Here is a 70,708-nt window from a genome sequence, read left to right as displayed (position 1 = left end):
GCCCTGGGCTTCCAATAACTAAAGGAAGCCCAGGCCAGACAGTGCAATCCGGTCGAGCCGGACCACATCCGAACGTCTATAAACAGGACCCGGAGTGCTAGGGTTCTGTTTTTCACGCCCCATCTCGATTCATTAGCGACGGCGGTTGCCCGATAGCGCGCGCGGCGGTGGACCCCGGCCAGTGGCTGCGGTGGTCGTGGCTCCCAGACCTCGACATGCGGTGGCGGGGTTCCCAGGCCGACGGTGGCGGCCCCCGATCCAGAGGGCAAGCGGCGGCAGCGCCCTTGTGCGGCGGTTTCCAGGCCGGTGGCCGCAACTCCATTACCTCGACGCGCGGTGGCGGAGGTTCCTCGATCCGCAGCGGGGCCCTTGTGCGGGCAAGCGGCGGCGTCCCCAAAGCCCCGAGGAGGCGGCACTTCCAAGGTCGGCGAGCAAGCGACGCCCGTCGACGTGCGAGTAGCGACGGCGACGCATGAGGCCGATGTTCGAGCGAGCGACGTCACGGAAGGCGCGAGATGCGCGCAGCGATGATCACGCGTGACATCCTCCGATCCGGCGTAGTTTCTTTTCGATTATTGTGTTTTATGCCTACCACATGTACTATTTACGCTAAAACTGTACGATTTTATGCTTGAACACGGAGTTCGTAGATCAGTGTACTTCATGCACATTGGAAAGACAATTCCTTAATTTATGCTGTTCGTAATTTGCGCGCATGCAATGGAAACTCACACGATTTTGCCATAATTTTTGGATCTGTATAAAAAAAGAAACTGCATGCATGCGACTGCCATGTTTTTCAGATGTGTCATAAAAATAGGATCGTAATAACAACCTACTAGAGCTATCAATCTCTCATTGACTCGATATTTACGCTTATAATTGAGGGATTTTATGCTCAAAACTTAAGGTTTTTACGCTCCACCCGGATATGCGTCCACCAGTGAACAACATGCCAGATTTTTTACGCAGTGTAAGGAATTGCATAAATACCTACACCGTGTAGTATAATTTGTTTCAATATACATCATAAACTAGTTCTAATGCGTTTAACTGCATGACTGTTGGAGGGATCATATATTTATGAAGGAAATAAAACATTAAATGCAATTTTTTGTTTCTATGCATGAAATTCATTTTCTTTCATTTCATATTCTTTCCATCATAAATTCGTGTGCATGCAGCTTGTAACAGATTTTTACGCAGTATACCCAATTGCATAATTATCTACACAGTGTAGCATATTTAGTATCACTATATATCATAAAATAATAATTACGAGTCTAGCTGCATGGCTGTTGCAGCGATCCTAAATTTATGGAGGAAATAAAGCATTTAAAATAGAAACCGTCACACATATCTTTCCTAAATTTACGCGCATGCAAGGGAACTTGTTTGACTCATGCATGCATTTTGCCATAATTTTTGGATCTGTATAACCGCATGCATGCGGCTGCCATGTTTTTCGGATCTGCCATAAAAATAGGATCGTAATAACAACCTACTAGAGCTGTCAACCTCTCACATTGGCTCGGTATATACGCTTATAATTGAGGGATTTTATGCTCAAAACTTAAGGTTATTACGCTCCAACCCGGAGATGCGTCCACTAGTGAACAACATGCCAGATTTTTTTACGCAGTGTAACGAATTCCATAAATACCTACACCATGTAGTATAATTTGTATCAGTATATATCATAAACTAGATTTAATGTGTTTAACTGCATGGCTGTTGGAGGGATCTTATATTTATGAAGGAAATAAAATATTAAATAGGATTTTTTGTTTCTATGCGTGTAATTCATTTCCTTTCATTGCACATTATTTTTCATCATAAATTCATGTGCATGCAGCTGGTAACAGATTTTTACGTAGTATATTGAATTACATAATTATTTACACAGTGTAGCAAATTTAGTCTCAGTATATATCATAAAATGGTCCTTACGCGTCTAGCTGCATGGCTGTTGCAGCGATCCTAAATTTATGGAGGAAATAAAGGATTTAAAAATAGAAACCGCCGCACATATCTTTCCTAAATTTATGCGTATGCATTGGATCGTGTTTGACTCATGCATGCATTCCTTTTTTGCGCTAACAAACGTGGGGCAGGTGGCGCACCCGACAGCCTGGTTGGGCGCGCTGGGTTGAACCAGTTTACAGGGGTGGTCGGTCTGGGCTTCCTTTAACTATTGGAAGCCCAGGGCTCCCGTTATACCTATCCATTATATATATAAAATCTTAGGAACGGCCCTAGACGTTGTTTACTGACTTGCTCAAGGGAGAAGCAACCAAATGTGAATTTCACGGTGAATAGACACGAGTACAGAAAGGGTAATAACTCCCTGATGGCATTGGCCGATGTTTGTGAAGATCATTTCTCTCCTACGAACTCCAAAGACATGGAGGGGTTTTTTTGTATGCTAGGAGGGTGTCACATCCGAGTTTTAGGGGCACCAAGACCCGGGCGCGAACATAATCACCAGGTGTGCTGGGACCAAGTCTCACACATATGATGAATCATGGCACATGATCGAATGTCACATCTTTACTATATAATAGGAGTTCTGTACAAATAAATAAATAATTACATTATAGGGAGACAACGGTCCAGCAACCCAAAGTTGACTGGGAGACGACGTCCTACACCTCTCACGAACTCGTCACAGCATCCTCCAAGCGCCTCATCCTGCGGTACCTGTTCTTGACCTGTGGGGGGAGTGTGAGACAGGAAGAGTAAGCTCACATACGTTCATCGCTCAACAAGTTGTGGGGAATAATGTGAATGAACTCGCCAAAGGTGGGAGTTCATGTGAAGTGTAAGGCTTACCAAAGAGGATGGTTAGAGTTGAGCATTGCTTTTAAAGTTGGTCAAAATTTTATTAGCAATTACTAAGTATAAGTAAATACCAACCCAATTAAGTAGTTGAACAAAAGTAGTAACAACATCACCTGCGATGCAATGAGAGAGACAGACGCGCAGGGCCCGCGTGTCAGCGTTGGAAGGGGCTGGCGAGTGGGATTGGGCTGCGCGGGGGCTAAAAGTGGAGGTGGGCCGCGCAATTTGGAGCCACCGGGCTGCACGGTAGGGATTCGGCCCAGCCGAGCTGGTATGCCTTATTTCTTCGTTTTCTTTTTTTGTTTTCTTTTTCATTTAGAGTTTCATATTACAAACTTGAATTTAATTTAGAGTTTCAAATTTTAGTCTAAATCAACCAAAATATCAGCATGAGTGCAATATATATACTTATTTATTATATATTAACTATTGTATTTCAAATGATACAAATGTGTTGCACACACAAAGCACTTTAAATTTTCAAGAGGTATATTGTTTGTCCAATTAAGATATTATTCAAAACTCAATGTGTGATCATTTATTTCGTATATTTTTTATGGAGAGATACTTTAATTAAGGTTTTATGAAGAATACTTCTGAACATGTAATTCAATGAAACTATTAATTTATATGAGAATCCCAATAATATCCAAAGGTTTAAAAATCCCTAAAACGCTATCTTAAATATACTTGTTTATTTATTTCATCGTCATTATTTTATATTTTTTTCTACCATTTTTGGGCTTTACAAATCCTACCCCCTTAACAGAAATCTCGTCCTCGAGATTTGTAAGAAAAGAGGATATAAGAAGAGTGGTTTGCGATTTAGCTTTTAGTTTCTCATTAGTTCAAAATTAAGAGTCCATTTTTTTATAATAATCCTTAATGGGTGATTAGGAGAGCATTGATATATATATGGTTATAGCCACTTTATTATGTAGGATAAAATATGTCCTTAAAGCATATATAGGTTTGGGTAAGAAAGAGTAGGGTAAGAAAAGACTCCATCCAAGATTGTGGATCCTGATTCCTTTGAAGATCTGGCTTAATTCCTATCCTTCCTTGATTTGATGAGGTCGATCATCTTCGATCTTCGGCCATGGAATAGTCACCCAAGTTGGGGACATATGGTTAAGATGGCTTGTAGGTAGGGACAGACGGTTAGTGGGTAGGATCAGTTATGATAGTTGAAAATCTTGGGTGCTTAAAATTTTATGTTGGTCTATACAGATTTTGCAACCCAACACATAAGTCATGTACTTGTATATGGTTGAGCTAGTATAGGGAACCGATTTAGGTTAATCATGTTTATAGGAGTAGGATCTAATTTATTTTACTACTATTAACTGGTTAAGTGATTGTCCTTAGGTTAGCTCAACTTAAGGTTAGACTCTGTTAGGTTAGATTAACTTATTAGATTGGATCAGATCTAGAATAAATTGACATGACTATTTTAGAATAGATAAGATCTATTTATTTTAGGCTAGATCATGGTTGTTACTGTAGAGTGGGATAGGCATGCCTATTAGAATAAGATAAATCCATAAGGATAAGGTAGAATCTTTTGAGGTCAGTTAGATCTATTAGGATGAGATTAAATCTTTTCAAGATAAGATGAGTATCTTTTAAGATAAGATGGATCTATGAGTGTAGGAAAGAATCTTTCATGATGAGATGGATATTGTTAGGCTAGATACTTTAATGAGGGATAATCTAGTTTATCTAGTTATTTTTATAAGCATTTTTTTCTTTATGTATATGCAGGTGTAATTGTGGACATTACTCCACAACTCATCCCGCTCAATCAAAGATCCAAATCAAACAAGTATAATAAGAACAAGCATTCAAGCATATCAATATTTACTAAAATAGTTTTAATTTTGTTCCTAAGTGTAGGTCTCCTATTCCTAAAGGTCACTTTAGGCACGGGATTCCAAAGTGTGAAATCCACATTTGTCTTTAGAAAGAAAAGGTAAGAATAATCAGAGTAAAGCGGAAATAGATGAGAAAAGATTAAGAAAAGTTTAGATAAGAATCAGAGTAGCAAAGATAAGTAGACAATGGTTGTCCAGTTCTATCTAGGTTTCGTCCTACAGTCAACATTCCTCGGATACCACTTCTGTCACACCCGGGTTTTAGGGGCACCAAGACCCGGACGCAAACATAATCACCAGGTGTGCTGGGACCAAGTCTCACACATATGATGAATCATGGCACAGGATCGAATGTCACATCTTTACTATATAATAGGAGTTCTGTACAAATAAATAAATAATTACATTATAGGGAGACAACGGTCCAGCAACCCAAAGTTGATTGGGAGACGACGACCTAGACCTCTCACGAACTCGTCACAGCATCCTCCAAGCGCCTCATCCTGCGGTACCTGTTCTTGACCTGTGGGGGGGTGTGAGACATCAAAAGTGAGCTCACATACGTTCATCGCTCAACAAGTTGTGGGGAATAATGTGAATGAACTCGCCAAAGGTGGGAGTTCATGTGAAGTGTAAGGCTTACCAAAGAGGATGGTTAGAGCTGAGCATTGCTTTTAAAGTTGGTCAAAATTTTATTAGCAATTACTAAGTATAAGTAAATACCAACCCAATTAAGTAGTTGAACAAAAGTAGTAACAACATCACCTGCGATGCAATGCATATGACAAATTGAATTTAGTTCCATAAATTAATCATGTGAGGGTCCGAGCTGCTCATGACCGTGAGCACGGCTAGTATACCAGTTTTACACTCTGCAAAGGTTGCACATCTTTACCCACAAGTCATGTTACCCATCTGCCAAGGGATCGCGACTTCCCATACACCTCTACCAAGGAGGCGAGGCAGGGTAACACTACGAGGCCTTTACAAAGTTCCACTAGCTTCAGAAAACCCGCTACAGTTTATAGGAAGCTCCAATGCAGGGATCCCTTGCCTGACCGCCATCGCAGCAAAATCAACCAAGGACCTCCCTACACTGATCACTCCCCTACTGCCCTTGCCCCTTTCGGGTAAGGTAGTCCTCCACTAGCTTTACTAATTAATCAGCCAAGGGCGTCCATAAACCCTTGTGGTAGCACCGTTTTCCCGGGTGGTCGCTCCATGTTCCAATTAACATAATGATCTTATCATGAACAGTAAATAACAACGGATAACAAAGTATAATCATGAATAATGTGTATCTCAATGCCCAAATCCACATAAAGCACTAGCAAGTACTACCTAGAAGTTTAGTGGTAAACAAGGCATAAAGATAGTCAAACTAGGGTGACCTATTGGGTCCCATCAAAATTAACCTATGCAGATCATTATGATTAATCAGAACATGAATGGGTAAAAAGAAGTGATCAAGGGCACAACTTGCCTGGGACTTGAGATTCCAGGTACCAACTTGCTCTTCAGGTGACACGTGTCCTCACTGCTAAACATAGCAATACAGACAAACATGGTATAGGAAAAATTAACATTACACCAAACATAAGAATAACTGCGTAAAAATAATCTACGCGAAGCTACGAGGTCGTAGGAACAAGAAACAATAAATTCAGAGCTACGGTTGTTAAGTTAGGAATTTCTGAAGTTATTTAATACCTAGAATAGAGTTATTCATGTGAATAATTTTAAATCAAGTTTCATGGTTATACAAAGGTACTAGGTAATAAACAATACTTAAACAAAATTAATGCCACTGGAATAAATCAATTTGGAGCTAAATTCATCAAGTTATGAATTTCCTAAGTTTGGGACATTATTTTGCATTAAAAAGAATTTCTGTATTAAATTTAATAGATTTCTGAGTTACTTGGGGGTTCTGCGCAAAAGACACCAAGACTCAGAACTCCCACATTGTGGACTGCGGGTTGTTTATAGTTAAATAGGAGGTCTCTTTTGCAGAACGCGCAGTTCGAAAGGGTATCGGTTAATTCTGACCGTTGGATCCTGCATCAAGGGCCACGATTAGAGCGGGGAAGGTTATAATCCGATATGTGTTCGCTGTCCTAGGATCAAAGGTCAATGGCCCAAAATCGTCCACACTACAGATTTAGCACGGGCCCTCAGATTGATGATCTACGGCCCAGACCTATCCTAGCCGAAAGGGTACGCGAGATCTAATCTGTGCCGTCCATCCATCAATCAACGGCCCCTGCGTCAAACCGGTACATTAGTTCAAATCCAGACCGCTCATTAAGATCTGACGGCAACCCCCTTTTCTTCTCCCTCCCCGGTTCGCAGCAGAGGCAGCGATGTGCACCCAAGGCGGCGGCGCCCCCACCACGGTGGGCATTACCGGCGTGCGCCAATCCCGAAATCCAAGGCCCTAAGCTATTCCCTGTTGGTTGCTACGTGAAGAAGATATGATGGCTAATATAAGCGAGGGTGATTTACCCAAGGTCGTGTAGCAAGGAGTTCGGCTCACGGCGTGTTGCGAAGTTTGAATTCCGATGAGCAATTGCCCACGGCTCCGAGGGTCCCCGTGCTAGGCGACACCACCAAAAGCTTCTACATATGCCGGTGATGCCTCATATCCACCACCCGAAGCCCGAGCGGCGCTTGCGCTGGGTTGCAATCGCGGCGGCCAAATCTTCTCCTCTCTTCTTCTCTTCGACGCTGGTGTTCCTTTGCACAGGAGTTGGGTATGACTATGGTCACAAGCGACCAGAGATTTAATAGAGGAGGGAGGCCAGGGGCTCAAGCCGAGTCCGCACGGATGGCGAGAAACATGACCGGGATCGGTTGTTGCCGCGCGCAGAGTTCGGCGGATTTCTGTTTCCGCCCGACGCGCCCATGGTGAATTGGTTTGGGTTCTAGGGGTCACGACCAGAGATTTTATAACCCGGTGGCGCGGATAACAACCAGCGACATCCCGGCGGAAAGTCGCGAGTCCCACGGATGCTGTTACGCGGCGACGGAGCTCGGTGTGCCCAACGGAAAAGCGGATAGGGAGGAAGAGGTTTCTGACGTCCAGACCCCACGCGACAGGGACCTGTGGTATAGACAGGTCGCGCACGAGAGAGACAGACACGCAGGGCCCGCGTGTCAGCGTTGGAAGGGGCTGGCGAGTGGGATTGGGCTGCGCGGGGGCTAAAAGTGGAGGTGGGCCGCGCAATTTGGAGCCACCGGGCTGCACGGTAGGGATTCCGCACAATTTTTTCGTAATTGTTTAAATTTTAAATTTTCAAGAGGTATATTGTTTGTTCAATTAAGATATTATTCAAAACTCAATGTGTGATCATTTATTTCGTATGATTTTTATGGAGAGATACTTTAATTAAGGTTTTATGAAGAATACTTCTGAACATGTAATTCAATGAAACTATTAATTTATATGAGAATTCCAATAATATCCAAAGGTTTAAAAATCCCTAAAACGCTATCTTAAATATATTTGTTTATTTATTTCATCGTCATTATTTTATATTTTTTCTATCATTTTTGGGCTTTACAGAGGGTGCATAGATAGATCATTTGAAGTCCTCAATGCTCGCTTCCATATCCTCACTAGTCTAGACTGTTCTTTATATTCAGTATGATCATGCGTGTATGTATTATAATTCTGCACAACATGATCATTGAGGGTTAGTAGGGATGAAAACGGAAATGATAATTTTCGGTTAACCACAATCGTGCACCTTGCGCATAAAACTCGTGTGGTGTTGATAGTAACAGGCCCTCTCACGCTGCAACCTTAACGAGAGTGGCAAGTTTGGTCATCTGTTCGGGCAGACCTGCAACCACCTCACCTACAACTTCACCGCCCCCTCGGCCTGCCTGCCTGCCTGCTGCATACTCGAACTAATAACCAGTCGCCATCACAAAACTTGAGGACCCATCTCCAACCAAAGAAACTAAACGACGCTTGCGAAACAAACTTGCCCCGCTTACAAAGATGGCGGATCGTCGTCGTCCGTTTCACTTCACCGCGCGCGTCTAAATCAGCCTCGATCTCTCCCCATCATCAACCGCTCGATCAGATAGATCATCATCTACTCGATCTTGCGACGGTCGACACTAATTCTTTATCATATTTTAACTAACGTGTACCATGCGGCTCCTTAATTCGGTTGGCCAGTTCGCGTTTCATCTGAAATTGAAAGGTCGTCGACCGTACGTGGACAGACGGATTGAAAACCGAGAAGAGATGGATGGATTGCGGGGTTGGTTGGTTCAGCACACAAGAAACTCATCACTGTGGGGCTTGACGGCTTCCTGACAACGGCTACATTGCAACCACCGCCACCGCTCCTCCTCGCGCGTCCACCTCTCTCTCCCTCCAGACGTCCACGTCGCCACTCACCAGTTCGCCACGGCAGCACCACCAACCAAACAAGCAGCTCTCCCTCCCTCCCACTTCTCATTCAAACAACAAAGCTCCCTGCGATAAACCGTCGTCGGTTTCGGCATTTCTTGGCCCCAAAGCACGCGCGCGCTAATGCCTTCGTCGCCAACATCGCCTACTCGCTTCGCGTTGTCGTCCCCTTTACTTGTTGGACAGCACCTTTAGGTGGCGCGTCTCGTCGTCCTTGCTTCCCAAGAGACCGTCGCCTTACATCTATCGCTCGCTGCCTTATTGCCTGCACCTCCGTGCTGTGCTGTACTGCACCTCCGTGCTGCGCTCCGGTACGTCCTCCTCTCATCCTTGCGTCGTGTCAATTATATTGCGATCCTGTATTCTTAACCAGATCAGTTCATCAGCCTAGCTTCTGGTCATTTTTTCCGCGTTCATAATGTGTTCTTTTTCGGTTTTATATATCTCCAACTGGATGGATTCCCCGTGCAGAGGCTGCTGCTGCTGCAGAGCAAGTGCTTCTTTCCTCACAAATTAAAGCGTATAGTCCTGTGCGACGCGTGTGCCGACGGCCGGAGCAAGGAATAGATCTCGGGTCCTGGTCACGGGAAGGTATCTTGGAAGAGCTGGATACAAGGAAAGTTGTGAGGGCGGCCGCCGCCGGCCTTGGAATTAGTTCGTTCTTTCAACTGGAGCTATACTAGTAGGAGGGCATTTAAGATGTTCAACATAGTTTCGTCGTGGAACAAGAGGCGGAGAAGCAGGTCACTCGACCAGCTAAATCCCTGTGAGTGAAAGTGAAACTCTTGTCTCTCTCTCTCTCTGTCTCTTTTCTCTGTCTTCTCTCTTCTCTCCCCTCCCCATATATGGGCCATGGAGTTCTGATGATCTGAAGGGTCGGACCTCCTCTGCAGGGGTGTACAAGCCGGCTGAGCTATGGCAGGCGAAGGAGCAGGAGCACCACCACCCGCCGCCCAAGAAGCGCAGCTGCACCATGGTGTTCACGCTCAAGGAGATGGAGGAGGCGACCAACCTGTTCAGCGACCGCAACCTCATCGGCAAGGGAGGCTTCGGCCGGGTTTACAGAGGCGTGCTCAAGGATGGCCAGGTGCTACGCTTGGCCTCTCTCTCACCATTGCTTTTCTTTTTTCATTTTTCATTTTTTGTCGGCGCGGGTCTTGTTCTCGTGTTTGGTTAAGCTGCGGCGTTGATGTCAAATAATCGAGCCTTTTGTCCAATGATTCAGCTTGGAAGAGAAGCTGTTGTTTGTTGTTGCATGTGTATCTGTGGGACATTTCGTCTTAATTAAATATCCACCGATGAAGAAAACGTAGTGGCAACCACCACCGGTCAGATTTTGCCACTCATCATCAGCTGATTCTTCCACACCAGAGCTCACTAGTCGCTAGCCTCAGTAATAATTCATGCATGAACTACACGCATGGTTCAGGAGTTGCGTCAGCTGCTCTGACTGTATACAACTGAATGTCTGAATCCTTCTGTGAAGATCGTCGCCGTCAAGAAGATGGAGCTGCCGACTTGCAAGCAGGCCGACGGCGAGCGCGAGTTCCGGGTGGAGATCGACATCCTGAGCAGGCTAGACCACCCCAACCTGGTCACGCTCATCGGCTACTGCGCCGACGGCAAGCACCGGTTCGTGGTGTACGAGTACATGCCCAGGGGCAACCTCCAGGACATCCTCAACGGTGACACCCATCCCCCCCATATACACCACAATGTTCAGAGCGGAGGGTCACAATCTGGCGTCTCTCAAATCCATTCAGGCATTGGGGAGGTGAGGATGGACTGGCCGCTGCGCCTGCGGATCGCGCTGGGAGCGGCGCGGGCGCTGGCCTACCTGCACTCCAGCACGGCCGTCGGCGTCCCCGTCGTCCACAGGGACTTCAAGTCCAGCAACATCCTCCTCACCGACCACTACGAGGCAAAGGTAGTAGGTCACCACATCCTCCTTCACGTTCCGGCCACGGCCATATATCTCTGCTCTACTGCTATCCACATCTGAATGCGTTTCGCCGGCCGGCCGGCCGGATCGGATCGGAACCCCTGCCCAGATCTCGGACTTCGGGCTCGCCAAGCTGCTGCAGCAGGACCAGGACCTGCACACCACCACCAGGGTGCTGGGCACGTTCGGCTACTTCGACCCCGAATACGCGCTGGTACGCATACGGTCCTTCTTCCCTTCACATTGAGCTCACCAGATTCCTGCGCGCCATTGCCATTGCCATTGCCATGCCACCGCAAATGAGAGTTCGGCTTCTCCTCATTCCAGACAGGGAAGCTGACGCTGCAGAGCGACGTGTACGCGTTCGGCGTGGTGCTGCTGGAGCTGCTGACGGGGCGGCGGGCCATCGACCTGAGCCAGGGGCCGCAGGAGCAGAACCTCATCGTCGGCATCCACCAGGCGGTGGGCGACCGCAAGAAGCTGCGCAAGGTGGTGGACCGGGACATGCCCAGGGGCTCCTACACGCTGGAGTCGGTGTCCATGTTCGCCGCGCTCGCCGCGCGCTGCGTCTGCTTTGACAGCGCCGGCCGCCCGCCCATGCAGGACTGCGTCAAGGAGCTCCAGTTCATCATGTACGCTAACATGAAGATATGATCACTCTCGCGGGTGCAAACCGCGCGTGGGTTTTCTTTACTTTTGAGACGGGGGGCGGGGCATGCGGATGCGGCTGCTGGATTGCAATTGCAGGTCCGCAGCTTTTGTTTGGTTGATGAAACGAATTGTCTAAAAGGGCTTTATACAGTTACATAGTAGTGCTTGTTTGGTAGAGCTTGTAGCTCTAGCCAAACCAGTTCTACTAGTGATTTCTCCCATGAAGTAGATCTGTGTGACTCTGATTTATCCAGTTAGAAAAAACGTTCGTTAGAATAATTTTTATTGGTATAAAAAAATCGTGTACTTACACAGTTGCATTGACTAGGCATGGCAATTTCAACCGAAAACGTTTTCGATGGGTATATCTGACCTGATTCATGTGGGTATGGATGAAGACTTTGACCACCGGCATTCGACTCGAAGTTTCGCCGGTGTAGATGTGGGTTTCTATTTCAACCCGCGGGTGACCTCCACCCGACTCAAAATTTAGTTTATTCTTTGTTTTGTGCAAAAATGGTTAAGCTATAATATTAATTGTTTTGAATAATTAACTTGGCTAATTGTTTATAAAATGTGTTGTTGTTGATCAACGTGAAAAGGCTTAAAATCCGTACATATAACTTAATTGTTGCTATCAGTGTTTAAAATATCTGGATATAGCTGGTGGAGAAAGGTGGGATATGATAATCACATTTTAGCGTTAATTGGTCACATACGCTAATATTGGATTTTAGCCCGCTAAAACAGCTAAATCCAATATGATTTAGCGCGCTAAATTTCACAGGAGCTGGCTGTTGTACATTGTGGGCCGACCGACCGAGTGAATTTGGGGCCAGAAACAATTAGTCAAAAAGTCCAAAATTGAAGGGCTGAACCCTAGCCGATTCTCTTGCTCCTCTCCTTGTCCCTCGAGCAGCGGCGGCGTGAGGCCCATGTGCCCAACCGATGCTGCGAGCCTGCGGTGGAGTACCCGTACTATAACTGGCTCGCGCCTTGTGCGAGTGTCTTTGACCGCTGCATTTACATAGTTGAAAGAGTATTACTTTAGATATATAGAAACAACAAATTCTATGTAATACACAAAATTATCTAAATAGACAATTGTTAGAAGTATAACAGATTAGTGTACAAATGTAGCATCATGAGCAATCTAAATCTAATATTACCATGACGCTATTTACAGATAATTGAGTGGATATATATATACATGTATCGAACATTCAAAAATATTGATCTTAGTTGCCACAAAATAATTATGTACTAAAAAAAGTTTACAATGAGTTTATCAAGGTACACACCGAGAACGGATCAACCATACATACAAATTTCTTGAGACAAAAAAATACTGGTGTAAGGCCATAAAATATAGATTGGCACTAAAGAAACATGTGCTTTTTACAATCATGTTTAATATTCATGGAGTTTATTGTCCTCTCTTTCGATGAGTAGTGTTCCTTTTTCAGTCTGTATGTGTTGTGTCGATAGTAAATAGTGTTAGTGACTAACTACTGGAAACGAAAATATAATTAGGTACCGTGTCTTTCTATATGGACCATCACGTTCGTCAAGGAACAATATTTATCGAGTGACAAAGATGACACGTTGACCATGTGTTTTTCTTTGTGTGTATATATACTGAACATGTATGTGTATTCATATATAATATAGGATCATTGTGCATATATTTAATTACATATGCTACCATATTATACAATTTATGTATATGTAATTAGGTTGTCCTTCAGAGTTCAGAGGTTGTTCCAAGAGGAGTCGGGGAGAATGAAAGTAAAACCTTGGACTGTGAACTCTATCATCTATACCTCGGTTATCAGCCTCAGCCGATTAACATAATTCTTCCCAGGAAAAGAGGTCTCTCTTATGACCATTTCACCGAAGATGTAGCCTACCGATCACATATCAATAGCCAGGGTATACTCTGAGCAGTTGAGCTCGAATTCAAGTGCTATGTACCACACAACTTAGTTCATCATGAAGTCAGCTTCAGTCGTGGTCCTTGCCAACCCAAAGTCCTCCATTTTCAGATCGCATTTGACATTCAGCACTCAACATCATGTTGCTCGGCCTGAGGTCCCTGTATAGGACATTTGCGAGTGGACGTACTTGAGTCCTCGAAGAAATTGGTAGACGAAATACTGCCCCGGGTAAAACTAAAAGTAAGGCAACCCTTACACACGGGTTGTGGTATATTCTGATGTAAAAGAAAAAATAGAGGACGACACATCATTGAACCTGACAATGATCGTCAGTTAATAGCTGGTTTCATCGTAGGCGGTGATGAAGATCAGTGTGGATGGATCGCCAGTATGGTGGTCGAGGAGGAAGAGGAGGTTGCTGATGCAACAACATTCGCTTCCGATTCCACGCGCGCCTTGGCCTTAGCCTCCTCTGCGCGGCGATTAGCAGTTGAAAGGGAATTAGGCTTACACCTATTTCCTAATTAATTTTGGTGGTTGAATTGCACAACACAAATAATTGGACTAACTAGTTTGCTCTAGATTATATGTTCTACAGGTGCCAAAGGTTCATCTATAACTATACGAAATCGACTGTCCGGAATACCGTAGATTATTCCGGACAGGAGAAGCTTTTTGGAAAAACAGGCCAAGCGCGGACCGTCCGGCCCCTTGCGACGGACCGTCCGCGACACAAGAATGACCCTCGGACAGAACCAATGCAAGAACACAAGTTTCCACTACGGACTGTCCGAAGGAAAAGCAAAGACCGTCCGAGCCCTCGCGCGGACCGTCCGGCCTCAGGCGCGGACCGTCCGGTCGGTAAGAAACCGAAAAACCCGAAGGTAACGGGTTCGGAGAAATGAATTATAGGGGGCCTCGCGGACCGTCCGGGGTGCACGACCGGACCGTCCGCGACTGGCTCTGTCTGACATCTGACGACGCATTAAATGCAATATAGCCGTTGATATAGCCGTTACTGCTGATCGTTGCATTTTCAGCCGTTGATCTACAGGGGCGGACCGTCCGGACCTGGCTCGCGGACCGTCCGCGCTCAGCAGAATGGCCCAACGGCTAGGAAGTGGTTGGTGGCTATAAATACAACCCCAACCACCTCCATTCATGACATCCAAGCATTCCAACCTTCAACATTCAATACAAGAGCTAGCAATTCATTCCAAGACACATTCAAAGCCTCCATCTCTCCAAGTTTCACAATTGAGAAAAGAGATCATTAGTGATTAGTGGCTTGAGAGAGAAAGTGATCCGTGTGTTATTTGTCGCTCTTGTCGCTTGGCTTTTGCAATCGTGCTTTCTTGATTCTTTCATTGCGATCAAACTCACTTGTAATTGAGGCAAGAGACACCAATCTTGTGGTGATCCTTGTAGAAACTTTGTGTTCCAAGTGATTAAGAAAAGAAAGCTCACTCGGTCCGAGGGACCGTTTGAGAGAGGGAAGGGTTGAAAGAGACCCGGCCTTTGTGGCCTCCTCAACGGGGAGTAGGTTTGCAAGAACCGAACCTCGGTAAAACAAATCCGCGTGTCACACTCTTCATTTGCTTGCGATTTGTTTTCAACCCTCTCTCTCGGACTCGTTTCTTTATTACTAAAGCTAACCCGGCTTGTAGTTGTGTTTATATTTGTAAATTTCAGTTTCGCCCTATTCACCCCCCCTCTAGGCGACTATCAATTGGTATCAAAGCCCGGTGCTTCATTAGAGCCTAACCGCTCGAAGTGATGTCGGGAGATCACGCCAAGAAGGAGATGGAGACCGGTGAAAAGCCCACTACAAGCCACGGGAGCACTTCATCGGAAGAGTCCCGCACCAAGAGGAAGGAGAAGAAGAAGATCTCTTCCAACAAAGGGAAGGAGAAGAAATCTTCTTCTCACCACAAAGAGAAGAAGGAAAAATCTTCTTCCCACAAGCCGCATCGGAGTGGGGACAAGAAGAAAAGAATGAGGAAGGTGGTCTACTACGAGACCGATTCTTCATCGGCATCCACCTCCGGCTCCGACGCGGCATCCATCACTTCTAAGCGCCAAGAGCGCAAGAAGTATAGTAAGATCCCCCTACACTACCCTCGCATTTCTAAACATGCACCTTTGCTTTCCGTCCCATTAGGCAAACCACCAACTTTTGATGGTGAAGATTATGCTAGGTGGAGTGATTTAATGCGATTTCATCTAACCTCACTCCACAAAAGTATATGGGATGTTGTTGAGTTTGGTGCACAGGTACCATCTGTAGGGGATAAGGAATATGATGAGGATGAGGTGGCCCAAATCGAGCACTTCAACTCTCAAGCGACAACAATACTCCTCGCCTCACTAAGTAGAGAGGAGTATAACAAAGTGCAAGGGTTGAAGAGCGCCAAGGAGGTTTGGGATGTGCTCAAAACCGCGCACGAGGGAGATGAGCTCACCAAGATCACCAAGCGGGAAACGATCAAGGGAGAGCTCGGTCGATTCCGGCTTCGCAAAGGGGAGGAGCCACAACACATGTACAACCGGCTCAAGACCTTGGTGAATCAAGTGCGCAACCTCGGGAGCGTAAAGTGGGATGACCATGAAGTGGTTAAGGTTATTCTAAGATCTCTTATTTTCCTTAACCCTACTCAAGTTCAATTAATTCGTGGTAATCCTAGATATACTAAAATGACCCCCGAGGAAGTAATCGGACATTTTGTAAGTTTTGAGTGCATGATCGAAGGCTCGAGGAAGATCAACGAGCTTGATGATCCATCTACATCCGAAGCTCAACCCGTCGCATTCAAGGCGACGGAAGAAAAGAAGGAGGAGTCTACCCCAAGTCGACAACCAATAGACGCCTCCAAGCTTGACAATGAGGAAATGGCACTTGTCATCAAGAGCTTCCGCCAAATCCTCAAGCAAAGGAGAGGGAAAGACTACAAGTCCCGCTCCAAGAAAGTTTGCTACAAGTGTGGTAAGCCCGGTCACTTTATTGCCAAATGTCCATTATCAAGTGATAGTGACAGGGGCGACGACAAGAAGGGGAGAAGAAAGGAGAAGAAGAGATACTACAAGAAGAAGGGCGGCGATGCCCATGTTTGTCGGGAGTGGGACTCCGACGAAAGCTCAAGCGACTCCTCCGACGACGAGGACGCCGCCAACATCGCCGTCACCAAAGGACTTCTCTTCCCTAACGTCGGCCACAAATGCCTCATGGCAAAGGACGGCAAACGGAAGAAGGTTAAATCTAACTCCTCCACTAAATATGAATCTTCTAGTGATGATAATGCTAGTGATGAGGAGGATAATTTGCGTACTCTTTTTGCCAACCTCAACATGCAACAAAAGGAAAAACTTAATGAATTAATTAGTGCCATCCATGAAAAGGATGATCTCTTGGACACCCAAGAGGACTTCCTTATTAAAGAAAATAAGAAGCATGTTAAGGTTAAAAATGCTTATGCTCTAGAAATTGAGAAATGTCAAAAATTATCTAATGAGCTAAGCACTTGCCATGAAACAATAGACAACCTTAGAAATGAAAATGCTAATTTATTAGCTAAGGTTGATTCTCATGTTTGCAATGTTTCAATTCCCAACCCTAGAGATAATAATGATGATTTGCTTGCTAGGATTGAAGAATTGAACATTTCTCTTGCTAGCCTTAGAATTGAGAATGACAAATTGCTTGCAAAGGCTAAAGAATTTGATGTTTGCAATACTACCATTTCCGACCTTAGAACTAAGAATGATATCTTGCATGCTAAGGTTGTAGAATTAAAATCTTGCAAACCCTCTACATCTACCATTGAGCATGTTTCCATTTGTACTAGATGTCGAGATGTTGATATTAATGCTATTCATGATCACATGTCCTTGATTAAACAACAAAATGATCATATAGCAAAATTAGATGCTAAAATTGCCGAGCATAACTTAGAAAATGAAAAATTTAAATTTGCTAGAAGTATGCTCTATAGTGGGAGACGCCCTGGCATCAAGGATGGCATTGGCTTCCAAAGGGGAGACAATGTCAAACTTAGTGCCCCTCCTAAAAGATTGTCAAATTTTGTTAAGAGCAAGGCTTCCATGCCTCAGGATAACGAGGGTTACATTTTATACCCTGCCGGTTATCCCGAGAGCAAAATTAGAAGAATTCATTCTAGGAAGTCTCACTCTGGCCCAAATCATGCTTTTATGTATAAGGGTGAGACATCTAGCTCTAGGCAACCAAACCGTGCTAAGTTGCCTAAGAAGAAAATTCCTAATGCATCAAATGAACATAGCATTTCATTTAAGACCTTTGATGCATCTTATGTTTTAACTAACAAATCAGGCAAAGTAGTTGCCAAGTATGTTGGGGGCAAGCACAAGGGGTCAAAGACTTGTGTTTGGGTACCCAAAGTTCTTGTGTCTAATGCCAAAGGACCCAAAACCATTTGGGTACCTAAAGTCAAGAACTAAACTTGTTTTGTAGGTTTATGCATCCGGGGGCTCAAGTTGGATACTCGACAGCGGGTGCACAAACCACATGACATGGGAGAAAAAGATGTTCTCCTCATATGAGAAAAACAAGGATCCCCAACGAGCTATCACATTCGGGGATGGAAATCAAGGTTTGGTCAAAGGTCTCGGTAAAATTGCTATATCTCCTGACCATTCTATTTCCAATGTTTTTCTTGTAGATTCTTTAGATTACAATTTGCTTTCCGTTTCTCAATTATGTCAAATAGGCTACAACTGTCTTTTTACTGATATTGGTGTCACTGTCTTTAGAAGAAGTGATGATTCAATAGCATTTAAGGGAGTGTTAGAAGGTCAGCTATACTTGGCAGATTTTGATAGAGCTGAACTCGACACTTGCTTAATTGCTAAGACTAACATGGGTTGGCTCTGGCACCGCCGACTAGCCCATGTTGGGATGAAGAATCTTCACAAGCTTCTAAAGGGAGAACACATTTTAGGATTAACAAATGTTCATTTTGAGAAAGACAGGATTTGTAGCGCATGCCAGGCAGGAAAGCAAGTTGGCACTCATCATCCACACAAGAACATCATGACGACCGACAGGCCACTGGAACTCCTACACATGGATCTATTCGGCCCGATTGCTTACATAAGCATCGACGGGAGTAAGTATTGTCTTGTAATAGTGGATGATTATTCTCGCTTCACTTGGGTATTCTTTTTACAGAAAAAATCTCAAACCCAAGAGACCTTAAAGGGATTCTTGAGACGGGCTCAAAATGAGTTCGGCTTAAGGATCAAGAAAATTAGAAGCGACAACGGGACGGAGTTCAAGAATTCTCAAATTGAAGGTTTTCTTGAGGAGGAGGGGATCAAGCATGAGTTCTCTTCTCCCTACACACCACAACAAAATGGTGTAGTAGAGAGGAAGAATAGAACTCTATTGGACATGGCAAGGACCATGCTTGATGAGTACAAGACTTCGGATCGGTTTTGGGCCGAGGCGGTCAACACCGCCTGCTACGCCATCAACCGGTTGTATCTACACCGAATCCTCAAGAAGACATCATACGAACTCCTAACCGGTAAAAAGCCCAACATTTCATATTTTAGAGTCTTTGGTAGCAAATGCTTTATTCTTGTTAAGAGAGGTAGAAAATCTAAATTTGCTCCTAAGACTGTAGAAGGCTTTTTACTTGGTTATGACTCAAACACAAGGGCATATAGGATCTTTAACAAGTCCACTGGACTAGTTGAAGTCTCATGTGACGTTGTGTTTGATGAAACTAACGGCTCTCAAGTAGAGCAAGCTGATCTTGATGAGATAGGTAATGAAGAGGCTCTGTGCATCGCGCTAAGGAACATGTCCATAGGGGATGTGTGTCCTAAGGAATCCGAAGAGCCTCCAAAAGCACAAGATCAACCATCCTCCTCCATGCAAGCATCTCCACCAACTCAAAATGAGGAAGAGGCTCAAGTTGATGAAGAAGAAGATCAATCAAATGAGCCACCTCAAGATGACGGCATAGATCAAGGGGGAGATGCAAATGATCAAGACAAGGAGGATGAAGATCAAAGATCGCCACACCCAAGAGTCCACCAAGCAATCCAACGAGATCACCCCGTCGACACCATCCTCGGCGATATTCATAAGGGGGTAACCACTAGATCTCGTGTTGCTCATTTTTGTGAACATTACTCTTTTGTTTCCTCTATTGAGCCACACAGGGTAGAGGAAGCGCTTCAAGATTCGGATTGGGTGGTGGCGATGCAAGAGGAGCTCAACAACTTCACTAGAAATGAGGTATGGCATTTAGTTCCACGTCCTAATCAAAATGTTGTAGGAACCAAATGGGTCTTCCGCAACAAGCAAGATGAGCATGGCGTGGTGACAAGGAACAAAGCTCGACTTGTGGCCAAAGGATACTCCCAAGTCGAAGGTTTGGATTTCGGTGAAACCTATGCACCCGTAGCTAGGCTTGAGTCAATTCGCATTTTATTGGCCTATGCTACTTACCATGGCTTTAAGCTTTATCAAATGGACGTGAAAAGTGCCTTCCTCAATGGACCAATCAAGGAAGAGGTCTATGTTGAGCAACCTCCCGGCTTTGAAGACAGTGAGTACCCTAACCATGTCTATAAGCTCTCTAAGGCGCTTTATGGGCTCAAGCAAGCCCCAAGAGCATGGTATGAATGCCTTTGAGATTTCCTTATTGCTAATGGCTTCAAAGTCGGAAAGGCCGATCCTACACTCTTTACTAAAACTCTTGAAAATGACTTGTTTGTATGCCAAATTTATGTTGATGATATTATATTTGGGTCTACTAACGAGTCTACATGTGAAGAGTTTAGTAGGATCATGACACAGAAATTCGAGATGTCTATGATAGGGGAGTTGAAGTATTTCTTAGGATTTCAAGTGAAGCAACTCCAAGAAGGCACCTTCATCAGCCAAACAAAGTATACTCAAGACATTCTAAACAAGTTTGGGATGAAGGACGCCAAACCCATCAAGACACCCATGGGAACTAATGGGCATCTCGACCTTGACACGGGAGGTAAGTCCGTGGATCAAAAGGTATACCGGTCGATGATAGGTTCCTTACTCTATTTATGTGCATCTCGACCGGATATTATGCTTTCCGTATGCATGTGTGCAAGATTCCAAGCCGACCCTAAGGAAGCTCACCTTACGGCCGTGAAACGAATCTTGAGATATTTGGCTTATACTCCTAAGTTTGGGCTTTGGTATCCTAGGGGATCCACATTTGATTTAATTGGTTATTCGGATGCCGATTGGGCGGGGTGCAAAATCAATAGAAAGAGCACATCGGGGACTTGCCAGTTTTGAGAAGATCCTTGGTGTCTTGGGCTTCAAAGAAGCAAAATTCGGTCGCTCTTTCCACCGCCGAAGCCGAGTATATTGCCGCAGGCCATTGTTGCGCGCAATTGCTTTGGATGAGACAAACCCTGCGGGACTATGGTTACAAATTAACCAAAGTTCCCTTGCTATGTGATAATGAGAGTGCAATCAAAATGGCCGACAATCCCGTCGAGCATAGCCGCACTAAGCACATAGCCATTCGGTATCATTTTCTTAGGGATCACCAACAAAAGGGAGATATCGAGATCTCATACATTAATACTAAAGATCAACTAGCCGATATCTTTACCAAGCCTCTTGATGAATAAACTTTTACCAAACTTAGGCATGAGCTCAATATTCTTGATTCCCGCAATTTCTTTTGCTAGATTGCACACATAGCTCATTTCTATGCTTTTGATCATATCTCCTTTATATGCTATGACTAATGTGTTTTTAAGTCTATTTCAAACCAAGACATAGGTATATTGAAAGGGAATTGGAGTCTTTGGCGAAGACAAAGGCTTCCACTACGTAACTCATACTTCGCCGTCACTCCAAACAACTCTCCATTCTAAGGGGAGAAAAGCATGAGCATCAAAGAAAAGGACTTTGTCTTTGGGGGAGAGAGTAAGAGCCCAAAGCAAAAGAACCGGACTTCGTCTTTGGTATAATCTTAACTCATTTATTTATGACCAAAGGGGAAGATAGCACTTAGAGGGCTCTAATGATTCCGTTTTTGGCGATTCATGCCAAAGGGGGAGAAAGAAAGAGCCCAAAGCAAAAGGACCGCACCACCACCAATTTCAAAAACTTCGTGTTTTCCAAAAATATTATCAATTGGTTTCCTATTGTGTTCAAAAGGAGGAGAAAGTAGTATTTCAAAAATGATATATCAAAACCCTCTTGAACACTAAGAGGAGGATCTCATTTAGGGGGAGTTTTTGTTTAGTCAAAGGAGAAGCATTTGAAACAGGGGGAGAAAATTTCAAGTCTTGAAAATGCTTTGCCAAATCTTACTCATTTACCTTTGACTACTTGCAAAATAACTTTGAAAAGGATTTACAAAATAGTTTGCAAAAACAAAACATGTGGTGCAAGCGTGGTCCAAAATGTTATATAAGAAAGAAACAATTCATGCATAAATTCCAAGCAACCTTTGCACTGACATTATGCAAACTAGTTCAATTATGCACTTATATATTTGCTTTGGTTTGTGTTGGCATCAATCACCAAAAAGGGGGAGATTGAAAGGGAATTAGGCTTACACCTATTTCCTAATTAATTTTGGTGGTTGAATTGCACAACACAAATAATTAGACTAACTAGTTTGCTCTAGATTATATGTTCTACAGGTGCCAAAGGTTCATCTATAACTATACGAAATCGACTGTCCGGAATACCGTAGATTATTCCGGACAGGAGAAGCTTTTTGGAAAAACAGGCCAAGCGCGGACCGTCCGGCCCCTTGCGGCGGACCGTCCGCGACACAAGAATGACCCTCGGACAGAACCAATGCAGGAACACAAGTTTCCACTACGGACTGTCCGAAGGAAAAGCAAAGACCGTCCGAGCCCTCGCGCGGACCGTCCGGCCTCAGGCGCGGACCGTCCGGTCGGTAAGAAACCGAAAAACCCGAAGGTAACGGGTTCGGAGAAATGAATTATAGGGGGCCTCGCGGACCGTCCGGGGTGCACGACCGGACCGTCCGCGACTGGCTCTGTCTGACATCTGACGACGCATTAAATGCAATATAGCCGTTGATATAGCCGTTACTGCTGACCGTTGCATTTTCAGCCGTTGATCTACAGGGGCGGACCGTCCGGACCTGGCTCGCGGACCGTCCGCGCTCAGCAGAATGGCCCAACGGCTAGGAAGTGGTTGGTGGCTATAAATACAACCCCAACCACCTCCATTCATGACATCCAAGCATTCCAACCTTCAACATTCAATACAAGAGCTAGCAATCCATTCCAAGACACATTCAAAGCCTCCATCTCTCCAAGTTTCACAATTGAGAAAAGAGATCATTAGTGATTAGTGGCTTGAGAGAGAAAGTGATCCGTGTGTTATTTGTCGCTCTTGTCGCTTGGCTTTTGCAATCGTGCTTTCTTGATTCTTTCATTGCGATCAAACTCACTTGTAATTGAGGCAAGAGACACCAATCTTGTGGTGATCCTTGTAGAAACTTTGTGTTCCAAGTGATTAAGAAAAGAAAGCTCACTCGGTCCGAGGGACCGTTTGAGAGAGGGAAGGGTTGAAAGAGACCCGGCCTTTGTGGCCTCCTCAACGGGGAGTAGGTTTGCAAGAACCGAACCTCGGTAAAACAAATCCGCGTGTCACACTCTTCATTTGCTTGCGATTTGTTTTCAACCCTCTCTCTCGGACTCGTTTCTTTATTACTAACGCTAACCCGGCTTGTAGTTGTGTTTATATTTGTAAATTTCAGTTTCGCCCTATTCACCCTCCCTCTAGGCGACTATCAGCAGTACAATGGTCGAGGAAGAGGAAGTTGTTGATGCAGCAGCAGCCGCTTTCGATTCCGCGCGAGCCTTGGCCTTAGCCTCCTCTGCGCCGCGCTTGGTGTGGACGTACTGGTTCTCGGCAGCGGCGGTCCAGCCACCGGCAACTTGATGGCGGACCATCGCGAAGCGCGTCAAGTGGGCTTCCTTATTCCACGCGAGTAGTCGCCAACCTTGGTTGCCCCAGGGTGCGTGGGGTAAGCAAACGGGCCGCCGCCGCCATGGCTCTTTGCCTGCGCGGGGGACTCTGGACTCTGGAGTCTGGACTCAAGCAGGTCATGGCTCCTTTGAATTCTTTGGAAAACATGTCGAGTCGCTTCGACTTCTGGAAAAATTACGACTTGTCGAGTCGCTGAAAGGCCAGCTGCTTCGTATCCGTTAAAAAATGATCCTATGGCTAAAAGATAAAGAGACGATGTGGACGCACGGATGCGCGTGTTTGCGTCGCGCTCTATACAGTAGTAATTTGGGGTACATGTACTGTCATCGACCACTGTCAGGTCATTGCGCATACTTAAATCGTATCAAGGGTCTTCAATGCAGATTCTGTACTTGGGGAACGCTTGGACGTGCAGATTCACATCGATGACAGTAGTAGTGTACTATGTTATACGTTGTAAAACTATTTCAGTATTATCATGTTGGAGTATTGTGTGATGCGTAACTATTTTGTACATCAACTGATTTACAGTGAATGATAATCAATATACACATTATTCAATAAGTATTCATTATCCGCATATATCAGATACACAATATCCGTATTCGTTCCTTATCTGCTCGAATAAATACCCAGTTCATGTATCTGTATTCGTCTCGATTCTGTCTATCCGTATCCGATACCGAATCCGATTAAAATACATTATAGTAGGATACAAGATGACCTACTATTCATCTGTATTAAAACTCCTTTAAGTTTTCATCCCTATTAAAACCCCTTTTAAGTTTTAATATAGAAGTAATTTGCGAAAGAGCCTCTAGCTTAGTGGTTAAGGCTTACAAGTAGCATCTCTAAGCCTCGGGTTCGATTCCCCTCGGGCTAATTTTTCGGGGTTGGTTAAAAAAAATTCTCGTAGTGCTCCATCCGCTCTCGGGTTACGATGTCCTGTGCATCCGGTTGGGCCGTTACAGAGTGGACGGTTGATGTTGGGCTGGTAGTGATGGTGGACCAGGGTTCGGGGTTTTCTTGGCTGAGACTAATGTTGCGGTATCCTCCGATTAGACTGTTATAGAGTGAACGATTGACGCCGATCCATTAGTGATAGAAGGCCAGAGTTTGAAAATCTTGGGATCAATGTTTACTTGTTTTGTTGCGGAATAACAGGGAACACCTTGCATCATCTCTCGTCCCTTCAATTTTGATGGACAACCGAGAACAACACTAGAATATTTCTTTCTCAACCTCTGACCCTGAACCAATCAACCTTATTTAAGGATCATGCTATCCCCCATCCTGATCTATCGTTACACCCAAACACACAGTATAATACCGGGGAGTGTTGTTCACGACTTCACGGTCAAGTTTTTATTTAGAAGAAAGAAATTTGGAGTCCGAGTCAGCTACCCCCGACTCGGTTCGTGACGACTGACGACGAGTGACGAGATCCCAATTCCCGGTCAGTTCGTGTTTCCCGGAAAAAACCCAGCGCCCTCCCCACCGCCGCCCGCCTCCCTCGCCTCCTATCGGAATCCATCCCGATGGCGCAAGGCACCGTGCCGTCCGCAGCCGGGGCCGGCGGAGGCGGCTGCGCCTCGGCCCCCGCCGTCTCCACGACCCCCCCTGGCACGCCACGGGCCTCCGCGGCAGCCGCGCCGCCACCGCCTCCTCCCTCCTTCGCGACTGGATTCTACTACGCCGTGGAGCTCTACTTCGACCCGGCGCTAGAGAACCAGGTGCTCAAGGCGTGGAACGCGCTGGCGCGGCGGCAACTTGGCAGCCGCCTCATCGACGCGGCCGCTCGCCCGCACCTCCCGCTGCTCCACCTCCCCGCCGCCGCGCTCCCGCCGCCTGGCACCGGCGCGGGCGGGGACCCGCTCCTCCGCCTCGCACCCTCGCTCCGCGCGCTCGCGTCGCGCCTCGACCCGCTCGCGCTCGCGCTCTCCTCGCTCGCCGCGCTCCCGGCCTCCGCCACCTCCTCTCCACACGACAACGTTCTCTTCCTCGCGCCCACTCCGTCTGCCGCGCTGCTCGGCCTCCATGCGCAGCTCTGCGAACTGCTGCGGAAGGACGCTGGCGTCGAGATCCCCGACCCGTTCCGGCCGGACCACTGGCTACCACGGTGCGCCGTCGCCATCGACGTGCCACGCGGCCGCATGGCCGAGGCCTTCTGCGTGCTCCGAGAGCTAAAGCTGCTCCCCGTCTCTGGGTACGGGATGGACATCGCGCTTGTCGAGGTCGGGGCAACCGTCAGGGAGCTCGTGTGCTACCCGCTCGGCGGCAGCGGTAGCACTGGAGCCGACTGAGAGGTAACATACTCTTCGACTGGATCTTGATCTCGCTTCTCAGTTCTAAATCCTGTGATCTACTTACATTTAGTGCTCTGTTTGGATAGGAACTCCTAAACTTGATAGCGATTCTTCGCCGATTTAGCAATTGATATGGTAGTATGAATCAACTAGGAGCTTGATGAGATTGTTTGATGACGATTGTATTAGAGTGGACTAATCAGGTGTGGAAGAATCCTTATTTAAGCAACCTATTATTAGTTCCTTTTGTCTTAGCAGTCATAACAAAATCTACTTCTAAATGCTTTACAAGAAGCTTTCCTCAACTCCTACATTACATTTGTAGCTTGCAACGAAGGGAGTAACGAATATTATTTACTGAGTTGCACAATGGTATATCAGTTTCTCACAGTCGCCAAATTGCTCTAATAGATACTGTGCCTAACTGCATTGGGTTTATGATATTATAAGGACATACCATTACCATATCTTTATAGTGCTAGTTTGTCGTAAGGAAAGGGGCGAAATGGATACATCTTCCTTCTAAATATGTCAGTCTACTGTTGGCACAGGCGCACTACACTCTACTAGGGTAAGAGATAATTCCAGATGCATGTGTAGTGTCCCAAATATTTCGTTCTTCCAAACAAAAATGCCAATAATTCGTTCCAAGCAATCTGTTAGTAAATTGGAAAACTGCTTGACATTTAATTCCATGGACAAAGCAGTGAGGTAATTTGTAATGCTAGTTAGAGTGGGCTGATCACATTCCAACTCCTGCACATAGACATCTATCTTGCTAACAAAATGTGAAATCGGTACCATTGAAGTGCTGTCGAAATGTGCAGGGAGCCCCCTGTTTTATGCCAAGATGATCTTCTTGCTGCCTGATTTTCTGCCATCTGCTTACCACCCGTGGTAAGTTTACACCTAAATGAACTTTGGTTTTTTCATCCCTGGGGACATATGGCTGGTCAATGATCTGTGAAACCATGACTGACATTCTGATAATGGATAATTTTGTTTATGCCCTTAAGAGACACCTATTATTTCCACGTCTTTTGATTAAAATCCTCTGTTACGGTCCATTTTGTTTTGGTCACGTTCATCTGAATTTTGAGAAAAGACTTACATATCCATGATCTCTTATGTCTCTTGTTGCCACAGCGCCCACCACCACCTCCCCTTGTTTCCAAGGCTAATCCATATTTTAGCTTACCATACTTTATGCCGGTTCACATCCATTTTCATCCCAAGGATCCAAGCAATTGTCTGCTAGTTAGTAGCAGCAGGAGATAATATCATTGCCCTTGTTTTAAAGGCGTCGCCTAGGCGACGCCTAGGCGTCCAGGCGCCCGAAGGATCCAAGGCGTCCCCGTCGCCTAGGTGAGAAGCAGCAAGAGGGCATAGGGCATAGGGGAAGGTGTCACACCCGGATTTCGGGGGCACCAAGACCCGGGGCGAACATAATCACCAGGTGTGCTGGGACCAAGTCTCACACATATGATGAATCATGACACACGATCGAATGTCACAACTTTACTATATAATAGGAGTTCTATACAAAATAAATAATTACATATAAGGAGACAACGGTCCAGCAACCCAAAGTTGACTGGGAGACGACGACCTAGATCTCTCACGAACTTATCGCAGCATCCTCCTTGCGCCTCATCCTGTGGTACCTGTTCTTGACCTGTGTGGGGGGGTGTGAGACAGCAAGAGTGAGCTCACATACGTTCATCGCTCAACAAGTTGTGGGGAATAATGTGCATGAACTCGCCAAAGGTGGGAGCTCATGTGAAGTGTAAGGCTTACCAACGGAGATGGTTGAAGCTGAGCATTGCTTTTAAAGTTGGTCAAAATTTTATTAGCAATTACTAAGTATAAGTAAATACCAACCCAATTAAGTAGTAGAACAGAAGTAACAATATCACCTGCGATGCAATGCATATGACAAATTGAATTTAAGTTCCATAAATTAATCATCAGAGAGTCCTGAGCTGCTCATGACCGTGAGCTCGGCTAGTATACCAGTTTTACACTCTGCAGAGGTTGCACATCTTTACCCACAAGTCATGTTACCCATCTGCCAAGGGATCGTGACTTCCCAATTTCCCATACACCTCTACCGAGGAGGCGAGGCAGGGTAACACTACGAGGCCTTTACAAAGTTCCACTAGCTTCAGAAAACCCGCTACAGTTTATAGGAAGCTCCAATGCAGGGTTCTTGCCTGACCGCCATCGCAGCAAAATCAACCAAGGACCTCCCTACACTGACCACTCCCCTACTGCCCTTGCCCCTTTCGGGTAAGGTAGTCTTCCACTAGCTTTCCTAATTAATCAGCCAAGGGCGTCCATAAACCCTTGTGGTAGCACTGTTTTCCCGGGTGGTCGCTCCATGTTCCAATTAACATAATGATCTTACCATGAACAGTGATAATAAACAGATAATAAAAGTGTAATCATGAATAATGTATCTTCATACCCAAAACCACATAAAGCACTAGCAAGTACTACCCAAAAAGTTCAGTGGTAAACAAGGTATAAAGATAGACAAACTAGGGTAACCTATTGGGTCCCATCAAAATTAACCTATGCAGATCATTATGATTAATTAGAACATGAGTGGGTAAAAAGAAGTGATCAAGGGCACAACTTGCCTGGCACTTGAGATTCCAGGTACCAACTTGCTCTTCAGATGACGCGTGTCCTCACTGCTAAACGTATCAATACAGACAAACATGGTATAGGCAAAAATTAACATTACACCAAACATAAGAATAAACTATGTGATAATAATCTACGCGCCATAACGAGATCGTAGAAACAAGAACCACTAAATTCGGAGCTACGGTTATTAAGTTATGAATTTTCGAAATTACTTAGCACCTAGAATAGATTAATTCAATTGCGCAAGTTTTAATTCAAGTTTCATGGTTAAACAAAGGTACGAGGTGGTAAACAACATTAATACAAAATTATTGCAACTGAAATGACTCAATTTGGAGTTAAAATGAATTAACTATGAATTATGCAAGTTTATGGAATTATTTTCATACTAAAAACCTATTTCTTTATTAATTCCTGAATATCCTAAGTGTTCTGGACTGGGCACCAAATAATACAAAACTCAGGGTCCAATCTGTAACAATTCCCTAGACTCAATGATCATCGCCCACAGACGGCGGGTTAATTTGTAAAGATTACGGGGTCTCTTTAGCAAATAGGCCAGGGCGAAGGGGTATCGGGCTATTTGGGCCGTTGGATCTCTATCTGACGGTTGCGATTAGATTTTTTTATAAAACCTAACTCAGTATCCAACGACAGCCGCTAGATTAAGATCTGATGGTCGTGAGGCATCCACGCCGTAACCCAATCTCGACCGCAAAGCCTGCAACCGACGGCACAGATTTAATCGAGTGAAGGGGTATGGGTCGATCTAATCTCAACCGCCCACAAGTGATCTGACGGTGACGAGGCGTCTTCCCCGCCCGACGCCAGAGCGCGGCGGCGCCGCCCAGTTTGCACGGCGGAATCCCGCCGGAGCACGACGCACCGGTGCCCCCGTTGCCTGGTTTCCGCACCAATTTGCGTAAATACGATTGAAAGGACATGGGGAAGTGATTCAATTGGTTATTTACCTTCTGTTATGCGATCACGTGTCCAAGCTGCGGTGCTCGGTGGCAACACCACGGAGGCCGAAATTCCGTCGAGAAATTACCCAGGCTCCGGCCACAACCCCGATGCGCACGAACCAGGCAAAGCTTCCCCGCGTGCTTGCGAAGCCCCAGAACCACCCCACTGGTGTAGAAGGGCAGCACCGACGAGCCCAGGATGCGGCGGGCCTCTCTCCCCCGCACCGCACTCTAACCCGCTCCCACGGTGTCGACAGAAGCTTGCTTCCAGAGGATAGATGGGGAAAGGGAACCCGACCTCCGACTTTTATAAATACTAGCCATCGGTCCAGGGAAAACGGCAACGGAACGCTGGTTCAGCGCGTGAACCGCGGCATCGGCAGCGGCGGTCCGGCCACGAGGTAGGGGACGACCAAGGAGAGGAGCTCGCGGGGATTGGTTACGGAACACCGCGCAAGTTTGTTACAGGAAGAGGACGATCTGACGAATGGGACCCACGTGGCGGGGAAATCACGGTACGGCTGGTTAGGCGGCCCTAGTCGTCAGCGCATGGCTGAGGTAGAATGGGCAAGCGAGTGGAGAGGCAGAAGGATGGCCCAGGGCTGGGGGTTTCGGCCCACCAACGATCACTGCAATTCTCTTTTCTTTTAATTTTCAGTTTTGTTTTCTAGTTTTCAAATTTTGATTCCAAGTTCAAATTCAACCAGGGTTCTGGAAATTCACTTTACAGTTAAATGCACAACACAAAAAAACTCCAACATAACGCAAAGTATATATTTATTTATTATTTATTTATTTGTTTATAAGTACATACTTTTGGATATGATACTCCACCTAATTGTTTTATGAACAATATTTTTGATTGTATAATCTCGATTAAACGAAGCTCTAATTTTTATCCTTATAATACTTATCAACTTCAACAAAGAATTATTTATAGAAGAATCTTTTTATTGAACCTTTACTATAGAACTTTTATTTTATGAGATGTAACTTCAAATGTTATGGAAAAAAATTCTAATTCAAGATTTTTGAAAAAAAAATACTATACTCCCAAAATGAGATTTAGGGTTCTACAAATCCTACCCCCCTTAACAGAAATCTCGTCCTCGAGATTTGTAAGAAAAGGTGTATAACTATGTCATCTCAGAACATATGCACACACAAAAATATCAGCATGATGCATACTTTATTAGCAACACATGGGTCAATTAGACCTTATTATTATTACTAAAATAGTAAAATACTACTACTAGCTAAACTAATATTTAGGTCTTACAAATAGTAAAATATGTATATATGTATCTATGTTTATGTTTATCTCTATTCTTGTTGTTCGTTGACTTCTTCACCGACTACTTCATCTTCAACCAGCTCTTCTTCTTGACGGGGTTGATCTTTTCCTTTTCCAGTCTTGGTCTCATTGAGTCGGGGTCAGGGTATATCATCAGAGTTGGGACATATGGTTGAAATAGTTATGGGTGAGATGGACTACATGATGTAGGTCAAAGTTTGTTTGATGTTAGGTGGGGATAGACAGATTATGCAATTCTTCATGACTCTTTTGGTTGGATCAGATCTCATGTATGTGGCTGAGTTGGTTTAAGGCACTAGTTTTTTTAGTGCATGAGGGGTATGGCCTTATCTTTTGTACCAGCATTAAGTAATTTACTCTAGATTAGATCATAATAGATTAGATAAAATGTAGATTAGGTTGGATATGACTAGATTAGATTAGTTAAGATCTAAATAAATTTTGGATTAGCTCATGGTGGTTACACTAGTGTGGGATAAATATGCTTATTAGGGCAAGATGAATCCATAAGGACAAGGTAGAATCTTTTGAGGTCAGTTAGATCTATTAGGATAAGATAGAATCTTTTCAAGATAAGATGAGTCTATTAAGATAAGAAAGAATCTTTCAAGACAAGATGGAGCTATTAGGTTAGATATACTTTTAATGGGGAACATTCTTAGTTTGTATAGTCATCTTATGATTTATTTATTTATATTTATGTCTATACGTATATGTAAATGTAATTGTGGACATTACTCCACAACTCATCACACTCAATCAAAGATCCAAATCAAACAAGTATCATAAGAACAAACATTCAATCATACAAATATTGACAAAAATAGTTTTGATTTTGTTCCTAAGTGTAGGTCTCCTATTCCTAAAGGTCACTTTAGGTACAGGATTTCAGAGTGTGAAATCCACATTTGTCTTTAGAAAGAAAAGGTAAAAATAATCAGAGTAAAGCGGAAATAGATGAGAAAAGATTAAGAAAAGTTTAGAAAAGAATCAGAGTGGCAAAGGTAAGGCTAATCAGAGTAGACTAGTAGAAGGTGAAACATGATCAAGATAAGTATAGAAAGAATCAGAGTAAGGTAAGTAGGTAATGGTTATGTTCATCTCTATCTAGGTTTCGTCCTACAGTCAACATTCCTCTGATACCACTTCTGTCACACCCGGATTTCGGGGGCACCAAGACCCGGGGCGAACATAATCATCAGGTGTGCTGGGACCAAGTCTCACACATATGATGAATCATGGCAAAGGATCGAATGTCACAACTTTACTATATAATAGGAGTTCTATACAAAATAAATAATTACATATAAGGAGACAACGGTCCAGCAACCCAAAGTTGACTGGGAGACGACGACCTAGATCTCTCACGAACTTATCGCAGCATCCTCCTTGCGCCTCGTCCTGTGGTACCTGTTCTTGACCTGTGGGGGGGGTGTGAGACAGCAAGAGTGAGCTCACATACGTTCATCGCTCAACAAGTTGTGGGGAATAATGTGCATGAACTCGCCAAAGGTGGGAGCTCACGTGAAGTGTAAGGCTTACCAACGGAGATGGTTGAAGCTGAGCATTGCTTTTAAAGTTGGTCAAAATTTTATTAGCAATTACTAAGTATAAGTAAATACCAACCCAATTAAGTAGTAGAACAGAAGTAACAACATCACCTGCGATGCAATGCATATGACAAATTGAATTTAAGTTCCATAAATTAATCATCAGAGAGTCCTGAGCTGCTCATGACCGTGAGCTCGGCTAGTATACCAGTTTTACACTCTGCAGAGGTTGCGCATCTTTACCCACAAGTCATGTTACCCATCTGCCAAGGGATCGCGACTTCCCATACACCTCTACCGAGGAGGCGAGGCAGGGTAACACTACGAGGCCTTTACAAAGTTCCACTAGCTTCAGAAAACCCGCTACAGTTTATAGGAAGCTCCAATGCAGGGTTCTTGCCTGACCGCCATCGCAGCAAAATCAACCAAGGACCTCCCTACACTGACCACTCCCCTACTGCCCTTGCCCCTTTCGGGTAAGGTAGTCTTCCACTAGCTTTCCTAATTAATCAGCCAAGGGCGTCCATAAACCCTTGTGGTAGCACTGTTTTCCCGGGTGGTCGCTCCATGTTCCAATTAACATAATGATCTTACCATGAACAGTGATAATAAACAGATAATAAAAGTGTAATCATGAATAATGTATCTTCATACCCAAAACCACATAAAGCACTAGCAAGTACTACCCAAAAAGTTCAGTGGTAAACAAGGTATAAAGATAGACAAACTAGGGTAACCTATTGGGTCCCATCAAAATTAACCTATGCAGATCATTATGATTAATTAGAACATGAGTGGGTAAAAAGAAGTGATCAAGGGCACAACTTGCCTGGCACTTGAGATTCCAGGTACCAACTTGCTCTTCAGATGACGCGTGTCCTCACTGCTAAACGTATCAATACAGACAAACATGGTATAGGCAAAAATTAACATTACACCAAACATAAGAATAAACTATGTGATAATAATCTACGCGCCATAACGAGATCGTAGAAACAAGAACCACTAAATTCGGAGCTACGGTTATTAAGTTATGAATTTTCGAAATTACTTAGCACCTAGAATAGATTAATTCAATTGCGCAAATTTTAATTCAAGTTTCATGGTTAAACAAAGGTACGAGGTGGTAAACAACATTAATACAAAATTATTGCAACTGAAATGACTCAATTTGGAGTTAAAATGAATTAACTATGAATTATGCAAGTTTATGGAATTATTTTCATACTAAAAACCTATTTCTTTATTAATTCCTGAATATCCTAAGTGTTCTGGACTGGGCACCAAATAATACAAAACTCAGGGTCCAATCTGTAACAATTCCCTAGACTCAATGATCATCGCCCACGGACGGCGGGTTAATTTGTAAAGATTACGGGGTCTCTTTAGCAAATAGGCCAGGGCAAAGGGGTATCGGGCTATTTGGGCCGTTGGATCTCTATCTGACGGCTGCGATTAGATTTTTTTATAAAACCTAACTCAGTATCCAACGACAGCCGCTAGATTAAGATCTGATGGTCGTGAGGCATCCACGCCGTAACCCAATCTCGACCGCAAAGCCTGCAACCGACGACACAGATTTAATCGAGTGAAGGGGTATGGGTCGATCTAATCTCAACCGCCCACAAGTGATCTGACGGTGACGAGGCGTCTTCCCCGCCCGACGCCAGAGCGCGGCGGCGCCGCCCAGTCTGCACGGCGGAATCCCGCCGGAGCACGACGCACCGGTGCCCCCGTTGCCTGGTTTCCGCCCCAATTTGCGTAAATACGATTGAAAGGACATGGGGAAGTGATTCAATTGGTTATTTACCTTCTGTTATGCGATCACGTGTCCAATCTGCGGTGCTCGGTGGCAACACCATGGAGGCCGAAATTCCGTCGAGAAATTACCCAGGCTCCGGCCACAACCCCGATGCGCACGAACCAGGCAAAGCTTCCCCGCGTGCTTGCGAAGCCCCAGAACCACCCCACTGGTGTAGAAGGGCAGCACCGGCGAGCCCAGGATGCGGCAGGCCTCTCTCCTCCGCACCGCACTCTAACCCGCTCCCACGGTGTCGACAGAAGCTTGCTTCCAGAGGATAGATGGGGAAAGGGAACCCGACCTCCGGCTTTTATAAATACTAGCCATCGATCCAGGGAAAACGGCAACGGAACGCTGGTTCAGCGCGTGAATCGCGGCATCGGCAGCGGCGGTCCGACCACGAGGTAGGGGACAACCAAGGAGAGGAGCTTGCGGGGATTGGTTACGGAACACCGCGCAAGTTTGTTACAGGAAGAGGACGATCTGACGAACGGGACCCACGTGGCGGGGAAATCACGGTACGGCTGGTTAGGCTGACGACCCGGCCCTAGTCGTCAGCGCATGGCTGAGGTAGAATGGGCAAGCGAGTGGAGAGGCAGAAGGATGGCCCAGGGCTGGGGGTTTCGGCCCACCAACGATCACTGCAATTCTCTTTTCTTTTAAATTTCAGTTTTGTTTTATAGTTTTCAAATTTTGATTCCAAGTTCAAATTCAACCAGGGTTCTGGAAATTCACTTTACAGTTAAATGCACAACACAAAAAAACTCCAACATAACGCAAAGTATATATTTATTTATTATTTATTTATTTGTTTATAAGTACATACTTTTGGATATGATACTCCACCTAATTGTTTTATGAACAATATTTTTGATTGTATAATCTCGATTAAACGAAGCTCTAATTTTTATCCTTATAATACTTATCAACTTCAACAAAGAATTATTTATAGAAGAATCTTTTTATTGAACCTTTACTATAGAACTTTTATTTTATGAGATGTAACTTCAAATGTTATGGAAAAAAAATTCTAATTCAAGATTTTTGAAAAAAATACTATACTCCCAAAATGAGATTTAGGGTTCTACAGAAGGGAAAGGGGCGGCGTTGTTTCAGGGTGGCAGCGCTGAATCGGGAGCGGCGGAGGCCAAATCCAGGGCGGCAGAGGCCAAATCCAGGGCGGCGGAGGCTGAATCGTCGGCGGCAGCGTCCAAATCGTCGGCGGCGGCGGCGATTCTGAGGTGGCGACGGCGAATCTGAGGCGGCGGCGGCTCAATCGGGGGCAGCGGCAGCTGAATGGTGGGGGAGAGAGGCAACCTAGGGTTGCCAGATGAAGGATTATATGGGCTGGCTGGTGGGCTGGGCCTCCTACCCCTTCCTTCTCCTTTTTTCTTTTTCTTTTTTTTTCTTTTTCTTCCTCCTCCATGGGGCTGTTTTGCTGATTCTCAGGTTGATAAGGCGTCGCCTTGCTCGCCTTAGGCGTCGCCTAGGCGTCTAGGCGGGGGTCCGGCGCCTTATCTCGCCTTACCGCCTTAAGAACCATGATCATTGCTGATGCAGGTTGGCCGCGACATGAGGGTGTTTGTTTCGGCTTTTTTTCAGCTTCTGGCCGCCAGAAGCTGCTACGGACTGCCAAACGTCTAGCTTTTTAGCGCTCTTTTGTTAGAATCGTTTTGATAAAAACTGTCCAAAATCAACGTGAACACAAAATCGGTCGAGTCGTCGCGATAGTAGGAATCTGTCACTTTCAAAATCCTAAATCCCTCGTCTTCCTCCGTATGTAATTTCCACGATACTCAGATTCTCACCACAGCCAGATTCTCAGAAAAAGCTGAAACAAACAGGCTTGATATGTGGAGTTATTGGCATCTTTCTATGCGGTTGCAGTTGCTATTAAAGTTGGGACAGGGTAGCTGGATCCAAGATTGCATTAGAACATTTCTGCAGTATCTAAGATTGCTTCTGTTTATCTTGGCTCTTTTGCAAATGAGGAGAATGTGAACCACTACAAATATCGCAGTCTCACCCTGTCACCCGCACGGTCACAGACTTTGACTGGGATTTTGTGGGCACTGCTGGAGTTCGGAGAATTGTGCCCATGCCAATGGGATCTTAGCACAGGAGAGTTGGGACTTGAGACTTGAGACTTGAGAGGAGGGTAGCAATGGTGGCTTCTGATAGTACGGATGCAATGGATCCTGTAGGAGTGGAGGGAAAGGGTTATGTCACGAATGACATGTATATGAGGGAGTTATTTTTTCTGACGTATCATTAACAGATGGATGGAAAAATAGTAAAAGTATAAGAAACACGTGCAAAATTGTAATGCTGAGCAATGTATTTTTCCTGTGAGCGTATTCCTTCTAGTAATCCAGTCAACCAAAATTGTTTAATGGATTGTCTATGAAAAAAAGAAAAGGGGAATCACCAAAGCAAGCTGCAGTTCCATACCTTGTAGTTACATACTTTTTCAGTGATTATTGAGGTAGAAAATTGGACCCAAGCATGTTTGTAGTAACTCTTGGCCTAGTTGACCTCTGCATCAAAAGGTGTCAAAATATTGACTGATAAAGCAAGCATAGTCCTAATAACTTATGTGTCACTTGATTCCCCTAGGTTTATAATATAATTACAATCTTCTGATATCAAGAAACAAATTTGAAGTATTAATACTAAATTGTCAAGTAACACCCTAAATCCAAATTCTATCAAGCAGTTCTGTCAGGCAGGGCACTTTCGAGCAAAATTCTATCAGGCAGTTCTGTCGGAGTGATTTTCCGGGTTAATCTAATGCACGGCTATCTTTCAGGTCCTGTTGTATTTTGTACCATATCTAGATCATGGATGGACAATCATACTTAACAAGGACGTAACAATCGGACAATTTGCCTTATCAAGGAGCTACATTTGGAAGAAGGCTGGACTAACACACATGCAGTATTTTGTTTAGTCATTTCTTTAATCTTTTATCCGATAATGTATTTGATGCCCTATCCCTCCATTGTAGACTCTTCACATACAGGGTATCATCTGTCCTCCATGTAGTGAATTGTCAGTTGTGTTCATGTGCCCTGAGAACCACTTGTGCTCTCTTCGTTCCTTCGCTCAGCTGATTTGTTTACATGACTCATCCATGTCTTGATGCCTTCTTTTGCAGTCGTTTTTGGAATCCTTGGCAGGCGACTCAATTCTATATATGGAATCCCCAAGGGCCAAGTCACATTCTATGGCCATTTGGTGTGGTGCCTTGCGCAACTCTGGCGGCCTGATAATTGCTTTTTGCAAACTCTCGTCCTGCAGATTTTTCGCTGTGACAGTCCATCACGAATCACTGGCCCTTTTTAATTTGTGGTGATGATGAGTGATTATTGCTGACAGCCAGTGTGTTTTAGACTAGTGTGGGCTGAGCATAAAACTGACTGCTTCTGTTCAGGCTCTGCAAAAGATCCACAAAAAAAATGATAGCATTGCCGGGGCTCAAGATTGAACAGCCCCCTAATAACTGGGCAAAAGGGTCATTTGTGGAGTGAGCGTCGGTCGGTCATCGATGAAAAGGTCAGTACCGTGTGCCTCATAGCGATCCGCACGTTACGCCGCAGGTTCTGGCCATGTTTCAGGCCATTGTCATGTCTGACTAAGCTGACTAATTAAGTTGATTCCAGTTCTGGTATCATTAAAATACAAGCGAAAGATACCTGACTGAGCGCTTGAACAAAAGGCCAACTCTACAAAATCTAAAGCGCTTGAGTGAGTAAATAATTCGAAATCCATCGCAAGGATTTGGACCAAAATCGCCCATCCAAACGGCCACTCGGTAGCTTCGAACGGCCCAGTTCATGGCGATGGCGACGAGGTGTCGGCGATGGCGCCGACGCCGACGGCCCATCCCTTGACGAGCTGCAGCAGGATCTCGTTCCACGTGTCGATGGGCCCGGGCAGGCACCAGTGCACACAGTCGTTGGGCATCCGATCCTTCGCACCCTCGGCGAACGGGAACGCCCGGGTGTACAGGCCCGGGTGCCCGTCCGGGCGCATCGCCGCCAGCCGCGTCACCTGCAGCGCCTCCACCGCCAGGCCCGCCCCGCGCTCACTCGCGTCCGCGCCGGCCGCGGCGACCTCCTCGACCCCGGCGCGCAGCATCTCCAGATCCATGTACTCCATCTCCCGCTCCCCGCGCGCGTACGGCTGAGTGCGCACGCACGCGGTCGGGCTGTCCCAATCCCCCTGGAAGTGCGCGGGCGAGAACGTCGTCACCACAGCCAGCCGGGGGCGCGCGGGCGAGGACGTGGCGGCGACGCGGGATATGACCTCGCGGAGCGCGTTGCGGACGGCGAGGCGGAACACGCCGAAGAAGCCCGTCTCCGTGCGGTTGGGCTCCGGGCATCGATGGCAGCCGATGACGGCGCCACGGTCGTAGAACATGGCCGAGTTCAGGTACCACTGCCCCGCCGACAGCACCACCACGTCGAAACCCGGGACCGCCGCCGCCCACCGCTCGTCGGGCTGGTCGAAGTAGATCCGGTTGTGGTCCAGCCCTCCCGCCGCCGCCGGCGACTTGGGCCTCTCCGTGCCGTTCACTAGGAACGGTGACCAGAACACCGACACCGTCGCGTTGTGCGACGGGAACGCCCAGCGCCGGAACTTGCGGAGCTCGTCGCCGTCCCCGTCCCCGTCGCCGCCGCCAGCGCCGCGCACCAGCTGGGCCGGGAACGCGGAGGCGAGCAGGCACACCAGGGACTCGCACTGGTTCCGCGCGAGCGAGTCGCCAACGAAGGCCACGTGGCGACCGCGCACCGCGCTCAGGAACTCCTCCGGGTCGAACGGCGGCAGCGCGCACCCGCGCGGGCGCCACCGCCAGTAGATGTACCCCGTGTCCGGCCGCCCGTGCGCCTCGCAGTTCTGGCCGGCCTTGATCGTCTCGCCGCAGCTCGACCCGTTGTACCGAGGACCTGCCGCGGCCCGCACCCACTCCCCGTCCGAGTAATCGCACCGCGCTGCCGGAGCCTCCTCCGCCTGCTGCGGCCGTGACGGGGAGGTGGCGGCGCCGGTGGTGGGAGGAGAGGGGAGACGGGGAGGAAGAGATAGGAGGTAGTGGATGAGGGCGAGGGGGACGAGGGCGTAGAGCACGAAGGCGATGGCCCGCTTGGTGAGGATGGAAGACGAGCTGAAGTGGTGGCAAGGGCAAGTACTGGAGGCACCCATGGAGATGGATCCAAGATCCAATTACCAGAGCAGCAGTCTACGAGGCGCCAATGGGAGGACAAGGAGTGGAGCGCCTGCTGGTTGACGGTGGTTGAAATGGTACTAGTGAATTGCTCGCGCCCTGTACGAGTCTGGTCAATATGTTCACATAGATATAGACCAGTGTCTATGGTTTTTTAAATGTGGCATTGTTTCAAACTGCAACCAACTTCAGCTATACATTATAGTTCACTAGGTCTGTACCCATGCGTTACCACGAGAGTAAAAAATTAGTATAAAACAATATAGATACGGAACGACAAATATTACTATGGTATGCAAAATGTGTGACAAAATATCACCATACACTAATATTATATTGACGATATATAAATATATAATACTATTATAAATACACTGCTTAAATAAATTGAGCTGATGTCGAAGAAACATTATCAATGCTGCACAAATTATTTCTGAAGAGACAACATAAAATTTTAATGATGGACAAATATATCGACAACTATACACTAATCTAATCCTTTTTCTTCTATTCTTCCATGAGACACCACTTTTCTCCTGTGAGACAATAAACAGACAATCATGAGAATATTAGTAGCATATTTGCACAGCAAACAGATGACAATAATACAAATTTCATTTAGCAAGTGTAGTTACAACATGAGATGAGCAATTCAATTGATGTAGCAACATATTCAAAGAACAAAATCTATATCTCTAGTAAATTATCCATTGTGTGAAAAAGATGAAGTGAGCTTACACTGTGAGTTATCAAATCATATGCAGATCTATCAGTAATACCCACGCACTCTATCCACCCATAGGAGTAATCTATCTCAGCACCCAACAATCAACAATATAATGAGCCATTTCATTAGGTAAATGTTGTCTGGAGTGCAACCGATCCTTATCAATTCCCAAGCATGTTAGGAAAAGATAGACCCTTCAGGTGAAGTAACCAAGTGTCTCGTTATTAATAGTTCCCTATAAATAACAATAGTGTAAAATTTCAAAATTATATCCAGGGTAAGAACACCACATATAAACAAAAGAACAAAAGAAATGAGATTAAATTTGAAAGGCAAAAATTGCAAGAAACTGTTAACCTTTGCAACTGCTTCCCCAAGCTTCATTAGCTTGACTGACTCCCCTGAGAGTTGCAACTCTCTAGGAAACATGAGGAACTACAAATTAGCAACATAAAAAAATCGGATGTGATTTGTCCTCTGGGTCCACAAAATGCTTAATTTCTGCTAATGTGAATTCACACACTCGGAGAAGACCTAGTTGTGACAAGATATGATTGACAAGTTCCAGACATAGTGAGTACATTAAAAAGGGAATATCTATACAACTATTGCGTAGCCAGGAGCTGCTTTTTAGAAGCAGATTGTTGCTAACTTTACAACAAGTAACAAATGTAATGTCAAATATCATACTAAAAACAAAGTTACTGTAGAACTTTTATTAATTTCACAAACAACATATGAAGCACTAAACATCACATAAATTCTGAACTGCGGTTGAAGCATGTCACAATTGCAGAAGCAACAAGTGAAATGATATATAACACTACAAATATTAGTAAAAGCAAAACAATGAGTTCACATGTTGAGCTATGCACTTGTTTGAGCAGAATACTTGGCTCACTTTATTAACACATGCTTTGAAACCAATAAACTCTAAACTATATGCAGTGCAGAACATTAGACAAATATCTGTTAAATTGTAAGAAATTTCTTATGATTTTTCAATGAGCAGTGTTGTATCATGGTGGCAACTGGCAACCATAGGTGCCATATTAGGCACACCATCATAAAAAGAATGTGTTAGCAAAATTCAAGGCACTTTCCAAACAAATTTGGCATTGCGGTGGTGCGGACCAAACAAAAGAATGACCACACTGCAGGTGCTTTTGGAATATGCGGATGTCGAGGGCTCGACCAAAGCAAAGGCGTTGGTGGCATTACCCAAATGTTGTTGTTAGAATAAAATATCAAAGGAGAATGAAAACTCACCTTTCCAACACCGGCAACATGAGCATCGTTGGGGTTAGATCGTGGAATTACAATTTTCACCAAGTTACCTGTCCAAGTGTTAGTGAATAGATATATAGGTAAGAGACAAATAAAGAGGCAGAGATGAAAGAATCTTCGAAGTGTAACGGAAGAACAACAGGCTTAAATCACACATGTAAACGATGGTTCTCATTTTAAGGAAATTCTTTTCTACTCTCTCACGGTGTTCGTGATAGTTTGCTCTACTGGTAATCTTTCCATGCTTGATGCACCGTAAAATCCATGAACCCTTTCAGTATTCTTCAATATGAATTCAGCTTCTAGGGGTCCAGATATGGGGCCTATGGAATCGTGCATGCAAGTTAGATTATTTGCACAATGAAAATCATTCCAGAATTAAGAACATATTAGAAGAATCTTTCAGAGAATTGAAAATGCATGTACCTTCATGACATAAAACAATTATATCAGGATTAACCCCAAATGCCGCATCTGCAATGGCCTGAACACGTAAAACACTATCATCTAAAGTGGTAGCTGTCATTGCCCCGAAAGACCCTGCAGTTGTCAGACCCATATGTGCAACTACGATATGAGATCCTGCCTTGGCCATGGCAGCAACTTCATCCGGATTGAAAGCATATGGAGTAGTAAGGAAACCCATGCGATGAGCCATTGAAATCATCTCCACTTCCATGCTGACAATAAATATAATCAAGTTAATGCAACTTGTAGCCAGAGTGTCCTTCCCTTTCAGAAAAAAACTTACAACCGTAACCATTTTGCAATGCTTCATGATGACAACAATAATGCATGGAGAAATTGCACTTCCAAAAGTTTAAAATGTGTAGAACTTATACATGTACCTCATTCCAGTTTCCTCCAAATTATGTCTAAAATTCCCATCAAACAGACCTACGGTTGGGAAGTTTTGCACACCGCAAAATCCAATGGTTTCTAGTTGTCTCAGAAAGTATTCCATTCGACGAAATGGATCTATAGCACATACCCCAGCAAGAACAGGAACTCCTTTAACCACCTGAAGTTAGATCTACATCAATGGTTGTGCACAATAAAGTTGACAGACATCAGAGTGATGTTGGATTCTGAGCTACTTACAGGCAACACTTCGTTGGCCATCTGAAGTACAATATCATTTGCATCACCAAAGGGCAAGAGCCCAGCTAGTGAGCCCCTTCCAGCCATTTGAAACCGTCCAGAGTTGTACAGCTACAGCACTATAAGATCAACCCCACCACCAACTTCTTCGAACTTTGTAGATATGCCTGTTCCAGCACCAGCTCGAATAACTGGAGTACCGTCACTGATTTGTTCCTTCAGTTTATGTAATATTGATCGCGTCCTCCGCAATATTTCTGTCAGCATGGAAGAGCAGTCAATTAGGGCAAGTTTTGCTGAAGCTAGTTAAGAACAGGAATATAGCGTTAACAAATTCTGAAGCAAACTGGTTGTAGCACACAAATGATCTGTCTGGTATGTAAAAATCTGCTTTCTGGTTAGCTGTGGTGGCTTCTCTGACTTGTTATAGGAAAGTTCTAGTTATCTGACACAGACACAGGTATATCAGGTCCATAACACCCTAACTTTACCCAAATGTTGTTGTTAGAATAAAATATCAAAGGAGAATGAAAACTCACCTTTCCAACACCGATCGTTGGGGTTAGATCGTGGAATTACAATTTTCACCAAGTTACCTGTCCAAGTGTTAATGAATAAATATATAGGTAAGAGACTAATAATATAATGATTAATCAAACTCAAAATAATAGTATCAGTGTCATCGTCGTCCTTAAAATTGTTTAAAATAATAACCAGGAATAAGTTATGTTGGCATATTCCAAGTAAGCTCAAAGCCAAAAAAAAGTAATTTAAAAAGCGTACAACAACCAATAGTATCAGTGTCATTGTCGTCCTTAAAATTGATTAAAATAATAACCAGGAATAAGTTATGTTGGCATATTCTAAGGAAGCACAAAGCCAAAAAAAAAAGTAATTTAAAAATTTACGTGATGACTATATGCTATCAGAAAACATTTTCTTTAGAAAGTAACTGATCATGTAAAATTCTAGTGACCATAGTGCCTCAGCTAACCCTTCCTATAATGGTGTGCAACAATGTTTTTTTAATAATTCTTGTGTTGCTCATGCCAATGAGATATAAATCATATAAAAGCAAACATACAAGTTCAGTCTTGCATGAAATAAACTTACACAAGTAGGAAGCAAATTGATGCAGTTGTAGCACACAACACACCTCGTGTGGCCGTTGCCTCCATGGCTCTCTGCATACCCATGTCATTGCTGCTTGTGCATACCTCTCATCCATGTTGCTTGTCCACAAGGTCGACACATCTGCCATGCACAATCGTAGCCTCTAGACATAGTAAGTCATCGTTTGGAGAAACGAAACATAGATGCACCGTTGTGATTTGCCTGAATTCGTATACCAAATAATATTGGTCTTATAGAAAGCCCCTTTGCATTATGTGCCTCGGCTGAGGCAGTTCATGAGCGGATCGGAGAAGGAGAGGAAGGACGAGGGTGGGATCTTGGATCCAACGGCGGTGGGGGACAGGCCTGCACAGAAAAACACACTTTATGCAGAGCAACGATAAAACATTTAAGCATACTTGTGTGTTTTTTGTCCATGACCCATCACTGGGACAAAAATAGATGTAAGGTGAGTAGGTGAACACATACTGATATATTTTTTAGAAGCTGGAAACTGACATCCTTTGCCATGTAAGCTTTCGGATGTCACTTCCCTTCAGACCAGTTAAGGCTTCGTTCGTTTCTACCCAACCAGACCAGGTTGAGGCTGGATTGGAGCTCAATCCAGGTTATATTCCAAGCCCACGAAAAAATCCGGATTCTAATTTTTTTGTGTTCGGTTAAGCCCACTGGCTTTCAAGCCCATGGGTTTGGGATTTTTTTTGGCTAGGGACGGTCCTGGATTGGAGCCAAGTCTCCAGGGGTCTGGAACAAATCCCGCGAGACTAAGGAGCGGCGGCGGCGCAAAGAAGACGAGTCATCCTCCTCGTCGTCGACGACCTCTACTGCTGGCGAGCTTCTCTCCGGTAGGATCCCTTCTCTTTCGTTAGATCTGCTCTCTGCCTCTCTTTTGTTCGGCGTTGGACAGGCACAGGCAGCACCACGCGCTGGGATCTGCTCTCTGCTGGCACAAGGCCGAGGTCCAACCAGATCGTCCTAGGGCCGGCCGAGGGCGCGACCGCTGTCAGGCTGACGGTGGACGAGGCGGTCAGGTTCTAGGAGGCGGTCAGGAAGCAAGACGCCATCGGCGAGTCCTCGAGCACCACCCCTTGGACCTGGCACAAGAAACACGATATCCGTTGAAGCTTCCGTTCGCTGAAGCTTGTACGCAAACGCCGGGATCGCGGACAGGACAAGTGCCGCTGAAGCTTCCGTCCGCTGCCCACGGCTCCGCGCAACATGCAGCAGGGCCTCTCTACGGTGCAGGGCGACGCGCTGGCGAACCTTTAGGTAGCAGCGGGAGAGCGCGACTGCGCGGGTAGAGTAGGGTGAAGGAGAAGAAGATGTCGAAGGTGAGGAGCACCGTGAGGTTGTGGTTCCTGTCGTCGGATGGAGCAGCTGATGCGCCGTCGCCTGGACGGAGCAGCTGATGCGCCGTGAGGTTGGGAGAAATTTGGGAAATAGAGTACAGTTGGGCAGCAAATTCCTTCTTGGCCACTAGCACCACTAGCTTCTTCTCCTCTCTCTCTCTACACGCCGCACGGAGACACTTCTTTGCTTGCTTGCTTCTTTGCTTGCCTGCCATGTCCCATCTGTGTTGTGCCACAGCCCCCACGGAGAACAAAGTAGATAGCTGATGGAGAGGCTAATGAAATTAGATTGTAGAGAAATGTGTAGGTCTATACAGAGAAGGTGAATATACAATTTATTTATTTTCACTTAGTTCAGTACATGGAATTTCCCTCTTCTAAACACCGTTGGATGTTTGTACTGCATTCTCTCAGTCTTATGTGCTATAGTAACTAGTACATGGAATATGTTCTTACTGATGCTTATATGAACCAAATAATTTATTTATTTTCAGATTGTCCCTGCTCCAGCAAGAGTAGGCGAGGACGAGCCTCCCCCATCCTAGGTGTTGGTGCCTGACTCATTTTATCAAGGTACTAGCCAAAACCTAAAGAAACTGAATTATATGAACTGCATAACTAGCTTTAGTAATTAGTTTTCCTTATTTCTCTTGATGTTATTTTTAGTTTTGCTGTGGACATGAGCAATAGAGATCACCTTAGGAGGAGGGAGGAGGATGGTGATGACCTCTTCCTTTTGATTCTCCCTTCCCTACATCTTTTGAATGCATGGGGATGCTTATTAATTGATATGGGTTCCCTGCTGTTTTTCTTTCTGCATAAATTTCATTTTTTTATCTGTTGATTTCTGCTTTTGATTCCTTATTTAAACTTTGCAGACAGGAAATATTGGTCATATGGAGATAGTTCTGCACAGCGTTCTGAGTCTGCATGTGCCAGTATGAGCTATATATATGTTGCATTTCTCCATGTTTGGGCTCAGCATGTAATAGAACTGAAGGAAGGTTGTTGCAAGACTTGTATGGCATGCTTAAATTTCTGGATAAAATCTAGCTTATACTAAGTCTATTACATGTTTAAATTTTTGAAAAAAAATGTATCGAGAATTGGATGGAATGCTTAAATTTCTAGAGAAATGACATGTTCTATGCTTAAATTTCTGGATTAATGACATGTTTTATGCTTAAATGTTGTTGATTTTATTGGCTTTTGTTGGTATTTAAGATTAGAATTTAATCCACATGGAATAAACGAACAAACATAGTTATTTGGGTTTTGGGATATAATCCATATGGCATAAACGAACAAACATTGGTTGATTGGGTTTTGGGATTTAATCCCACAAGGGATTGGGTGAAAGTCTTGGATTCACCCAATCCATGTGGGGGAAAAAATCAACCCGGGAAAGAATCCCAGATTGCCGAACAAAGGCCTAACATGGGTTACAACCCAATTTGCAAGGTCATTGTGTACTGACAAGGAATACTATTGGCAAATAATGTTCATCAGCATAGCAGTTGCGACCACCTTCCATCCCAGGATGAATACAAATTAATAAAAGGCCACATCTATATTTTAGATCAAAAAATATTGTTAGTGCATGTTTTTTTGGTATACTCTGTCAATTCCAAAATATAGGTGTGGTTTGATTTGGCACAATCTCAAAGCATTTAAATATTGTTTTTTTGCGCCGCAAAAGGACAAACATGTATTTGGTTTTGATCATATACTACATAAAGAAGTTAGTAAATAGATGACAATCTCACTCTGCAATGAAGCTTGAAATTAGTATAGTAAAGACTATCTGCAATAACCTGTGCCTGCTGGCGTTTGACCGAGAACCACTGAAATAGTTAAAGTCAAATCAAACTCTTCCATTGCTAACAAGAATCCATAGAGTTGGAAGCTATGTACCCTACAAAACGACTTAAATCAATTCATAGAAGATGGGTCCAAAAATAAGTAAAAATTCATTTCAGTTTAGGTGACAAGATGTAAGTATTCAAACCTTTATTGCTTCAGTTTCAGAACAACATATCTCATTTTGACCCTTATCATCCTCAAGTTTATTTGAGATTTATTCTATCTACAAAATTGAAATTGTACTAATGACTAATTAGAATTCTAGGCAGAGTAGGAGATACTTCCTAAAACATACATGGTATTAGTAGGATGAAAATGTCATAATTGTGAACAAATAAGATACTTGAAACATGTTCGAAGCAAAGATGCACTGGAACATACTTCCCTCCAGTCAACAAACTCTTTTTTTGTAAATGAAGATCCATCTCTGAATTGGCATATCTATAAAGCTCCATCTAACTAAATTGGAATATCTAGTCTAGAAAGCTATAAAATTACTCTAACTGAACACTCAACGTCTGAAACAGACTCCATCAGACTGCACACAAAAAATCACCAGAATTTCCTTCGGTGAAAGTAAATTATCTTAACTCCGGCTAATTAAAGACTTGCTAGTCAAAAGTTGTTACCATTGTTGGCAGCCTGAACAATCAGGCGCACAGTTCAGGGATCAGCGACACCCATGTTCTTGATAGGTAAGCTTGCAGTTATGCCAGAGCCGGACGCAGGTCTCCGTCTCCTTGCTGCAAAGAGTAGGGCAGGCCCATGTGTGTTACCCAGTGAGGCGGTTGTGCTCCCTTCTTTATCAGCTCAGGCGTCAGATTTTCTAGAAAGAACCGTAGGAGCCTTGCCAAGTTGACAGCATGTGTGGCTACGACATATTTTCCTCCACCTTCATTCATCGATTCTTCACCACCCCATTCCACTGGGGGAAACAATGACACGAATCTCCCTGGATAACTGTTGTAAACCTCGAGTACAACAGATGTAACCCTCAATTACAACCTAGCATTCGCCCAAAAGGGACGCTGGGACAGACCAACGGCTCAAGCGTGCGCGGCTAGCAGTACACACGTAGTAGACGGCACGACAGGTCGGAGGGGGAGGGGGGGCGCTTACTTCCTTGGGGTGCGAGGAGTAGGGGTGAGACGCGTAGCGCGAGGCTTCAAGGGCCTCCTCCAGGTCGGGCTGCGAGGATTGTTGGTAGCCGCGGCGAACGGATTGAGTCGCCCCCATCCAAAACCATGGCGTGTTTGCGCCGTGGATACGATTCCGGAGGTCTGGTGGGCGGTTTGCGGCGCGACAGCGATGAATACGGAGGTCTGGCGGGCGGGGTTGGGGGCGGTTTGCGGCAGCGATGAATACGGAGGTCGGGTTGCCGGGGTTGGCGGGCGGTTTGCGGGGTTTCCGAGCGGGCGTGTGCTTTTTGGGGGCGGGGGCGGTCTACACACCGCCCTTAATTGTTAGTACATATTAAAGATAAATTGCTAGAAAATATCATGCAATCCTCATTACATAAAATTGAACTTGGGACATGAGATGAATTGGTTAGTCTAACACAGGGATGGCAACGGGTACATACCCGTCGGGTAGTACCATTCCATACCCGTACCCATCAAAAAAAATTCTACCCGTCGGGTTACCCATATATACTCGCGGGTATAAAATCTTACCCATACCCGTACCCGCGCGGGTATTTTTACCCGTCGGGTAACCCGTACCCACTAGGAAAGAATTAAATTTCAATATACCAATCACTCAAAATATTAAATAAACATATAAAAACAACTTCAATTTCACATATAACAAATCATATGATTACATAACTTGGTATCTAGACAAATAATAACTAGAGAAGGGTTTTATTCTAGCTAAGTTGGACTATATTAGATGTTTATAGTGCTATTGATGCGGGTATATTTTACCCACGGGTAGACGGGTATGGGTAGTACCAATTCATACCTGTACCCGTCTACCCAACGGGTAGAGGTTTTTACCCATTAACATACCCGCGGGTAGAGAAATCATCTCGTACCTGCCTTCATATCGGGTAAAACTCGTCGGGTATTCGGGTTTCGGGTACCCATTGCCATCTCTAGTCTAACAGCAAAGAAGCCTCTAGAGAAGAGCACAAAGGTGAAGTCTCTGCTCTCTGGTTTATCAGCTGCAGCCTCAAGGATCCGTTCCCACTCTTGTTGTAGGCATCATTCGTGTAGTTTGCATACCAGAACTGCAGGTGAACCCACTCGACTAAATTCAGTCTCTGTTCCATGTCATGTAAACGTGCAATGAAATAGTAGTACCAGTAGTATTAATATGGAAGAGCAAGTAGTACTGAATACTGATCAAAGGTTGTATCAGCGCGGTGCTCAGATAGCATGTTTGGTACATCTAGTTTTTAAGCTGGCAGATTTCAGAGCTTCCCGTGTGAATGCTAGATGAAATGCAATTGTCTGAAAGAAAGCCCACAGGTTGAAATGTAACAAACCTGAAACAGCAGGGAGAGAAAACGCCGACCTAGTCGTCGTTGGAGGGGTTCGGATGAAGATCTACTCCTAGCTCTATATATAGTAACTAGGTGGGTGCCCGTGCGTTGCAACGGAGACATATAATACCATGATAACTTATATATAAATAGGTATGTGCCCGTGCGTTGCCACGAGGTGGGGAGCATGGAGAGCGACGTCTAGGCTACAAATATTGTATGTACCATGTTGTTAGGTTTGTTCTTCAGTCCTCTCTTAGGATTCCAGTAAACGGGACATTAGCAGACAACAACCGGTCAGAAGTCAAATCCACTAATCTTAAATTCTCAATCACATATAGGGTGGTAACGAGCTATAAATTTTACACTATAAAATTAAGGATCAGATCGGATCAGAATCATGTTTTATTTTTATTCACTTTTGAACTAAAATTAATTAAATGGTTCAAACAAATTGTGAAAAGACATAATCCATTACCACTCCTAATCACATCTCACGAACCATCACCATTCAAGTGCAGAACGCCAAGATGGCACTTGAGGAGTGATGAGATCACAACACGTGACTCCCCGGGCCCAAAAGCCCAATAAAACCTTCTCATCACAACAAATCCCCAAATTGTCTCTAGGAATTCACCAGCAAGGGAGATTACAAACCAACACTTGGCCACATGAATGAATGCCCTCAAGGCTCTGTCTGATGTAGAGGCCAAGCAAAGCAGATAAAAGTATAAGGCCATGCATTCTAGCTACAACTAGGAAGCAAGGCACTGACCTGTTAGAATTAGAAAAATATTTAACAGCAATAAGCACAACAAATGTAGGCATCATTTTGCTTTTCAGGTACTACACCACACGGACAGAGGAAAAATATAAAAGGCTATTATACACATGATTACACCCGCAAACCTCAAATCAATCTATAATTGTTCCCTTAGCACCACAAATCATGATCAAGGATAAGTTTGATCCAAGCATCATTCTAGCTTTTTACGGATCTGCAATGATTTTACACCTCATGCTCATGCTCATGCTGATACACCCAAAAATATAATTCTAAGATATTTCTAAGAAAAAATATGTATGTTTAGGAGAACCAAATGGGGGACTAAGGTTTTCCTGAGCTGTGTGGCTAATGACATGTATAGATGCAGGACCGATCCTTGTTTCAACACGGTTGTCCAAAGCCAAATGATTAGTTGCGAAACTGCTTAGCTACTCTGCAAAAACAGATCAACCAGTACAGAAACACGTTGTTTTAGGCCAACTGAGGAGTTCCTAGAGTTTTGCAACAAATCACCCGCTAACAAAGTGGTTACCTTTATGTCAGTTTTTGCGCATTGCGCTTCTCAACCATCTGCTGTGAATCCAAACACCCCCGGCTGGCTATTTTTTTCTCATCTAGCATGCATGCAGACAATCTATGACCCAAGGTATTGTTTGTTCATCAAGGACCATACAACCTGTGTCATTAACGCCAGCTGTGTAAAAAAAGCAAGCAGTATTATCGAGAACGAACCACGACTGCTACCTAAGTTCAAGTAGAAAACAAGCACCAGTCATATGCCTATGTATGTAAGCGAAATTAGTAGAACTTCATTTCTACGGATATATCAAAATCTCTTCCACCTTGACTCTAGAGCTTGAATAGCCCATGCTTCATCTTCTGTGGCGGGCACTGAAATTAGCTGGAGGCTAGAGCATGAGCAAATAGTAGGCAACAATAAGCCAGAAGTTCATTCTTTTCATAAGATCTTTGCTAAAAAAGCACTGAATATTTAATCTAAAGGATCCATTTTCATGTTCTTGTAATATGTTGCTCCTAATAGAACATCTGTATATATATCTTTTGAACATTCGCTGCATCTAAGGGCATAGGGTTTACAAATTAAAGGTCTAGATTCCAGAATTCAGTTGAGTCATGAAAATGGTGGCATGGCACCGATTGGTCAAAATGAAGAATTCTGAACGGACAACTATAGACCAGCAAGTGAAAAAATGCCTCACAGGCTCACCTGGCACGTCTCTGACAACACCCATGCCAAGCTCGGAATTATCCCCGAGCATGGAGCACAGGAACTGCTCTGCCTCTTCAACACTGTCCTTGCGGCCACCAGACCCGTCGCCATCGCTCTCCCCGTCCCGACCCTTCCAAGCATTTGGCATGCTTACTATAGAATTAGCCGCGGATCATGTGTACTCCTTGCCAATCACGTCCGCGACCATGCCCGTAGCGGCCACCGCAACCCGCTTGGGCCTCCGACCAGCCTTTCTTCCACCAGATCCACTGTGCGGCAAGAGATCCAGTGGCGGCGGGGGGCTGCGGCAGGTGCATGTCCTGCGTGGAAGACAGGATACTGGTGGCCACAAAAGGGTCCCCTCCGACCTCGCGGTAGGCGGAGTCGATCTGGTTGAAGGTGGCGCTGGCGAATGCGTCGAGCAGCCAAGCGAGCGCTGATGGCGGACCCTAAGCATGGAGCGCGGATGGCGGGCGAGCGCTGAGAGCGGGATCTGCGCGGGCGAGCGCTGATGGCGGTGGAGGGAATTATCCTGCTTGGTGTGGGCGGCCTGTGAGGTTGGTGGAACCAGGACGATAGAGATTAGGAGGCGGGGGCATGGACGCGTCAGGCGCCCACTCTCCATGCTTAATTAGTAGTAGGGATAAGTAGTATAGATAATCAATTTGTGATTCTGACCATACATAAATTTTGTTATTTATAATCTATCTGTTTCACCACTACATTGCAACCATCAGTATCATGCAGACTTCGATATATGTCACGATTTGCATGGTCTCATTATTGGAGAGCACGTTTCACACATACCGGAAGAAATTCCCTCGTACATCGTTAGTCATCGGACACGTACCACCATACGCTTTTGCTTAAACAAAAAGGTAAGTGTGTGTGTTTGCAAGACTAATGGTCAAACATCGTATAACCATAAAGTTAGAGTACTATATTAATATATTAAATAAATTAATCCAATAGACATAGATTAACTCAATTAACATAGGATAAATAAATATCTAATTATAAAAGTATGAAACATGGTATAATCAATGTTGTTACTGCGTAGTAAATATTCATACGAGACTAACACAACTGGAACAGTTCAATTTGGAATTAAAATGGGGAAGTTACGAATTTCCAAAGTTTCTATGTATTTGATATAGGATTAATTAGGAAATCAATTTTATTGTTGTTTTCATGACAAAACAGAGGTATTATGTGATAAAAAATAATATTATAGAATTATAGAAATTGGAATAAACTCATTTGGATTTAATATGAAATTTCCATGAATTAAATGGGTTTCTGCAATTATTTTTAAACTAAAAATCAATTTCTAAACTCCTTTTCCCTATTTTTTTTATTTCCTGGACTGCGTCCCAAATTCCAGAAAGATCAGGGACCAAGCTATAAACGTTTTTCTAGACTCAGTGAGCATACAGAGTAGATGGTGGGTTAAACACAAAAGACGTCTTAGTTGAAGTTATACACGATTCAACATGAGTCACGTTGGCTAAGGGGTGGAAGGCTAGGCATTCTGCTCAATAGATCCAAGGTTTGATCCCTGAGTAGCCACGGTTTGATTTTTTTCTGCGCGCGGAACGGGGAGGGCATAACGACCGACTACTCTTACCTTCTTAATAAGTAGTATAGATAATATGCCTTTCTAAAGAATGTTGCCTCTTCTGAGTTGCCTGGTGGTACCCATAAACAATTTGAAGCAACTAAAGAGCAAAATAACAACATATATTACAATTGCCAAATATGTTTACCTTGTATTTTCTCAAGAGGAGCCTGGTGAAGGCAACTCAATGTTTCTTTTTGTTTTTTGGAACTTTGTTTTATGGTCTTTAAATAAGAGACCAGTGAATGCGCTTCAAGTTCTTCTGTTGTACTCTTATTTTCCTTCCAATTTAAAAAATAGCAGTGAAATTTAAAAAAATAGCAGTGAAGAGCGAGAGGAAGCTAGTAGAGTTGCTAGGAAGGATGAAACCAGCTTAAACATATGTTGTTGGCATTGATATGATAATATTAACGTGCATCAGTTTAAGATTTTCTAAAGCATCAATATTGTTTTTTCTTTTTTTTTCTGAAAATTGACATTCTCTCTTATGAGCAGTTTAAAGATTATGTTTTCTTTCCTCTAAGTTAGCTATGTTTGTTTGAAGATGTTGCCATCGGTCATTCCAATGTAAAGTAGCCAAGAAAATACAATTTTTAAAAGATAATAAGCTAATTTGGAAAGGTATAAAAATGTACATAACAGATAATAACTATGCATGAACAGCTAATCAGTGTGAAGGTGGACATATAAACAATAATAGAACGCACTTGAAAAAAAAGAGAAACCCAAAGACATGTAGAACATAAAGGTAAGGATCGTGCACTAACCTGTATGGTAGTAGTGACATAGGGGTATCAGTGGTAAGAAGTGCAATGCTTTTGATTTTTTGCTGTGATGTTGGAGTAAAAGGAAGCATTCATGTTTAGATCAAAGGGAAAAACTTTTTTCAAGGAGTAGACTAAATAACAGGTGTAAACTGGCTAAAGTTTTAGAATTACAATGCACATGAAATCTTCTGAGAACTAACTGTAACATGTTAAGATTCTGAAGTTTTTAGGAGGGAGGGCTTTATATTACTATATATACGCAATACGCTTGTGCAAAGCAAGGTAGAAAAATACTTTTACCTTGTATCTTCTCAAGAGGAGCCTAGTGAAGGCAATTCAATTTTTTCTTTCTTTTGGTACCTTGCATTCTGGTCTTCAAATAAGAGATCAGTGAATGCTCTTCAAGTTCTTCTGTTGTAGTCTTACCTTCCTTCCTATTAAAAAATAGCAGTGGATAGCAACAGGAAGCTTTTAGAGCTGCTAGGAAGGATGAAACCAGCTAAAACATATGTTGTTGCCACTGATAATATTATTAAGCATCAGCCTAAGATTTTCTAAAAAAATCTTTCTAAAAAATGGTATTCTATCTTATGAGCGCATTAAAGCTTATGCTTTGTTTCCTCTAAGTTAACAAATGTGTACGTGTGTGTGTGTGTATATATATATATATATATATATATATATATATATATATATATATATATATATATATATATATATATATATATATATATATATATATATATATATATATATATATATATATATATATATGTGGTCAAGTAACAGCAGACGTATACATGCAAATAATATATTACATGGAAGCAAATTTTTTTTTTGGAAAATACATCTTTCCATGAATGGTCGGAGGACAAATCACATAAGCAATGGAGAAAAAATCCCAGAGCAGCATCAAAATGGCATAAAGCAATCAGACTTTTAGCATGCGTAGCATTCAATCGGCAATACTTACCAATCGACGGACGAGGGAGAAGCCAGCAGCATCCAGATGGGGAACGACGATGTGGACGTATTTGCTCCAGAGGAAAGGAATGGGTCGCGTGCGGCGATCTCGTAGAGGCGTATGGTCTACAACAACCATCATCTCTTCTCACCTGTGCTTCTTCTTCACCGGGTGGCCGTGCTCCGCGAGCGGCGATGACCTCCACGACGAGCACACCTCATGGCACTACCGCTTAGCCTCGTTCAGCGCTGACGGCGCGGTCGTCTTGCGCTTCTCCTCGGGTGCCCTGCTGGTTGGGCGTCGACGCCCACAAGCACCACCTCCGGCGATAGCTCCCACTGGCGCGGGCGAGGATGACGGCGAGGAGAGGAAGGGGAAGAAGTCGTCGATGAGCGGGCGAGAGGAGGGGACGGCAACGACGACTACCGGCAGGGTGATGGCGACGACGAACGGCAGCTGCGGTGGCGAAGCAATGGGACAAGGCGACGGCGCCCCTCCGGCGCGAACGCGAGGAAGACGCGAACAATTTTTATTCTATTTTTTGTCCCCATCTCAAACTCTCTCGAAGACGTGCCGGTAGGCAGCTAGCCCTTTTTTTGGCCGTAGTGTCGAGCGATCTAGAAGTTTCCAGGTCTCTGCCGAAGACACAGGCAGTCCAAATGACAGCTATGGGAAAAGGACCTTTTCGCCCCTGCACTTTGTTTCGTTGCCTTCCTGTGCTTTTCCAACCGCTGATGCGTAATCCAATGGACGACGTTTTTTAGCCGATGTGGATGAACTAATCGACGCCGTTTTGAACCGGCTTTGTATATAGAGAAGTACTCTCTTAAAGCACTGAGGAAGTGAGCATGGTTTCTGTCATCTGTTAGGAGTACTTAGTGCAAGTGCAAGGTTTGCCTTCAATCAAATTTTCCTATCTGAAGTAAGATTATCTAACACATTATACATATTGGTGACATAAAGTATGAAAATATTTTCATGTTTTATTTAGTTTGATTTAATAATAATATATACTTTTTAAGATATTGCTAGTTAAAGGAACACTATGTAGTTAAAATCCTGTTATACCATATATTTCTTACTAGAGAAAATAAGCCTATATTTTAACTCTTCTTTCACGCATAGGACCTACAATCCAAAACTAGAGTTGTTCAAACGTCGGTCATATTTGAGTCACGACAAGGTCGGGTTGTGGGAAATAGGGGCGGATCTACACCCCGGGCCACCCGGTCCGTGGCCCGGGGCTTGATCCATGTAACTCTATATAAGTCTCTATTTATACGGTATAAAATAGTTAAGATAAAATGAAGAGAATGAAATTTAGTAGATTTGGCCCGGGTCATAGAAAAATTCTGGATCCGCCCCTGTGGGAAACACAACCACGACATGTGTTTGACCTGTAAAATCTCTTATGTTTGTTCTATCTTAAAGTACAGGACCTAACTCATAAAAACATTTCCAACGGTACCTTGTTTTATAATATTTTATCAAAAAATATAGGGCAAACCATAAAGTGATCTAAACATACTACACCTCGGATTAGTGCCCTGAATAAGTTTCTAATGAGGGTTTATTTTTTGTCTTGTGTAATTAAACATAGTTCATGATGTAGAGCATGTTTTTCAAAGTTATGTTGTAAGCATGAGCTTTTGGAAAACAATAGTCCAACCCAATAAGGGTCCCCTTAACAAGCATAGATTAGTCGCAAGAAGGAAAACAATTGACTTGCATTAAGATCACTCCCTAACATGAATTTTCAATAAAACATACACTAATTATTCTGTAGTACTAATTTCAATCACATAACCTTAATCCACATTTCCTGATATGGTGAAAGAAGTTAGTTCATCAGATCCATAAGTGTCTACTTGTTATTTTGATTATTTGTCTTATTAAAAATAATCGTGAATTATCATTTTTTGGTGTTGTGGGTGTGACTTAAAATCTTACATTTTCAAATAAATATTTTAAATATAAAGAATGGTTAAAGTTTTGAAAAAAGTTAATAGTGTCACATATTTGTGAACAAAGGGAGTAATATTTTCTTATCATGTACTACTTTCTTATCTTGTACGTACACTGCTTGCACTTCCACAAGTTGGTAAAAAGTCTCACTACCCATAGTATCTTCATAAGAAATTACCCAAAACCGGTTAGTACTGGTTTTTAAAAAGTCAGATTTTTGGAAACTGGAGGGATCCAAAACCGGCCTATGTCCAGCAAGTCAGCAACCATGTGCCCGGCGCTGTCAGAGTAGCAGTCGAGGTGCTTTTTAGTCCGTACGGGCGCACCGCTGCTTGGTGATTCCTTCCCCTTCCCTCGCGCCAACCGAGGTATCGTACTTTTCACCGATCCCTACGGTCCACGCAGGAGGAGGAGAACGCTCGCTGCAATGGGGAACCTCGCCACGATGCGCACCTGAGTACCTGACGCTGACGGGCGACGACGCAGGTCATGGGCAGATGAGCTCTCGTCTCGGGACTCTGGAGAAGTAGAGATTACACTAGGTAAGTATGATAAATAACGGTAGATAATTATCTATTGTCTATTAGGTATAAGTACGATGGAATTCGCTATCCACATATATAAGTATTGATATAATAAGGTATAGGTAGATAATTTTTTTGTGTGCATATGGATGGATATCCATACTCATTACTGAATAGATATATGACATGTGAGCCATCTAAATTCAATACATTATCCTAAATTCCTATATTTAATTTTTCATCCATGACATGTTATTTGTTGCTAAAATTATTGTTTGATGCTACTTGAATGATAAAATTTTGAAATGCGATAAAATTGTTGTTTGATGTTTAATGCTAAAATTGTAGCGGACAGTGGCGGAGCTCCGTAAAAATAACGTCTCGGGCCACTCTACAAATATAACGATGTACTACTCGTCTTTTAATTTTTCGCATTTTTAGGGGTAGAAACATTTAAAACAATTCAGTGGAACTGTGGTAGATAGGAAATGAGATCAGATATTCGGGAACAATTACTCACAATAGAGGAGAATCACGGATACATAGCAGCAGACAGTCAACACTCACCACACAGCGCTCAGCACTCAGGTGGTTGCTACCCATTGGCCAGGGAGGCGCTCCGCCCTCGCCTATGAATAAGAAAAGAAAGGGAATCAGATTGAGTAAGTTGTATATTTTGGGAGAAGATGTAATGGCAGGGGCGGATTTGGGTGGTGGGGCGGCGCCAGTGCAAGCCGCGCGTGTCATTGCTACATGATCGTAGCGATGCTGGCGGATGAGGTGGAGGTCGGACTGGCGGTGGCGGATGTCTGAGTCAGAGCCCGTCCGGTCGACTCGGAGGTTGCTGCCTTGTGCCCTTGCCGGATTCATAGAGCCTGAAAGCGTGGAGAGCGATAGAGGACTGAATGAAGGCGGCACGCCACTGGCAACATAAGAAATGCAATCGCACATGTTTACGAAATAATTGGAAGAGGTGAGTGAGGTAGGCTGCCAGCGCCAAGCTCAATCGGTGCAAGCAGAAGATTTTGTGGCCACATTTTTAGGCTAAAATGTATTTTAGGCTAAATTTTTTGATTGAAAAAATACCTATAAACAAGAGTATTTTTGGGCTTCGCCCCGGATCACGGCCTAAGTGGCTCGGGGCCCAAATCCGCCCCTGGTAGTGGACGGACGCGTAACGAGTATCCGCCAAGTATCAGATATCCAGCGTGTATGAATATACTCCTAAATACAGATTTTTACCGATGAACGTATCTATATATGATCATAAATTTAATTTTGTCTTCCACTTATAAATTAACGAACCATACATATGTGTGTCCTACCTACTTGATTGTCATCCATAAATATAGGGTGGGGTGCACGGGTCTTTGATTGATGATTAATTACCATAATCATATTTTTATCAACCATGAACGATTATATCGAAGGTTAACACATACGATTTTTTTATCAAGAAATGACCTATACTATAAATCCAAAATAATTTATGGCAAGAAAACATATGTGAGTGTCGTCTGCAACATTTTACTCATAGTTTATAAAAAATACTATTTTTTACTCTTTTGCAATGTTCGTAAATTAAAGTTAAGTTTGAATATAGTTAAGCTCGAGTGACGGGCACGTCGCTGCGCCCCGCGTGGGTCTCCTGTAATCACACGGTGCGTCGGCGCCATCATTCCAAATTAAAATACGATGTACACCCTCAGTCCCAGTTAGAGAGGGCAATTGGTACCCGCGATCCGATACCCGATGGGTATTTACTCCACTAGGATATATATGTGGGCTAAATATTCTACCCGTGGGTCTGTTATCGGGCAAAAATCTTCACCCAACGGGTAAACGGGTATTAGAACGTTCCACCTTCACCCATACCTGTTAACCCGTGGTATAAAATACCTAATATAAACTTAGCCCAAGCATGATCTTGGAATAATGTCATAGCTGCTTAACGACAATTTAATAACCATGTAATGAAACATTAATGTGCTATATAGTACTGTCATATTGTTACTACTTTATCCAATTATCTTTGGTGTGTTGAATGAATGGTTAAATGATGCTAGAAATTTTACAATGGTATTTAGATGGATATACTTGATATTTATATAATATAATATTTTGATAGATATTTAATTTTTGTGGGTACGGGTGACCCGACGGGTGGCCTATACCCACGTGGGTATGAGTATGAGGGTAAATCTATACCCACCAGTGTATATGGGTGACTCGATGGAGTTATTTTTTTATCGTGGGTATGTGTATGGGGTAGTAATACCCGGTAGGTATTTACCCATTGCCATCTTTAGTCCCAATGTATAATTTATTTAACTTTTCCCAATTTTAATCAACTATTCAATTATCTTGAAAAATTAAAAAAATTAAAAGTCATACTCAAAACATATTATACATTAAACAATATCACAATAAATAATAATAATAATAATAATAATAATAATGAAATTAGATGTCGGTTACACTTAAGATAAAAGGGTTAAACAAATTATAAATTAAAATGGATGTAGTACAATACTACAAGCGCATGAGAACAACAAAAACCGTCCAAGAACAACTTGTTAGAACATCGTAACACTTCCTGGTCAAACCCTCGTAGCGATGCCGTTTCGACTTGGAATCTCTCTAAATAATTAAGGTCTAAACATTCTAGTTCGAACAAGTCTATAGTACTAATTTGAACCAAACTCCCAAATCCAGACTCCTCTTGCGGTGACGCCGACGGTAGCTTCCATCTTTCATGGCGACGACGAGGACAGGGCGTCGGCGTCGACCCCGTCCGCCCACCGCTTGACGAGCTGCAGCAGTATCTCGTTCCACGTGTCGATGGGCCCCGGCAGGCACCAGTGCACGCAATCGTTGGGCACCCGCTCCCTCGCGCCGCCGGCGAACGGGAACGGGTGCATGTACGCTCCCGGGTGGCCGTCCGCGCGCAGCCCGGCCATCCGCGTCACCTGCAGCGTCTCCACCGTCACGCCGGCCCGGCGCGCCCGCGCGTCCGCCGCGGCCGCGGCCGCCTCCTCGGCCTCGGCGCGGAGCATCTCGCCGTCCATGTACTCCATCGCCCGCTCCCCGGGCGCGTACGGCACGGTGCGCGCGCACGCGGTGGGGCTGTCCCAGTCCCCCTCGAAGTGCGCGGGCGAGAACGTGGTCAGCACGGCCAGCTTCGGCCTGCGACCCTGGCGCCGCGCCCTGGCGCCGCGGAGGACGACCTCGCGCAGCGCGCCGCGGACGGCGAGGCGGAACGCGCCGAAGAAGCCCGTCTCCGTGCGGTTGGGCTCCGGGCAGTGGTGGCACCCGACCACGGCACCGCGGTCGTAGAAGAGGGCCGAGTGCAGGAACCAGTGCCCCGCGGAGAGCACCACCACGTCGATGCCGGGCACCTCCGCCGCCCACCGCTCGTTCGGCTGGTCCAGGTACAGCCGGTTGTGGTCCAGCCCCACCGCCGCTCCCTTGGCCTTCTCCGTGCCGTTCACCAGGAACGGAGACCAGAACACGGACACCGTGGCGTTGTGCGACGGGAACACCCAGCGCCGGAACTTGCGGAGCTCGTCGCCGTCCCCATCCCCGTCGCCTCCGCCGGCGCCGCGCACGAGCTGGGCCGGGAACGCGGAGCTGAGCAGGCACACGAGGGACTCGCACTGGTTCCGCGCGAGCGAGTCGCCCACGAAGGCGACGTGGCGGCCGCGGACGAGGCGCAGGAACTCGGCGGGGTCGAACGGCGGGAGCGCACACCCGCGCGGCCGCCACCGCCACCGGAGGTACCCCGTGTCGGGCCGCCCGTGCGCCTCGCAGTTCTGGGCGGCCTTGATCGTCTCGCCGCAGCTCGTGCCGTTGTACAGCGGGCCCGCCTCGCTCCGCTCCCACGCCCCATCCGAGTAGTCGCACCTTGGCGCCGCGATCTTTCTTGCTGCTCCGCCGGCGGCGGCAGCAACTTTGGGCGGTGGCGGGGAGGAGGTGGTTGGGGCTGGAATGGGAGGGAAGGAGAGGAGGTAGTGGAGGAGGGCGAGCGGGACCAGGGCGTATAGAGCCAAGGTGATGATCCGCTTGGAGAGGAGGGATCGCTGGAAGGGGGAGCTGGGATGGTGGCGAGGAGTGGAGGCGCCCATGGGTGTCACGGGATCGAGGACCGATCCAGCTGATGGCGCTGTTCCAGACAGTCAAGGGCCTTCGGGAGTTCGGGGGGATGCGGTGCGGGGTTTGGGGAAAGAGAAAGGGCAAAGTGGATACAGCTAGTTGAAGTGTCATCGGACTGGCTGCTAAAAAAAAGTTTCGACGGACAGCATCTATGGCCTATGGGTAGGCAATTGGCCCAACAATAGACTTTGATCGGCTCATTTATTTTCCTCAAAATAGGAAACTACTTGTTTGCACAGTATCAAGCTATCGCAGTAGAGGACTTAGCAGATTACTAGGTTAGTGCCCGTGCGTTGCAACGGGAACATATAATATCATGATAACTTATATATAAATGTGTTATATTGTTATGAGAAAAAAAAATTAATCCATTGGTGACTGGTGAGGACCCAAGACCAAGATGGTTTTTTAATAATGTATTATCTTTTTTTTCTTCCATACTATTCATATGCTTATACTTATCAACCATTACTAAGCAAAGAAAGGAGTAGGAAATGTGCATAAACAATCATACTAACCTTTGATAGTAGAACAGAGCACCTCTAAAATGCTTCAGTGGATCCAAAAATGAGAGAGCCTCTAATTGTCGACAAGCTAGGAAATTATTCAAAAAAATAAAAGTTATATTAGGGGAAGCATAAGAACAGCAAGAGGCTACTTTCATGTCAGAAATGAACCAAGACAAAGTTGTTTTTTTAATAATGTAACACAACAAAAGAGTAGCCCAAATACTGCTCAATTCATGCTTTAATAACAGTTCAAGGCTACCCCTTACCAGTACATGCTGACTTTGGGATAGCGCTCGGGCTGTGGCAGCCGGCGGCGAAGGCCGAAATGCTGCTGCTCAATTTGTGCACTATCCCACAGTATGTCCCTAGCTGAGTAGCAGTTGTTGCGTCTGTTCTCTATTTTTTGGTCCTAATTACTTGTTCGATAATCTGTCAATAGCAGTAGTACTTGTGAAGATAACTCTTATCTTTTGTTTCTCTGTTTGCATTATTTGAACTTAGACTATCAGAATGCCTCGAGGACAATGCTCTTCTGTGTCAACCCGTGAGAATTCCAAAGTTGATCGGGCAACTGATTCAAATGATGACAGCCTCAAGATAGGAGGGGTGCTTATTTGCTACTGGGATTGCTGATAGTGTTCCTTCATGGATCATGGTCTGTTTATCATATCCAGTTTGGAAGCCTTCCTTTGCCCCTTGATGCTGAGCAGGCTGGAAAGAGGGGTTTCTCCGAAGCTTCGGCGCTGAAGCATGTTAAGTATTTGACAGGCTTGGGTCCTCACCCAGTCGGTTCAGATCCCCTCGATCATGCTATTCAGGTTGTTCATTCGTGCAACCTACTTTCATAGTTTTAACACTTGCGATCTTCTAGTTTCTACAGCATAGAATTAGTTTCATTGAACCCACCATGAAATATGTCTTAATTGTGCCTTTTGTTTAGGTTTGTAGATGTTAATAGATTAATAAATTTTTCTATGAGCTTGATCAAAATTAGAGTAATTAATGGCCGCTAGGCTGCTGCAAACTCGGTAACAAGAAAATCCAAATTGAAGTTAGGATTCATCCATTTAATTCTTCCTGTCTCTTTTTTACATGTTCATGATTTGCCATTTTCTTCCTTACCCACAATAGTGTTGTCTCTGCACCTTATAATACATGGTAATTAACATTAGTGAAGCTGAGTCTTTTTTTTGTGGAACTCTATATCCTATCCTATTTTGACATGCCCATGGTGTAGTATGTATATGCAGTAGCAGAAAAAATAAAGAAGATAACTCATTGGGAGGTTGATGTTCAATTGGAGTTGTTTCACACAGATATAGGCGCAAATCGTCTATCTGGTGGTCTTTTCAAGGGAATCTGAACATGCGGCACGCATTTTCCAACCAGTCCAAGCGTGCAGCATCAATGATACACTAATGATATGGAACTCAAGAGTGTGTACAAAAGAGAATAATTAACTCCCCCCAAAGAATAAAATGTGTTTTCGATATATAAACACAATTTCTGCTGTAATTTTACAACCCAAAAAGAACTAAAATCTGTACTGCTAAAGTTCGTGTATCAGCTCAAAGAGAAAAAAGTGAACTCTATGGTACAAACCGTATGAAGTGAGCCAATCCTTCACCTTTCTAGGATATGGGTTACTTTACCAAGCCTAAGTTCCATCAGTTCAAGTTTTAGTTGTCTCCGTTCGAGTCTTTCTTGCAAGTCAGGCAGATGGAAGTATCTTCTATCTCACTTGACAGACCCATTCAAAGTTCTTCTGTAGGAGCTTAGTCATCCCAATCCACGTTCCAGCCATCTTTGCTATTCGTCTGTGATCTCAACGGAAGGCCATTTGTTGCTGCTTCATCATCCAAGTCATCATCCCAGTTGTCTTCCCAGTCGTCTGTGGTGGTTGCAGTGTTGTCTAAACCTGAAGAGTTCGGTGCCTGACCTCCCATCTCAAGCTGTTGGTAAGGGATTCCATCATTGCCTCTCCTCTTTGCAAAATTACAAAAGGCACATATAATGCTAACCAAAACAACAATGAAAACAAAACAAGAGGCTCCATAAATTGGATTCAAATGCATTGCATAGGCTGCAACCTGCTGAAACTGTTTTTGCAAATCAGAAATTGATTGCCTCTACTGTCCGCCCAATATGTATGATGCAGTCCACCTTTTTCCCATCACTTAAAGTAATATTCCCACCATCTGAAGCGGTATATGTTATGTTCATCTGTTAATATAAATTGGACCAAGAAATTAGTGCACAATTAAATAAAAATGACAACGCAAATACTAAAATTTCAAACAAAAATCTTGGAACAGTACTGTTTTATTGAAAAAGTGTCTAAATCTGAACCTGAATAACGCCAATCAAGGTGGTCCCAAGTTTTCCAGAAAATCCTGAAGTTTAGAAAGAGTTGTAGATACCTCGTTTTTTAAGAGGACAAAATTTATCTAGCTTGGATACCTGTAGAGGAAAAAATATAGCTTGTATAGAAACCTAAGACATTAATTCCTCCCAGTTGCTGAAAAATCATCAGGCCAACACCCACCTGAATAACAAAGTTATAGAATTAGTTCTGAACTTCTTTTGTACTTTTCAGGAAACAATAACTGGCACCATTAATTTATGGATTTTTGTTAGCTAACAAGAAAGCAATACGGTATTTTTAAGAAAATAAAATTCTTACCGTGACTGCATACATGTTTTTTCTCTGAAATAAATCTTGAATCATGGCCTTAGGCAATCAACAAACTGATTCTATATAATCATGGATAGAATGTTAGTTTGAATATCGGTCTACATTGTTTGATAGATGGAAGCTATGTTCAGAATAAATTTGATCTCAGTAGCCTTTCAGAAATGTCAGAATCTCCCCCCTAAACTCCTGTAATGAAGCATGAAATTCTCTTTTTTCCCTATGTTGGCCTACCATATTATCAAACTGAGGTTTAGAAAGAAGTGCATAATTAGAAACTAAAATTTAATCAAGATTTTCTATGCACAAAAGAGGTTATATTTCATATTTTCAACACTATCTAAAACTTAAAAAATTTAAAAAAAACTCGCTTAAAGCATTCAGAATTTCAGATACACAAAGTGAGTCGCCTCACCTTATCCTTGACAAGCTCCAACTCGTTTACAAGCTATTGCTTCCATTCTAACTGGGACGTGACTATGAGTACCACCAACAGGAAGACAAGCACTACAGGCTTTGACACCATTATATTGTATGAACGCACTAATATGTAGACATCGCTATTCATCTGAAAATTACGAAGTGCTTTTAAAAATAATATAGAGAAGTGAATAAAAGGTACGCAAACCAAATCACGACCTTTCCTTTAGTACTTGTTTCAATGAGCTACATACAAGAACAAGGTACGCAAACCAACTCACGACCTTTCCTTCTGGCTGAGGGGGCTATCAGAGCTATCCAGAGACCTTAAAACTATCAAAGGAAAGAAGACACCAATTTCCCCCTCTGCCAATATTTTAAAATTTCAAAGAATACAATGTTACCAAAAGCAACACAACAAACAATACTTCCATACATAATAACAATTTTACCTTCAGACTCTCTCCAAACCGGAGCAACAGAACTGAAAACATACCACAAGCATACTGTAATAAAAGAAGAAAAGTCAACTTAGCATGATAGCCCACTCTTATTACATAAATGATCATACTGTCACACCAAGTATGATGAAAACCAAAACTAAATGAATTTCAAATGTTTACCTGAAAAACAACTGGAGATGAAGAGACAGATGCTCGCAGAAGAGCATACGAAAGATATGCTTTGACTGAATCAAAGAAGTGAAATTTTTTATGAACACATTGCTGACTCCCTCTAGCAATCCCTAAAGAGAATGACTACAAATAACATCAAAACAAACAAAAATGAACATTAGCAACCCCAGAGAAGTAAGCTAACCTGGAGCAGTTCAAGTGATAGCAGCCTTGTCTTGGTAGATACCGTCTCGGGCCTAAATAACTGCGATGCACGAAAAAAAAACTATAACCGAATTTTATAGCAGGAGCAGTAGAGGAAAATTGACCTAAATATATAATGGCGACATCTTTGCTGTCTAGAATAGTCCTAAATCTAGAGTATTCTGAAATTGGCATGAGTTGTAGATTATGCAAAAATTCCAACAGCGACAACAGTAGAGGAAAATAGATTTCACTTTTGAAAGAATCCCAACATAACCTACAAAACATCAAACTGATATATATAAATAAGAACTATCAAGAAAGAATAATATACAACTAAAATCACATAACAAATATAGGTTTGCATAATAGAAAGAAAAGGTTGCCTTACTTCTGTGAGTCAATAATTGACAGACGTGCACATGCTACTATAAGTTTAAAGTATACTTCAATCAAGTCATATGCTTGCATGAACTTCTCTTCCCTTGTGACGTGTTCGACCTATTGGAGAAATAAAATAGAGCCAGTAAAAATAATGAGTTCCATGCAAGCAAACTGAAAATAATAGCTTTAGTAAGCCAAGGACAGTTTATATGTTATACTTTAATCACATAGAGAGATAGATAGAGAGAGAGAGTGAGAGAGCGGGAGGGCAGGCAACACTGTTAATATAAGCTATAAATCAAGAATTCTTTTTTGTAAATTCAGAAGTAAAACAGACACGTTCCTGTTGAAGGGACCATATGAACTCTTAAGGCAATCAACAATCAATTTTCTATATCTGTAGTCTGAAAAATGAGCTAGTAGATATATTCTAGTGAACAATATCTTAAGTTTCACTATATTTGCAGTTTGAATAATCTCATGAGCTATCGTCAATAATTTTGTTGATAATATGTTCACTTCCATTAGCGAGGAGATACTCGATCACAGCCAATACCTGTAAATGAGATACAACAAGCAGTTAGATCATGTACGAATAACCAATCTAAATAATGTATTCTGATGCATGTAGTCGTGTTTGCAAGATTTTTTTAAAAATAATATTGAAATATTTTTGGAAGCAGTTCCCTACTCACTTCAAAGAAGTATATATAACTGGATGCTAATTGTTGTAGCAAACCAAAGCTCAATATTAGCTTGGCCACAACAGTTGAAGAGAGATGAGAAACAAAATACTTGCCCATCCTATGAACAAAAAAGGCAAGTGTGATTGTATCCTTTGAACATTGTGTCATTCTCTTTATCTAAACACGAGAGAAATATTCCAGAATCAAACTTGATCGACTGAAAAAATATACAAACATATAGGTCACAATAGCACCGTCTGACTTTTGTTTGGCTAAATGCACAGACTATAAGGATGTTAGCCTGTAAGCTATATAAACATCCTCATGAGAAAGTAGTAACTAAATAATAGATTTGAACTTCTGCACTATCTATATCAGGATATCAGTTAAGAGGACTGCAAAAGTTATGATTCATCCAATTAACAATGACGAGTTGCTGTGAGCATCCAATTAACAATGACGAAATTCCCACCAAGGAAGGAAGAAGCTTCAGTTCATATCTTGCTGTGAGCAGCAGCGACTTTGGGCCTGGAGGCCGTCATCCACTGCCTCCCGATGGCCACCAGCTCGCCGGATTCCTTCTTCCGGATCTCCACCGCCACCGCCGTCATCCGCACTTTCTGCTCCACCACCCGACCATCCATCTCCACTTCATCCTAGACGCACAACATTTAAGTGTGGTTCATAACCCTCCTTTGCTCCAACCTAAGCAAACTTTGGTTGCCCTGCTGTTACCCCCATTACCTAGAAAGCAGTAACGGTGTTGCTTCTGGGAAACAAAAGCTTCAAAAAGAAGCATGCCCTCTACTTCCCAGATAGAATAGAATGGACCTGAGACCTTTCTTCCTTGTGCTCAAGAATGTGCATCTAATGCTAACTGTGTGCCCGAGGAATTAAAGAGGCTATTACTTGAAAGACCAGGCTCACCAAACTGGACCCGATTTCTGTGAAAGGTGTGCCGTGAAAAAGAAAGATGTTCACAGCAAGTTTCATCTTCTGAGGAGTAATTTGATCAGAATCAGAATAGAGAAAAAGAAAAAAGATTGTACTCTGCATGAACACCCCGCAATAATGTGCTCTGCTGACTGGCATCCATCCATGATGCCCTCTACTTATTGTTTCTTTTCTCGCTCACGGCTCACTCCAGTGTTAAAGACGCAGACTTATGCGAGAAACTGGAGAGGAGAGCGGTGTCGTGTGTACGCACATGGAGCTTGGCCGTTGTAAAGTAGGAGATGTCGTAGTGGATGGAGACCTTGATGATGCCCTCCACGGACATGATGGCCGCGGCGCACACGTCGTCCGCCGCCGCCGCGATGGCGCCCGCATGCCAGTTCCCCTCCGCGTCCTGACCAGGGGTAGGGGAGGGAGAGAGCCAAGCCAAGAACCTATCACACGACCTTTGGTCTCCACGAGAGCTGGGATGGGAGGAAGGAGGGACGGAGAGGCACGCACCGTGAGGTGGGGCGGCACGTGAAGCGAGCAGAGCGCGCGGCCGCGCTCCGCGAGGGACACACGCACGCCGGAGAGCGGCAGCGCGTTGAAGCCTCGGCCCGGGGCGTCCTCCACCGTGGCGCCGGCGTTCTCCAGCCACCTGCGCGCCGCGGCAGACATCCACGCCGGCGGCTCCACCGCGCCCATGCTGCCGAATGTTGTGTCGCGGATGACCACGCTGGCTACCTAACTTGTTTGTTTGACCGTCTGCGGTCTGCTTCGACCGTCGCCACACGCTCGCGTGAAGGGGGTTGTTGCACACGACGCGTGATGAGAACGGAGGAGGAGGAGGAGGCGGCGGGACGGGGGATATGGGGAGAGGTTAGCGAGTGTCTGAATCCCCTTCCATGGAGGTTGGGGCGCGCAGATCTGGGGCGGCGTCAGACGCTCCCCTTCCATGGAGGCTGGGGCGCGCAGATCCGGAGCGGCGTCTGATTCTCCTTCCATGGACGACGCAGACACGTCGATTCTGGAGATCTCCAGCTGGAGAGAGCGGACGATCACAATAGCGCGGACACGGCTGCCATGGATGCAGCTGCAATGGAGGGGAAGAATCTTGCGCGGGCGCGGGGCGGCGGCGGGGGCTACGGGCGCGGGGAGGGGAATCACGAGCGGGGGCATGCGACCGCGGATTTCGCCGGAAAGATAGCGAGGGCACACTGTACCGATTCGCTATCTGGGCCGCACCAAACATCGCTGGAATACGGGCCACATGAAGATTTTAGCCCAGGACACGAGCATTGTTTGTGGTGCTTTCTTTACTATTGTGGTTAGTGCCATACCGGCTAGTGAAACAGGCAGAGAACGGCTTATAAGCGTTGGTGCAGCCCCAAATGTTAACTTGCTAGCGGCTCAATGGCGTTGGTAGAGAACGATTTAGGTAATGTTGTAGATATTTGTTTTGCTTGGCGAGGAAATGGGCCTGCTGGGTTGCATGCGTTGGGAGGGCGAGGGAGCAGAGCTGACGTGGGAGCCTAGCCTTGGAGGCAGAACCGTGAGGAAATGGACCTGCTGGTTTGCATGCGTTGGGAGGGCGAGGGAGCAGAGCTGCACGTTGGGCCCGATGTAGGAGCCTGGGAGGCAGAACCGTGCACCATCTGAGGTGTGGACGTCTACACTATCCTCTTATATAGTAGTAGAGATTATACCGTGTCAAGTAGATTACCTATATACTTTTACACTGATAGAATGTGTATGTTGGAGATAGTCTTAAGCCTTAAATTTCAATATATTATTAGTTTTATATTTGACAGGATTTTTTTTTGCAGACTCAGTCCTTTGAGATGGGTATGAGCTGACAGGGATATATGATCTTCAATCTTTGAGAAGCAGAAGTGTCGTGGAGAAACCAATGACATGAAAGAAGTTTATTTATTTAAATAGTAAAGACTCTTTTAGTAAGGGGTTTTTAAAGGCTCCTTCAACCACTTCTTCAAAAATTATCATATCCTTGTTATAAAGGCCATCCGAATTGTGTTCGATGCTAAAAAGGAGAGATATTATTAGTCCAAAACAAATGGACCGCACCGCTTTTAAATTTTAAAACATTTTCATTTTTAAAAACTTATAAAAACCCTCTTAGCTTTCAGGAGAAGACACCTTTTATGACAACTGGGAGGTAACTGTTTTGGTCAAAACAAAAGTATTTGAAATGGGAGGAGAATTTTAAACTTAAGAAATGCTTGCAAATAAGGAAGACTTTCAAAAGATTTCAAAAACTTTGCAAAAAGAAAATACATTGTGGTGCAAACTTGGCTCAATATGTTCAAATTACATACAACTCATATTCGGCTCGGAATTGAACTTAACTTTGTATCTTATGAACTCATTATGAATAGCAAAAAAAAGTTACTGATTCTGAAGTTCAATTTTTGCTTTATTATGTGTTGGCGTCAATTACCAAAAAAAAGGAGAGATTGAAAGACAAATAGGCTCAAGGTCATTTCTATATTTAGTTTTGGTGATTGAATGACCAACACAACACAATGGCTAACTGGTTTGCTAAGTGATTGAATACATGCTCGTAAGATAAGAAAAGACGTTTCAAAGATTGACAAATCTCAAATTCTGAAAAAACTACTAGGTCTCAGATCGTTCGGACTATCAGGCCACATATTGGTTGGCACCAATGTTCGAACCGTCTGAAGTACAATTGACAAAATCTGGACATGAACTATGTTGATTCACACATTTATGTTGTGGGCCGTCCAAATCCAAGTCAAGTACTGTCCGAACCCTTTCACATA

At 44.2% G+C, this 70,708-nt stretch overlaps 5 protein-coding genes and 1 long non-coding RNA gene across 21 annotated transcripts; 2 read left to right on the top strand and 4 right to left on the bottom strand.

The window, feature by feature from the left end:
* The first annotated feature begins 9,116 nt into the window (after positions 1–9,116).
* LOC103647389 (probable serine/threonine-protein kinase PBL28) lies at positions 9,117–12,058 on the top strand. 2 transcript variants are annotated; one of them, XM_008671932.4, is made up of 7 exons: positions 9,117–9,452; positions 9,613–9,907; positions 10,035–10,228; positions 10,628–10,826; positions 10,905–11,068; positions 11,193–11,297; positions 11,411–12,058. In XM_008671932.4, the coding sequence occupies exons 2-7, from the start codon at positions 9,841–9,843 to the stop codon at positions 11,735–11,737; spliced, it is 1,056 nt and encodes a 351-aa protein (XP_008670154.1). In that variant the 5' UTR covers positions 9,117–9,452; positions 9,613–9,840; the 3' UTR covers positions 11,738–12,058. The 2 variants fall into 2 exon arrangements, with proteins under 2 accessions (XP_008670154.1, XP_023157438.1); XM_023301670.2 differs by having other exon boundaries at positions 10,628–11,068.
* A 13,003-nt stretch (positions 12,059–25,061) lies between these two features.
* Positions 25,062–37,811, top strand: LOC103647388 (RNA ligase/cyclic nucleotide phosphodiesterase family protein). 7 transcript variants are annotated; one of them, XR_004856386.1, is made up of 4 exons: positions 25,069–25,998; positions 26,085–26,201; positions 26,826–26,895; positions 37,091–37,411. XR_004856386.1 is itself a non-coding variant. In XM_008671928.4 (2 exons), exon 1 carries the CDS (start codon positions 25,231–25,233, stop codon positions 25,993–25,995), a length of 765 nt encoding a protein of 254 aa, XP_008670150.1. In that variant the 5' UTR covers positions 25,065–25,230; the 3' UTR covers positions 25,996–25,998; positions 37,091–37,750. The 7 variants fall into 7 exon arrangements, 2 of the variants coding, with proteins under 2 accessions (XP_008670150.1, XP_008670153.1); XR_004856387.1 differs by lacking the exon at positions 37,091–37,411 and adding an exon at positions 35,362–35,852; XR_562811.4 differs by lacking the exon at positions 26,085–26,201 and having other exon boundaries at positions 25,062–25,998.
* Positions 37,812–37,910: 99 nt separating this feature from the next.
* LOC100191567 (putative DUF231 domain containing family protein) lies at positions 37,911–55,502 on the bottom strand. 9 transcript variants are annotated; one of them, XM_020547351.3, is made up of 12 exons: positions 47,112–48,402; positions 46,918–47,018; positions 43,734–44,099; positions 43,160–43,216; positions 42,621–42,877; positions 42,368–42,540; positions 41,946–42,199; positions 41,724–41,842; positions 41,502–41,569; positions 40,590–40,667; positions 40,244–40,467; positions 37,911–40,041 (listed from the first exon to the last, which is right to left on the bottom strand). In XM_020547351.3, exon 12 carries the CDS (start codon positions 39,481–39,483, stop codon positions 38,116–38,118), a length of 1,368 nt encoding a protein of 455 aa, XP_020402940.1. In that variant the 5' UTR covers positions 39,484–40,041; positions 40,244–40,467; positions 40,590–40,667; positions 41,502–41,569; positions 41,724–41,842; positions 41,946–42,199; positions 42,368–42,540; positions 42,621–42,877; positions 43,160–43,216; positions 43,734–44,099; positions 46,918–47,018; positions 47,112–48,402; the 3' UTR covers positions 37,911–38,115. The 9 variants fall into 9 exon arrangements, 7 of the variants coding, with proteins under 7 accessions (XP_020402940.1, XP_035820364.1, XP_035820365.1 ...); XM_035964471.1 differs by having other exon boundaries at positions 41,675–41,842; positions 43,777–44,099; XM_035964472.1 differs by having other exon boundaries at positions 43,777–44,099.
* Positions 55,503–59,734: 4,232 nt separating this feature from the next.
* On the bottom strand, positions 59,735–61,716 carry LOC103647386 (protein ALTERED XYLOGLUCAN 4). The gene has a single exon (XM_008671927.4). It carries the CDS (start codon positions 61,429–61,431, stop codon positions 60,061–60,063), a length of 1,371 nt encoding a protein of 456 aa, XP_008670149.2. The 5' UTR covers positions 61,432–61,716; the 3' UTR covers positions 59,735–60,060.
* Positions 61,717–65,360: 3,644 nt separating this feature from the next.
* Positions 65,361–65,813, bottom strand: LOC103647385 (uncharacterized). The gene is made up of 3 exons (XR_002267677.1): positions 65,704–65,813; positions 65,533–65,586; positions 65,361–65,444 (listed from the first exon to the last, which is right to left on the bottom strand). It is a non-coding gene; the product is annotated as an uncharacterized lncRNA (long non-coding RNA).
* Positions 65,814–67,462: 1,649 nt separating this feature from the next.
* LOC103649127 (Thioesterase superfamily protein) lies at positions 67,463–68,609 on the bottom strand. The gene is made up of 3 exons (XM_023301753.1): positions 68,424–68,609; positions 68,176–68,316; positions 67,463–67,624 (listed from the first exon to the last, which is right to left on the bottom strand). Exons 1-3 carry the CDS (start codon positions 68,607–68,609, stop codon positions 67,463–67,465), a joined length of 489 nt encoding a protein of 162 aa, XP_023157521.1.
* Between the last annotated feature and the right edge of the window lie 2,099 nt (positions 68,610–70,708).

The sequence above is a fragment of the Zea mays genome, chromosome 2 (genome assembly GCF_902167145.1).
Source record: "Zea mays cultivar B73 chromosome 2, Zm-B73-REFERENCE-NAM-5.0, whole genome shotgun sequence".
In the NCBI taxonomy this organism is placed as follows: Eukaryota; Viridiplantae; Streptophyta; class Magnoliopsida; order Poales; family Poaceae; genus Zea; species Zea mays.
Note: the sequence above shows the minus strand (reverse complement) of the source record. Positions and strands in the feature narration are given on the sequence as shown.

Coding starts and splice junctions, on each gene's coding strand:
- LOC103647389 (XM_023301670.2), top strand. CDS start 9,841: ATGTTCAACATAGTTTCGTCGTGGAACAAGAGGCGGAGAAGCAGGTCA. Junction 9,908..10,034: donor ACTCGACCAGCTAAATCCCT/GTGAGTGAAAGT, acceptor CCTCCTCTGCAG/GGGTGTACAAGCCGGCTGAG. Junction 11,069..11,192: donor CCGACCACTACGAGGCAAAG/GTAGTAGGTCAC, acceptor ACCCCTGCCCAG/ATCTCGGACTTCGGGCTCGC.
- LOC103647388 (XM_008671931.4), top strand. CDS start 25,231: ATGGCGCAAGGCACCGTGCCGTCCGCAGCCGGGGCCGGCGGAGGCGGC.
- LOC103649127 (XM_023301753.1), bottom strand. CDS start 68,609: ATGGGCGCGGTGGAGCCGCCGGCGTGGATGTCTGCCGCGGCGCGCAGG. Junction 68,317..68,423: donor ACGTGCCGCCCCACCTCACG/GTGCGTGCCTCT, acceptor ACCCCTGGTCAG/GACGCGGAGGGGAACTGGCA. Junction 67,625..68,175: donor TTACAACGGCCAAGCTCCAT/GTGCGTACACAC, acceptor TTGTGCGTCTAG/GATGAAGTGGAGATGGATGG.
- LOC100191567 (XM_020547345.3), bottom strand. CDS start 39,483: ATGGGTGCCTCCAGTACTTGCCCTTGCCACCACTTCAGCTCGTCTTCC.
- LOC103647386 (XM_008671927.4), bottom strand. CDS start 61,431: ATGGGCGCCTCCACTCCTCGCCACCATCCCAGCTCCCCCTTCCAGCGA.